Below are 72,089 nucleotides of genomic sequence, written 5' to 3'. Positions count from 1 at the left end.
GAGGATGACTTAATCCCGTGATTTCTATCTAGAGGCTGTATTCAACACCTATGTTTTTAATTTGTATTTTAAGTGCACTGTACAGTTAATTGGTTTGTTTTGTTTAATTCCTTTTTTACATTGTTTCTGCTCAATCTTTGTGGTACATAATTTAATTTTCGGGCTGGGTTTGTATTCCCTTTTTAGTTCCATAAATTTTGCTGTCTGCCAGAGATAACAAAAAGGGGATGTTATTCAGCAACTCACAGACCATCATAATATAGCTGGTGAGTTGTGCTGATCTTGGTGAATCACAAGCTGTGAAGGCCTTTTCCTTTCTCAGTGATGGTTAGGTTAGATGTTCCTGTGATTTTTTTTCCTGTGGTTTTTCCATCCTTACTGAATGTGGAATATTTTTCCATTGCTCTGAGGAGGGCTGAAAAATTGCCACAAGACTTTCAGGCTTCCAAGGGCTCAGGAAGGTGCTGGAGTTAAGAAGTCTTCATTATGAAGATACATAACGGAACCCTTTCAGAGCCAAGAAAACGTAAGAGTTGCTTCCAGTACACTGGGATGAGAGGTAGTGAAAGAGGAGCCCTGTGGGTGATGAGGCTGTGGTTATTACCACAAGTGTCTCCATAACCAAACCAATGCAGCAGGAATCCTTCTAGAAAGAGATGTCATTTCCACCTATGGAAATAACAGCTAACTCCCCATTTTTAACATATTGAACTAAAGCAAGGATCTGTTGAGTGACAGATGCCTAGGAGAAGATTCTTTCTATCATTCTATGAGGCCATGAGATATATTGGTCCATTGCACATGGCTTGTTTGCCCCAGCATGAATGATGTTGGTAAGTGGGTTTATATTCCAGTCCCTCATAGTGTCATGGTGCTTTCATGCACCACCTGAGTTTTCCCCATCGTTTCTGCTATAGTTCCCAACCCTGCTTTGCTTGCTTCAGTGTTTTGGAAGAAACTGCAGCAAAGCTGGGATGGTTGCTGTGTGAAGAGAAACATCCAGTTGTTTCCAATCCCAACCATATCCCTGCCATTTTCCCTGCAGTGGCCAGCCCCCACCCAGTAACTGGAGGACCCCTTTGAAATACAGACAATTGACACATTGTCCTAACCCGGATGACCCAGGCTAACCTGATTTCAGAAGCTAGGGAAGGTCAGCTCTGGTTAGTATATGGATGGGAGACCACCAAGGAATTCAAGGGTTGCTCTGCAGAAGAAGACAATAGCAAATCACTTCTGTTAGTCTCTTGCCTTGAAAACCCTTCAGGGTCACCATAAATTGGGTGAACTTGGGGCATTTTTGCATACATCACACACACAATTGATGTATCAATATGTCAATTATATAGTCCATTGATGTATCAGTATACCAGTATGTCAATTACAGGTTTACAAAGGTAGAAAAAGCCCTCCCCCAATGGCAGGGGGGAAATGGTCATTATGGGGACTGGAATAAGGAAAATGCAGAGAACCCCACCATGTGGAAGTCCCATTTGCCGCTGCACAGCATTGTCAGCTTGAGGGACACAGGGAAAATGCAGGAAAGCTTTCATCTCTCTTAGGCTATGTTAATACACAAGTCTAATCATTTTGCTTGTGTGCCAAGCAGGGCTTTTTTTTTCTAGAAAAAGAGGTGCCATGACTCTCAAGAGAGAAATGAAAGAGAAATACATGGGTGCCCTCATGAACTTTTAAACATTTTTGGAGAATTTTGTTTCCACAAAAAGGTTCCAAAACACCATTCCACTGCACTCCCCCAGAAAAAAAACCCTAGTGCCAAGTTTTTATTTAATTTTATATGCTATGGCTTTTAGTTCTATAACTATAGTAATAGTTCAACAGTGTCCTTGGTGCTGTTGGGGCAACCATATGCCTACTTGACCTGTGTCCCTCCTGGCTGCTCACGGCTGGTGATGAGAGGATCTGGGACCCTATGAAGGAAATTATTAACCTGTCCTTGGAGACGGGAGTTTCCAAAGGGCCTCAAAGAAGCCATGGTTATACTGCTGTAGGAAAAAAAATATTTTTGGATCCTTTAGATTCAGTCAATTACCACCCTCTTTCAAATTTGCCATTTTTGGGCAAGGTAATTGAGAGAGTGGTAGCTGAACAACTCCAGGATTTCCTGGAGGGCACATCAGCACTAGACCTGTTCCAATCAGGCTTCCACCTGGACCATGAGACAGAAACTGTGTTGGTCACTCTGACGGACAATCTCCATAGAAACTGGATAGAGGCTGGTTGGCACTGCTATTGTTATTTGATCTTACAGCAGCATTCAACGCAGTCAACTATGATCTGTTGACTCATCACTTTGCCAATATGGGAATATGTGGGGTAGCCCTTCAGTGGCTTTCTTCCTTCCTCCATGGTCAGGGACAGAGGATGGTGCAGGGTGAAGAGGTGTCCACTAGATACCCCTTATTGTGTGGGGTTCCTCGGGGCACTCCTCTCCCTGATGTTGTTTAGCATCTATATGTGCCCCCTTGCATAGCTGGCATGGAGTTTCAGGTTTGGGTGTATGCAGATGACACCCAGCTATATTATGGGGCAAACAATCAGCCAATGCCTTGCAAGATCTGGCCAGGGGATTAGAGGCTGTGGTGAGCTAGCTAAGAAGGAGCAGATTGCAGCTAAACCCATCAAAGACAGAGGTTCTTTGACTGGGGGGAATGGAGCCAGAATTGCAGCACAGATTACTGGCTCTTGATGGGCACCACTGATACTAATGTCATTTGTCAAGACCCTAGGCATGTCACTGGACAGTGGAGTCCCAGGTCATGCATATTGCCAAGGTGGTGTTTTTCCATCTTCATCAGGCCCAGCAACTGGCTCCCCTCCTGTCCCGTTCTGACCTAGCCACAGTAATCCATGTGATGGTTATCTCCAGATTAGACTACTATAACTTATTGTATGCTCTCCTACTCTTGAGACTGACTCGGAAACTCCAGCAGGTTCAGAATGCAGCAGCATGAGTCCTGTCAGGAACACCACAAACAGCATACATACAATGAGTGCTGTGCCAACTGTACTGGTTTCTGGTTGAGTACAAAATCAGATTCAAGGTTTTGGTTATGACCTTCAAGGCCATGAGCGGTCTGGAACCAACCTATCAGTGGAACCATCTCCTCCATTATGACCCTGGTAGAACATTGCACTCTGCTGGTAACAAATCTGCTGGTGATCCGTGGCCCTAAAGAGGCCCAGCTGTCTTTGACAAAGGTCAGGGCTTTTTCAGTCCTGGCCCCAACCTGGTGGAATTCTCTGCCAGATGACACCCAGACCCTGCAAGACCTTATGCAACTCTGCAGGGTCTGTAAAGCAGAGATGTTCCACCAGGCTTTTGATTGAGGACAGCGATAGCTGTCACCTTTCCTTTCCTGTCCCTCCCCCAGAAGGTTTCTTCCCTCCCACCCGATATGCTCCAATATCCTGGATGAAGAACTTTATTAGCAAAACAGCATCAGGACAAATTGGAACTTTATTACTTAATCTGTATGGTTACATTGTTTTACAGTGTTTTAACTTATGTTTTACTGGTGTACATCACCCAGAGCCTGGCCTTGGCTGGAACCGGGTGATTAAGCAAAAAAAAAAGGGGGGGACCACCAATAAATAAACAAATAAAAATTCTATCTAATTATCCTATATCCAGACATTGTTGGGTTAGTAGGATGAGAGGATTTCTCAACTGTTTTGACTACGTTTTCCAACATCCTCTGAGATCTCTATCTCTCTTGTACACTGTTATCCCACCCATCCTCCAAGGAGCTCATGGTGGATTTACATGACTCTCCTTTGCGCCCTTTCCAAAAACAATCTCTAAGCAGAATTGCACAATTGCTCAGAGTATAATTAAGAAAGACTCACAACTCTCTCTTTTTGAACTGATGGAGTGGACATGAATGGACAATGAACATTCCACTGCTGGACTAACAGCTCCCAGAACACAGAGCAATTTAAAGCAGCTTCTAAGTGGCAGCCATAACATATCAACCAAAAGGTGATATTAATACATGAGCGCAATCCAGCACTCCTTTTACTTCTCTTATCTCTTCTTCTGTGTCATACTCATGAAGCCTTTTTTTTACCGCATCTTTCAGCCCAGTTCCTTATTCTCACTTCCTCATTCCTTACTCATGAATCCAGTCTAAAAAATGGAGGAACCTTTAAAAATTCTTCACCACACAAAAAAGCTTTGTACCACCCCATATCATACACCCCTAAATTAAGGGGACACTGCCATCCAAGTAGACTTATGATTTTTTTTTCCTGGTCCAAAGCCGAGTTCTTGTACTAACTGTTCCAAAATGGGGTGCCCATATGACAAAAGCACATTCAGAGACTGGGGAGGAGCTGTACCCAAAATATTTTGGACACTGTCCCCCACAGACACACACCCCGACACTAGATACTGTCCCCCTACAAGAAATCAAATACTGGTCCAAGCACTGATTTTAGCACCAGAGCTTCTATTTGGGTTGCTTCAAAGAAGCTTATATTGGAAAGGAGCCTTGAATAAGGAACTGGAATGGCTGCATGCCCTCTGCATCCTAAAATGAGTTCTGAACTACCACATATCACACACTTCCATATTCAGGGGACTGTACCCTCCAACCCATGAAATGTACATGCCCTCATGTAACAGAAAGTCTGTGGGGCTAGTGATGTGTGATTGGGGTGCTCCAAATATTATTTTGGAGTACAGATTCCATCTAGTTTCTGAATTTGTCCTGAGGGCACCCAACTTTGGAACAAGTAGCACAAAAATCAGGCTTTGGACCAGGAAACAGCATTGGTGTCTGCCCTGAATATGGGGGTGTATGATATGTCATGGTCCAAAGCTTATTTAGGTGTGCAGACCTTTTGAATTCTCCTCAATATTTGTAGTTGAAACTGCAAATAAGGGAATTGGAAGTGTAACTATTAATTGGGAACCAATTTCAGCCTCTTCTATCATGACAGCTACAGCCTATAGTATTCAAGTCCAGTAGAACTGGCAGAAAACTATTCTGAGGAAAGGTGACTGAGCCCTGTGATCTATGGAGGCAGAGGTTTCGCTCTAATTTTAAATTTCTTTCTTGACTCATTCACTCCAGATTATGTTTCAGATACCAGAATGTAGCAAAATGACTTTGATATCTATTGTTATGCCCATCGCCCATTTACTGTACTTCTTGGCAGCAAACAAAGATGACTAGTCTTGGGCAGCAAAACAGCAAACAGCCTGATGAAGAAGCCCACCATGAATGGCTTCAAAGCACTTGCAGTAGCACATGGAAATCTGGTCCTTGTGGTTAATCAGTCATATGAAGCACCACCACTGTGGGTCAGTTCTCACATAATGAGCAGGATAGCCTTGCTGCAGGATGACAGCCTTTGGGATTTGCTATGGAAGACAGTCATGCAGCTATTTTTCCTCCATCCCATCATATACATTAAAAAAAAAAAAGACCATATAGTCTTAGCAAACAAGGAACTAGCACAGAAGTTAAAATTTATTAGCTTCAAAACAACATCTTAAATTTACCTGAGAGGGATGCCAGCTGAAGTCTCAATGCAAAATTTGGATACTCACAGGAGTAGGAGGACTCCCATGGATTTTCTCCAGACTTCACCATGAGTTTAGTGAGTGTAAGGTCCCTGGAGAGTCTCCCTTTTATAAGCTAGATCCTAGAGTCACTATATATGACATGGGCTTCAGGGATGTCTTCAGTGATGAATGGGATAGTTCTTACTAACACATGGCTCCCCTCCTAGTGCCCCAAGTCACTTGCTGGGATAGGGGAGGGGGGGAGGGGGGATCATCAACTAGTTTGACCTGATCCAATGTCCTTTTCTCTACTTAATACTATCACAGTGTCTAGACATGCCAACCCCATATTTCAAAAATGTTCTGAGCTTTCAAAGGAATTCACTGTCTTTTAATGCCAGCCTTCACAACCCATCAACTGGAGAGTCTTTTCAGGACAAGATACTGTAACTTTTTCTAATTTAGCATTATATGGCTATTACCATCTTTGGGGAGGATCATGGATGGTTTCTTGACCTCATTGTGGTTCAAGAGCTTGTTTTGAATGTGGTCTTCTAGACGAGAAAGAAAAGGAATTAAATGTATCACTGTATGTAAACTCTTTAAAAAGTTGTCTCTATAATTATCTATGTACACTGGTGGAATGGTCACTGGGGAGGCATCTTCCGCTCACCAGCATGTTAGTATAACCACTATGTCCTCTCACGTCCTGTTTTGTTTGCCTTCTGGATAGCATGGCTGAAATGTTTTCACTTCTGTGAGGCAAAGTAATACAGCACTCCTCCTCCCCATCCTCTTGTAGAGATGTGGTTCTTCCAGGCTTCTGGGCAATAATTTTAGATGAGCCAGTTTCCTCATTTACTTTTTTGTGTTCAGCACCAATATATGAAGTATTGAGGGAAGATGGCATAGTATAGCCCGGTCACATCAGATCTCAGAAGATAAGCAGGGTGGCTAATTGGAAGGGAAACAACCAAGAAAGGCAATGGCAAACCACCTCTGCTTCTCATATGCCTTGAAAGCACCTTCTTAGGGTTGCCATAAACCATCTGCAACCCAATGGCACTTTGCGCGCACACACACACATGATATATTTCAGGCAATTCTTTTCTATTAAAGTTTATTTATTTTACAAAATTTATATCCCACCATTTTGCCCTCACAAGGGCCACCATGGCAGCTAACAAATGATGCCAAAGCCTATTTTACCCACACACATGTTAACTATTAATCACATGTCCATCATTACTAAGACAGAGTTATGAAACCCTCTAGCCACAAGATGGAAACTGCCCTAAATTGTTGTTGTGGCTGCTGTAATTATGTGGTGTGTCATTTGTCCGAACTTGGTAGATGGCTGCAGTGATGTTCTGCTTGCCGATAGTTGCAGTGTGGGATAGTCAAACCATGTGAAAGTAGACAATAGTCGACGTGCAAAGTGGTTTGCAGTGGGCAGCTTCTAAAGAGTGCTGTAGAAGAAAACTGGCTTCAAGACACATCTGATAACATTTATTTGGAAGTAGGGTATGATATAAGCAGGACATCAGATCCAATCAGAGTGGTGCATCTATCAATCAGGGCCTGCCTAACCATACAGGCAAACTAGGTGACCACCTAGGATACCAGACTTTAAAGGGCACCACATTAGATGCAGCAAATTTTATTTCTCTATTTTTAAAATATATTAATATTTTATTAATATTATATTAGAGCAGGGGTGCATGTTTGACACCCCTGCTCTAAATGGTGTATACAGAATAAAATGTGTCCTATGCATAAATTCATGCAAAAAAGGCTACATTTGATGAAGGGAAGTTCAGGGCCATTTAAAGCCTGTTCTAATATCAGTTTGCTGTGTAAATATGCCCTTGGAGTTTTCAGAACAATCCATATACATTAGTTTAATGATAATTACAAACAACCTCTAAGGTAGGCCAATATTCTGAAAATGGTTGTGGTTGAGAGGATATTGATAGCTTAGGCTGCTACACCAGTTCTAGAGAGCAGCCCTTTCAGAGTATTTCAGTCTTTCACCACAATTGATATTCTTATGAAGTTCACTGTATTTCTTCATGGAACAATAATACCAACCCCACTGTTATTTTATGTAATCATTCATCCTGGGATGGTGGGGGATAAATTGTCATTGCTGACTCTCTACTCTTTAAGGTTTATTAGCAAACCAGAGGTTGTTAATTCTGAGAATATGAATTTGTAAGGTTCCTAGTGTTCCCTGGCTTGCTAATTAACTTGGATTCAAAATAAATTTTAATGGGCTTTTGACAGGGCTGGCGCTAATGGTTCGGCCACTAGAGGCAGACCCCTGCACCGCACCCCCCCAGCTCCCTTTTGTTTTGTTTTGTCCTTGGAAGCCTCCAAAGAGCGTAGTTTTTACGGTTTTATAATTTTTATTGATTTTAACTACAAAAAAAAGAAGTGCAAGCATAGATACAGAGACATTAAAGAGTGGGAGGGGTGGATACAAAGTGGGAAAACAGAAACAAAGAAAAATGCAAATATATCAGTTACATTTCTACCTCCAAATGAAATACCCAATTCTTTCTACCTGCAAGTATTAAGTTTTCCCCTTATATTTTACCATCTTTATCTTTCATTATAGATTTTTTACTAAACTATTACTTAAAATACAAGTCTAAACTATTCTTCTTCACATATAAGTATAAAAAGGTCAGAGAAGTCTCAACACAGAACTGACAGGCTAAGCTTAACCATATTGAAACTACAGACTAATTTGTTAATTTAACAATATCAGCATTAAAATGAGCATAAGAAACAAATATCTTTATCCTTCTAACTAACTTAATTCAAGCGGAAAGGAAAAAAATCAGATTTAAAATATCATAAAACATAGAGAGAAAAAAAGTAATAAGCTAAAAATAAAACATAGTAGTTTATCTATCTCAGTATAAACAATTTCTCCAAACAAACATATTAAGAGCAGATCTACCAGATTACAGAATTGTGCTGTCTGCCTTCTTAAAAATTGATCCAAGTTAACTATTTATTTATATAACATTCTTTTCAAAACTTTTCAATTCTTTAACTCTTATATCCATATTACTCTAGGAGAAACAACTTAATATGACCCAAAAATCTCACTTGACCTTTTAAAATCACATATCAGTTCTTATTAAAAATTCCATATCCAATTACCCACAGAGAGAGCGACAATTCAAAGACCCTTCTTCCTAAATGATTTCCACGTCTTGATTTTTTTTGCTGCTAAGCTCAACCATATTGAAAATACAGACTAACTTGTTAAACAATATCGTCATTAAAATGAACATAAGAAATAAATATCCTTATCTATTAAGAGCGGATCTACCAGATTACAAAATAATTGTATTGTCTGCCTTCTTAAAAGGTGATCCACGTTAACCATTTATTTATATAAAATTATTTTCAAAACTTTTTAATCCTTTAACTCTTATATCCATATTACTCTAGGAGAAACAACTTAATGTTACCCAAAAGTCTCACTTGGCCTTTTAAAATCGCATATCAGTCCTTGTTGAGAGTTCCATATCCAATTATCCACAGAGAGAAACACAATTCAAAGACCCTTCTTCCTGAAAGATTTCCATATCTTAATATTTTTGCTGAGATGTACCTTCTCTCTCCTTAATGCAGTCATCCCTCTCAGTAAAAGTAGGAAGGATTCCACACTATTTGTTTCTCTCAAAAAAACTTCAATCAGTCTCGATTTCCGGTCCCTCTTTTTAACTGCGCAATAAGGTTCCATTTTGGTTTTCTTTTGTTCGGTTCCCAGCAGATCATTCTCCATTTCTAATTCCACAGATGTCACCGAGATCTCTTTAACACTCTGCTCATGCAGATTTGAGATTTCACTAGCTTTTAGCATAAAAGCTCCCATTTGTTTTTTAATCAACACTGTTAATGAACCAAGATCTTGCTTTAGAGAAGTTATGATAACCATTAAATCTTTTTTATAAAACATTTCACTTGGTAATGCCATTTTTCTCTATCAAATAACTCAGTCTATTAATCCAAGTTGAAAAGTAGCTCAGAGATCCAGTTAGTCTGCCTCTCCAAATCACCTCCAGCCATGTTTTTTGATGTTACCATTTCAGTTGCATTCAGATGACAAAGACAAATCTCTCTAGAATATCTCGTTTTTGTTCAGACCATATTGTAGCCAGGTAATAGTCTCTTTAACACATATCCAATTATAATCCGGGTCGATTTGGGTATCTATATTCAGTCTAATTCAGATGCTCAAAGTTGTTCTTTATCTTTCCGAAGCCTCATTCACAGGAAAGTGTGTGTGTGGGGGGAATCCACCTATTTCCCTTCCTTTGAACTGTCCCACTTGCTGTTATGTAAAACGACCCATTAGCCGGTGGTATTGAAAGCAAACTTACTTGCCGAGTAGAATTGCCATGCTTGAGGAAGAAAGTGATGCATCAGAAGCTTGTTAAGAGAAGAGAGAATTGCCATGCTTGAGGAAGAAAGTGATGCATCAGAAGCTTGTTAAGAGAAGAGAGAGCAAGCGGTCCGATGTTCACCTCTTCCTGCCGTGGTAGCGATCATGGCAGTGGAGGTTCGGGGCATACAAGAAGGACAAGGACAGGAACAGCCACCGCTGTGCCCCTGGCTTCTTGCAAAAGTCCCATGCCGAAAGAAAACCCCTTCAGGGTCTCCCTGGAGATGCCATGTCTGTGGCACCTCTCCAACTGCCTGATTCAGGGGGGGCGCTGGAGAGACGGTCCGCGGACCCCCGCTGAGCTCAAGGTGACATAACCTGGAAGTTCCAAAGAGCGTAGTTTTTAAAAGGCAACCGTCTGCTTTCAGGTTGAAAGCGGCCAAGCGGCGACTTCATGGAAAGGCACCACTTGGCTGCCTTTAAAACACCGCGCTCTTTGGAGAGTGCGGTGTTTTAAAGGCGCCTGGCCACTTTCAGGTTGAAAGCGGCTGAGGGGCACCTTTCCATGAAGGCGCCACCTGGCCGCTTTCAACCCAAAAGCAGCTGGATGCCTTTAAAACAATGCGCTCAACCCAAAAGTGGCCAGGCACCGCTGAGAAACTATGCTCTTTGGAGGCTTCTGGCTTTTGAGCACACACTTAGTTGTTGTTTACATTTGTGGGACTCTGATGGTCTAGAAAAAGCTGCTCTATTGTAGTGGCTGTGTATGATTCAAGAAGATTCAAATTCTGCAGCCCCTATGAACACAGAAGATGATGTCTGGAAAGTCAGTATTTCTCATGCACATTATAGATATAATACTGACTTGCTTTATGTTCCAAGAAATTGTAAGTTATTTTTCATGAACTCATGTTGTGCTGTTCAGAAACTGTGAGTAGAGGGGGTTGGGCAGCAAGCTAGTGCCATGCTTGATGTGACAAAAATACCTTGGAAAAGTGTTGGCAAATTTCCCTCTAAAAATTACAATGCTTAGATAGCTTGCTTTAATAAGTAATGTACTTTTTTGGTTGGTTGGTTTCCTTTCCCCTGGTCTCTAAAAAGATTTTATATGTGAATGGCTAACACTGGAGCAATGAGGAAGGTTTTAGCCTAATTTAGTGTATCACTGAATTCTGTTAAATTTATCACAATGCTCCAGTTCTCCACTAATGTCCCCTCCACAAGCTCCTTCCAGGGCAGTGAGTGCAGTGGAGGGGCCACCCCTCCAGGACACATACCAAAGCTGCTCTGATGCTTTCCTCATGGAAACTCAGAACAGTAATGATGTAACTCACTATTAATCAGGGCTTTTTTCCAACAAGAACGCAGTTCCAGCTGGCTTGGCATCAGGAGTATGGCCTAATATGCAAATGAGTTGCTGCTGGCAGGGCCGGCACATGGGAGTCGGCCAAGTAGGCGGTAGCCTGGGACACCACCTGGCCTAGGGGCTCCAGGAGGTGCCCCCTCTCCTCATGCACCAACCACGCCTGCTGCGTTCCCGACCTCACCAAGGCTGCCTGAGTCTCAGCAAAATTGGGGTGTGTGGCAGTGAGTGCGTTCTAAGCATGCCCACTGCATCCTGACCTTGCCAAGGCTGCCTGAGCCTTGGTGATGTCTGGCAGTGTGGTAGCAAGCACATTCAGAGCCTGACTCTGAGTGTGCCCGCTGCCATCCAGGCATAGTGTAGCCTGCCCCATGCCCTGCCCTCTCCCACTTCAGAGGGAGCCGGGAAGAGGTCTTTCCAGCTCCCTTTGAAGCTGGAGAGGGCCGGGCACAGGGCTTTGCGTCCTGATTACATAACTGCATGTGCAAATAGATACCCGGGGGGCCGGGGCATGGGGGTAGCCTGGGGTGCTAGAAACCCTAGCACCAGGCCTGCCTGCTGGACTGTTAAATAATGGTAACATCAGGGGATGTGGCCTAATATGCAAATGAGTTCCTGCTGGGCTTTTTCTACAAAGAAGTCCTGCTATTAATCAATGTATGCATATATTTCTTTGAGAGCTTTATAATTTCAATGGCCAAGGGTAAAAATGCAGAAAACATGGTTGCTATACTTTGGGTGTACAAACACATCGGCTCTAATTTATTGAAAATGTATGCGAAATATCTGTAGGTGCCTACAGGAAAACATGGTCATTATTTTCAAAATATATTAAAATAACTTCAATCTTGGACTTGGATAAGGATTAAAGTACACATGAAGCTGGAGTTCTGTGACTGGAACTTCAGATATGTTATTTGGTCTTTAAAAGCAGCCATGAGGAAGGGGAGAGTCATATGGATTGTGGCAAGAATGGATCCCCTGCATACAAGTATCACAGTTATAGAGAGAAAAAATGTAAAGAGTAGAATTAAAGGACTATGTAAGTAGTACAGTCTGTGACTATTTTGATGTAAATCTTAATTATGGTCGCGAATTATTTTTGTTGTGAGTGACTGGTCACTATGTGCTTATCTTGGCTATATTTTAGTTTTTAAATAGAAACCTCACAACCTGTTCTGCAGCTCATTGTCTTTTGGAAAGCAGACAGTTCTCACCTCAGCACACTCACTAGATGGCCTTAGGCCAATCATTCTCTTAGTACCCACCTAAAATATTTGACAGCCAATATGATATAATGGTTAGAGTGTTGGTCTGGGAGACGTGGGGCAAATCCCCTTTCAGTCATGATAGTTGCTTCATTTGCTTTAGCTGGTCGCTCTTTCTCTTTCATTCTCTTTCTCTCTCTCATTCTCTTTCTCTCTCTCTCTCTCTCTCTCTCTCTCTCTCTCTCTCTCTCTCTGTCAGCCTAACCTAGCTCACAAGATTCTCATTAGAATAAAATGAGGGAGAGGAGAACTATGTATGCTTCCCTGTACTCCTTGGATACAGAGTGAGATATAAACCCAGCCTTGGATTCTGCACAGAGAAGATGCAATCCTCTCCCTCCACTTTTCTGCTGCTTCTGGGACTAGCACTGGTTGGTTCTGTGCTCTTTGATCTACTAGACTTAAGCCTAACCAGAGCAAGCAGTGGGGGGGGGCAACCCTCCCCCCCCCCCCCCGGGCCACTTTTGCTTCCCAGCTCACCCTTGTTGGGATTCCTGACAAGAATGCAGGCCAGGCAACTGAGTTTTCTCAGCTGCTTGCTGTGTTTGGAGCAAGTGACAGAGAGGGAGGAACCCTGTGCCATCATGATACTAAATTAAAATTTCAGTTGGGTATGATGGTATTTGTTCCCAGAATAGATGTGCAAAACAAGTTCAGACTGAATAGGAAATTCCGATATATGGAAATGTTGATTACAATAGCTTTCTCTTGCTATGGCAATCAGACTCAAATAATGGATTCAGATAATCAAACAATATAGCTAGTCAGAGAAATTAGCTAGTAAGAGAAATCATATGCTCAGCAGAATGAAGCATCAGCACAGAAAATCTGCCCGGTATTTACCTACCAGTTTCAAGTTATACAGTGACTAAAAGAAGTTTTTGTGAGTTTTGTGTGGACCTGCACATGTTGCTGGATTGTCATTTTTGTTTCAGCAATTCCCTGGATTGTCATTTTTGTTTCAGCAGTTCCCACCACAGTTGAGTATTATGCCCAAGCTATGACAATTCCATGTTCTAGCAGTGTGATGACATGACTGTGCCAAGGTCCCCTAGTAGATTGTTCAACTTGGCAACTTTAGTGTGGGTACAGTGTCACTGAGGATGGAGAATGAACTTCTGAGGTAAAGGTAGGTTCATTCAAGACAAATGTTGACACTCAAGACTATACCAGTGACCTTCTAACAGGCATTTTAAGTAAAACGCATCTGTTCCTGTTCTTTACTGACAGTACTGTAGCTATCCTTCTCTTGCTAGTTGTGTTATTCTGCCATCACACCTACACTGCTCGTGATAACTCTGGACTGTGAGTTGAAGCACTGTGTCCTTACTGCCACAGAGAACAAGACCTGTCTTTTACTCCTACCTCTGCTCTTTGGACTAATCTTGGCCAGGGGGTGTGCTGTGGTTTCTGTCCTCAACAGCACTTACTGCTTCCCCTCAAAGTCAAGTCCTTTCCAGCAAAAACAATGGGACAACTGTTTGAGGGCAGCAGCAATATTCCAGACTAGAGAGGGGAGCTAAGAATGAGCCATCCTCCCAACACAGCTTGGGGAGAATAAATTAGTGAGAGGCATCTCAGACACTGTGACCTTCACTCTCTACCTCTCCAGCTTTCTAGGATCTGACAACAATCTGCATTTCAATTGGAGCCCTCCAGGGGTAGTCTTAGCTAACAGGTAACAGGAGCAGCTTCCCTGGGTCCCATGCTGGGGAGCCCAAGAACCTGTGGCCCCATCCTCCCTGGTGGAGGGTGGGAGAAGAAAAAGAGTAGGCTCCTGCCACTGTCAAATGTACCCATTTTGTCTGGGGCTCAGACCATCCTCTTACAGTTCTTGGAAGTGTAATGTCCCTGTGTCTCTGACATTGAGAAGCCAGTGACCAGAGAGACTGCAGACAGATAGGCAAATCCTCTGAAGTACAGATCAACACTCTTTAAGAAAAAACAACTTCCTTCTCTCTCTCTTCTTCCATAAACACAAGATAGGGGATCCAGGATGCTTCTCTCTGCAGCCACTCTCATCTGCTAGCTAGATGAGTCTAAAGTGTATCTTTTATACACTTTGAAAACTATTTTAAATTTTAATCATAACCAGAAACACTTTCTGCTGTTCAAAAAATAGACATTCAACAATTAGGTATAAACTGGCTCTTAGGTAGGCTTGCAATCCCCAGGTCCCAGCGGTGGATCTCCCAGTTTTGCAGGCTCCACCCCACCCCCAGCCAGCTGGCTGGTGGGGAAAAGCCCCACTCCAACAGCCAAGATGTGCCTTTAGATCTCTGCAGGTTAGCAAACTCCTCAAGGTTTTAGAATGTGTGCATGCCCTTAAATTTAAGCAGGAAGTGAACACTGCATTGGGAGGGGCCAGCAGCAGAACCCTGTGTGTGAGTGAGTTATAACACAGTCTTGTTTTGCTTTTGTTTCAGATGTCTTTTTATAGAAACCAGAACCAGTGAGAAAGTGTGTGTGTGTGTGTGTGTGTGTGAGAGAGAGAGAGAGAGAGTGCACAGTCTGTGCTTGCTTTGCATTGTTCCAGACTTTTTTGTATAGGAACCTGTTTATGGGATGGAGGAAAACTCCACCTCTCTCTCTCTTTTTATTTGCATGTGAGTCTGAAGCTCCTGTGAGTAAAGCCCCAGTGAGATCTCAAAAGTGTGTGCTTGCAAACTCTATTTTGGCTGCTTTGTGGGTGGATGTTCACTTTCATTTACAGGAATTGCAGCTGCTTGGGGCTGAGGAAATGAAGACTATTCAGGAGAACTGCACTGCTGTAGTTTTATTTATTTATTTTAGGGAATGGGAAAATCTCCTGGCTCCACCCCCAAAGTCTCTTGGCTCCACTCCAAAATCCCCAGGTATTTTCTGAGTTGGACCTGGCAACCCTACTCTCAGGAGCTGCCTGGTATCCTAATTACAGTTATTTCTTACAAATTAATTTCCAGTTCTAACCTAAGATATTCCAAACCACCTTTGTTCTAAGAGGAGTGCACTGAACCAGGTAGTCCAAAGCCCAAAAAAGAACATTTGGGTGCTTTAAATATTTTTCTTCTTTTTTGCTTGCATTAAAACATACCATGTAGGGAATTGTGAAGCAATGGCAAGAATGAGAAAAGCCATAAGATACATGTACATCTACACTAACTGCTGAAAGTAGAACTTTATTGAGATACTAGCTCACACAATATTAATGCAACATGAATGTAGTTACTATCAGTGCCATTCTAATTAAAGTTACACCCTTCTGTATAACTCTGTTTAGAATAGCACCACTAGGTACCTGATACATTGATTGCTTAAACATGCCCACTGCCCAATAACACAAGAGACAACACTTCCCATTTCACTCCAGCCTACCCAGTAACATTGCCACATCCCACTAGCCCACAACCTACAGTGAAGCCCTGTTTACTGATGGGGCTGGTTAAATGGAAATGAGGTCATAATTGGGTATAGAAACAAACATGTCTGAGTATTGTCAAACTCAGTATGGTTTGGTATATTTCTCAGTATCTTGGGTTTGTTGGGTCAGATTATTTTCCATCAAAGCAACTATAATGGATCAGGGTTGTTGCAGAATTGTAAAGGAGTCAGAGCTCCTGTTTGAAGATCTTATCTTCTAATTCAAGATTGTCTTTCTGAAACAAAACAGAGCAAACTATGTCAACATCATGATTTTTAATACTGAGCTGAAGGGGGGAAGACTTAAAACATGCTAGTCCATTCTAATTTACCCAGCATCATTTTCACAGGCCATTTAAAAAAAAAAGAAATCTCTCACAATACATCTTCATGTAAAGAACTCAACTGAAAGGCAGAAGATAGGCATGAATTCTTCTCTTTTCATACAAAATTGTGGTCTTGAACCCCAATTCTTATCTGAAAAAGAAGTCTGGCTAAATATTTATTTTAAATTCACCTCTTCTATGAGTAGGGTACAAGAGATTACCTTTGTGTTTTCATGAGATCAGCCCATTTTCAGGAGACAAATAATTTCACTCTCAACCCTGAAAACTAAGTCCAAAGTCTTGTTCCCATGAATGAATGCAGAGTGAACAACAGGAAAGCACAAACTGAGACAAAGCAAACAGGGTTCCCACTTGGCTGGGGACTGCAATTCATTTTGGCTGCAACTCTCTTCAGGAAATAATCCAGCATTGCTTTATCACATCTCCCAAGCCTCTTTACATGATCTGAAGTTTCTGTCTCCCTACTCCTACACACATATTTCTAACATAGGTCCCTGATTTTCCATGAGTCTAAAACTTCCTGCCCAAGCTTTGGAAAAGAATAATAAAACAACAGAACCAAAAACAAGCTCTGCAGCCAGAGGAAACAAATACACACTGAATATAATCATTCCCATGTGTCCGATTTGCATAATTTATTCCAATCCTTTAATTTCAGGTTTGGAAAAATGTTTTTAGCACAGATCTCTAAGCCTTTTTCACAGATTTTTTAAGAAGAAACAATTCTGCTTTGGTGAGATGTCATAGGGTTGCCAGCCTCCAGGTGGAGCCTGGAGATCTCCCGCTTTTACAACTGATCTCCAGCTGGCAAAGAGCAGCTCCCCTGGAGAAAAGGGCTACTTTGAAGAGGGGACTCTATGGCATGGTACCATGCTGAGACCCCTCCCCTCCCCAAACCCCACCTGCTCCTGGATCCACCTCCTAAGTCTCCAGGTATTTTCCAACACAGACCTGGCAGCCCAATGAGATGACTACATACAGAGAAGAATTCCACATTAGGTGTTTTTCCTAGGACAGATAGAAATCTATTTCCCATGCAGATAGGGTTGCTGAGTCCAATTCAAGAAATATCTGGGGACTTTGGGGGTGGAGCCAGTAGACATTAGGGGTGGAGCCAAGATCAAGGCTGTGACAAGCATAATTGAACTCCAAAGGGAGTTCTGGCCATCACATTTAAAGGGACAGCACACCTTTTCAATTCCTTCCTTCCATAGGAAATAATGAAGGTTAGGGGCACCTTCTTTTGGGGCTCATAGAATTGGACCTCCTGGTCCAATCTTTTTGAAACTTGGGGGTATTTTGGGGAGAGGCACTAGATGCTATACTGAAAATTTGGTGCCTCTACCCCAAAAAACAGCTCCCCCCCCCAGAGCCAAGATACCCGCAGATCAATTCTCCATGATTTTCTATGGGAATAAATCTCCATAGGGAATAATAGAGTTCCCAGCAGACATTTCCCTCCCCTCCCCCTGCTTTCTGACGACCCTGAAGTGGGGGGAGGGTCTCCAAACTGGGGGATCCCCCACCCCCACCTGGGGATTGGCAACCCTACATGCAGATTTCACAACTGCCCCAAGGAAGATACAGTCAGTAATAGAAGCCAGGAGATGATGTAGATAATAACTCAACAGACTAGGGTTGCCAAATCCAGTTTGAGAAATTCCTGGAGATTTGGGGGTCAGGTTGCAGGGGGTGGGGTTTTGAGAGGGGAGAAAGCTCAGCAGGGATTCAGTTTCATAGAATCCACCCTCCAAAGCTACTATTGCACGTGTCATCATCTTGTAATTCCAGATCTCCATGACCAATGTGGAGGCTGACAACCCTTCACCAGACATTGATACAGTTCTTCTGCTACCAACTGCTAAGTAGGCCAAACAGTGTTGGAAACAGGGTAATCCTCTTACTCTTGCTGTTATGAGAAATAAACTATGTTCTGAATCCTCCTTCTTGCCAAGTTGATGTTATAGCAGAAATGCCAGTAAACAGGGCACACAACTTTGCAGAGGTTTTCTGGCTGGTCTAAGGGCCTGCATATGACCATTTTAGGTTGCAATGGCAGTAATAGAAACCCCCAGTTTCCTTAACCTGCCGCTGTGGTGCATACCCTGGTAACATCTAGATTATTTTACTAAATTCAAGGTGCTGGTATTGACCTTTATTCAAAAATTCAAGGTGGCAGTACTGACAGGAAGATTAGTCTGTCTCCCTCTACTGGTGTCTTTTGTCAGCAGGTGAAGACTTTTTTTGTTTCATCTGGCGTAACTGAAGATGTTGCATAGAGTTTGGGGGCAAATGCTATGATTTAAGCCCAGTTTAACAACAAAGTTTGCCCCAAAACCAGAGCATTTCCTGCACAACATCCCCAACACAATGACAGCCCTTCTGGGTGATGCCATCATGTTGTACCCACCCACCCCTGGAACGCCCCTCAAATCCCCCCACGGGATGGGCAAGGAGACCTGGCAACCCTAGGCATACTCCCAATAATGGTTACTGGCCCTCCTTCTGGTGTTGTTTATGTGTTTTAACTGAATTGTTTTATAATTGTAGTTGTATGTTTAATGGCTCAAATTTGATGTATTTAATGTTTGCCTACTTGTGGACCCTGATTGGGTAGAAAGGTGGCATGAAAATGTTTGAAATAAATAAACAAGCCTCAATCTCAGCTTTTGGCACAGCACACAGAAGTCACCTCTCAAGTACCGGTGCCCATGTTTCAAATCTGGACCTGAATCTGCAAATGGTTGCAGATGTACATAACTCCAGCATTAGAGGCAGGTGCAGCTGGGGCAGCTGTATGAGTTGAAGCTAGAAATTCAGCAGCAAACAAAGGATACTTTCTCCTGGGTTTATCTGTGACATGCAAGGAGAGAGAGAATTTGCAGAGGAACACTACAGGCAGAAGGGGGGTGCTTACTCTTCCCTTTGCTAGCCATTTTCTTTCTCCACCTCTGCAATTTCCCCATTCTTTACGAGGAAACCCATTCCTGGAGACCAACTGGGGAAGAAACAGCTGAGGATGGGCCTGGGCCTAGAGGGTAAAAATTTCTTCCTGATCCTGGTCTGCATAATTTATTTATTTTATTTATTTATCATTTTTATATCCCGCCCTCCCCCAACAGGCTCAGGGCGGCTAACAACAATTTAAAAACATTAGCAAACATATTAAAACTAGATCTATAAAAACATTTCCATATATATTAAAAATCCAAGATGGCAAGCTTCTTTTCCATTATATTAATTCAGTGAGATTGTTGATAATGAATTGAGAATTGTGTTTGCATCTGAATGCCCTAGTTCTACATTGAGTAGTTAGAAAAGAGAAGATAAATATTAGAAGCAGCTGCTGGGGATGCTATAAATTTCACCAGCTTTTGCAAGCAAGAACCTAAATACTACATAGAGATGGGAGCTGGTGAAATTATAACATTTCCACTGGCAAACCACTGGGATTGTACACAATGAACACTCACCCCCTGCTTCCTCTGTAAGAAACTATTACAGAAATCCTTCACAGCCTCCAGGGTGACTTCGCCCAGTGGCAGCACATCCTGCTCCTCATCTGGAGTATGGTACAGTGCCACTGCAGGCAGCTGGGACTTCTTCAAGTGGAAATAAGACATAACTCGATCATTGCCCTTTGCATGGCAGTCCACCAAGATAAAAAGAATCTGTAAGGTGCAAATGGCACAGGTGCAAAGAAATTTAGAATTGATTTATATGATTTGTATTTTCTAAAATGTAATACTAGAGTATGTAGAGTTGGCTCTCCCACTTATGTAGGATTGTCCTATCCCAGAAATCCCTCACTATACATTAAGCAATCAGCTGTGCCCCAATATAGGAGAGCTTTTATGCTTGGTAAACTGAATTCTACACCATCTCAAATAATCTATGGTCATTGTAAGAGGCTTCAAAGAGGCTACACTTATGTCTACTGGAAACACTAATATGCTGGAACATTGTTTACTGGGATGTCCTTTTTTCTCAAATACGAGAGATTTGTGGATTATTCTGTCTGCAGGTGGGGTGGTAGGTGCATTGGTGGGAGAAGAATTGGGGAGACTTTTGGCTGCGGTAGATTCAGAGGTTATTTTGGTTATTGAGATTTTTTTCATATATTATAGTGAGTAAAAATGAGCGTAAGATGATTTTTTAGCCTGGCTTATGCATATTCTAACATGGCACTACTTTAAATGTATAGGTTAAATGAGTATTTAAGTAAGAGGAATTTAGAATGTTTCCACAGGCAAGTTATCATACAGCTATATGATGAGGACAAATAGACAAGGATGGTGACTCTTGACGAGGGTAGCCACCGAGCCCCAGCCACCTTTAAGCAATACTTCTCTGTATATTGTAGACAGAATCCCATATTAAGGAAAGTAATTTCATCATAGCAGAGTACGCAAATTAGGCATTTTATGACAATTTCATACCCACTTTAAAGGGAGTTCCTATTTTCTTGTATTTAAAAAAAAATACAATACGTACAGGGCTTTTTTAAAGCAGGATCACCATTCTGGCTAGTGTGCTGTCAGGAGGTGTGGCCTAATATGCAAATAAGTTCTTGCTGGGCTTTTTTTGTAGAATACAAAAAAACTCATTATACTTATATAAGCCACTTCAAGACCATAGATATGATATGTACTTTCTATATATGCAATGTTTTACATTGTCAAGTCTCAAATAACCTTTTCATTGATGTATCTTCCCATAACAGGAAGGGTCTATTCATTTCTTTGATTGGTTGCTCTAAACAGTGAAATTAATCAGATGCAAATTTAATTTCAGTGTACATAGAAAAGACCTTATTACTGCTTTTCAACATGTTAAATTATAAATGGAAGACTGGAGAAAAAGCAATATAAGAGGAACACGCCCCTAACAAAGATATCCTATAGCAATGCGGAGAAGAACTGGTTTTTTACTGCATCTGACTTTTTCTGTTCTGCAGAGAATATAGTGACTTTGATTGTGTCTGGGCAATAATCTGACTATTTTTTCCCCAGTTGTCAGTTTGAGATCTACTTGTTTTCTCATCAGGAAAAAGCTACAAGACCTCCAATTCAGATTTCTTCCTGTCGGAGGGCGAGCCAAGGCTGCCCGAGCACAGCTCCCACCCTCGCTCAGGTGGCCAGCGAGACCAAGCCAGAAAACCCCTGCAGGCGAACATCACCTCTCCACTGATCCCCAGCCCCGGACTGCAGCCAGGACCTCCACTTGTGTGCGCCAGCTTACCCTGCCCTGTCTGCAATGGAGCCATCCACCCCCTACCCCCGCCACCCCACTTGAGGGCCAGAACGGCTTCTTCTTGCAGCGCCTTCTAGCCCAACATGGAGCTTAACTTTCAGTCCTGGGTGCTGAAAGTGCCCCGTTGTTTCTGCTTGCTGGGGGGTCAGCGATTTCTTCCAACCCCTAAGCAAGCAGAAGCAACAGAGAGCTTAACTTTCAGTCCTGGGCGCTGAAAATGCCCCGTTGTTTCTGCTTGCTGATGTGGAGCTTAACTTTCAGTCCTGGGCACTGAAAGTGCTCCATTGTTTCTGCTTGCTGAGGGGTCAGAGATTTCTTCCAGCCTCTAAGCAAGCAGAAGCAACTGTGTATGATCATGTCCCCTAAGCAAGCAGAAGCAACAGTTTATGACGAAGGCAGAATGGAGAAGGATGAAGCCGAGGCACTGGAGGCTGGTTAGGGGCCCAAAGTCAGAAGGTCCTGCCTAGCAATAAGGGGGCTGTGCCCACACAGGCCCCCTTGTAGCTATGGGCCTGTCTCCATGGCAGCCATTTTATTGTGGTGCTCACAAATTAGTCTTAAAATGCCAAAAAAAAAAGTCCATAGGTTCAACAGTGTTTGGAATCTGTGACCTTGCCTGGGCATTCTGAAAGGTCTTTTGAAACATCTCAAAGCTCAGGAAGAGAAAGAAGAAGACCGCAGATTTATATGCCACCCTTCTCTCTGAATCAGAGTCTCAGAGTGGCTTACAATCTCCTTTATCTTCCTTTATATTACAATCTCCTTTATCTTCTTCCCCCACAACTGACACCCTGTGAGGTAAGTGGGGCTGAGAGAGCTCTCCTAGGAGGTGCCCTTTCAAGGACAACTCCTGCGAGAGCTATGGCTGACCAAAGACCATTTTAGCAACTGCAAGTGGAGGAGTGGGGAATCAAACCCAGTTCTCCCAGACAAGAGTCCATGCACTTTACCATCACACCAAACCATGGTACCCATTCCTTCATCACAAGCCAGTGGAGTGATAGACACGATCCTACCTGTGGCTATATTTAAAATGCTAGGTATAGATATTACTTTGCATCTCCAGAAAGCTACTATAACTTTTATACCTGCCTAGCAAGAAAAAATTCTTCAAGGGCCAAAGCAAAAGATGGAGAAATTGACTTGTTTTGAATTTCCCTAGCTGCCAACAGGACAGGAACTCCTTTCAAATCAGGTAATGGCAATCTAGACAGAATGCCTTGTATGGGAAGAAAATTCCCTGCATCTGAGACTGTATGAACATCTGTATCCAGCATAAATTGAGGCAAAGCCAGACAATTATGTAAGCCAGACAATTATGAGGCTCTGCCCATATCATGGTTCAGCTTCAGTATAATACCCCCATGGACCTTTAGGCAGAGATTTTGGACCAGCTCCTGCCCAAACTTACAACTGACTTTGATCTGGAGTCTTTTCACCTATTAAGACAACATTTGTGCTGAAATGGTTTGGATCCAAACAAGTGGGGAAAATAATTTGCATGAGATCACACACAGGTGGCCATCAAGCCCCTGGTGTTTGGATAGGTAATTTAAACAGAGGGGGGGAAAACCTTACAGCTTTATGAGGCCTACAATTCTGACTCAGTGTCCTCATCACAGTTCACTTGGCAAGCTCAAGAGACAGCTGAGCTGTCACTTGGAGAAAGTTCTTAAGGTGTATGGAACATTCAAAGACATTGGAGGGATAGAGCAAGAGGGGTAGCCATGTTAGTCTGTCTGTAGCAGTAGAAAAGAGCACAAGTCCAGTAGCACTCTAAAGACTAACAAAATTTGTGGTAGGTCATTGCTTACTTCTTAAGATAAAGAAAACAGCAATCTCGCTCAAGTTTCCACCATTAATCTGAGCCTCAGATAAATAATAGAAATGCTGGTTGGTTGTGAGTAAAGAGGAAAACAAATCCAGAATGTGCTATGCAATACCCAATATTTCTAAAAATGACTCCTAGTATTAAACCCAAAGTGCCCCCAGAGCTTTGTTTTCATTAACAAAATGTCACCAATATGCAGATGTCCTTTAAACCCTCAGGATGCTTTGCAGGTTTATAAACTCACCTTTCCCTGAAACAAGCGGGCTGCTTCATGGTACTTGTCCATCCTCTCTGTATGATTTGGCGATGATTTGTCAGTGAACAAGAGAAGGTGGGTTTGAACCGTGCTGTTGAAGAGGCCGATTGCAGTCTGCCAAGACAGAAGAGATGAAGCCACATGAGGATTAGGGATATGAAATCTGAAACACTGTTGAAGAGCTGAGTCTTAGAACCTTACACATTCAAACATGACACTAGCCCTCAGAATCAAGAGGCTGAGTATAAACATGAGGAAACAATTATGGGAAGGAAGGGGGAAGGATACAATAAATTTGAAGGAAACAACACTTTGCAGGTAGGTTGGTGATTCTTTTTTTTTTTTAACCTTTTTAGACAATGCCATTACTCATACTGCAATATAAGGGGAAGACTTATGGGCACTAATCCTTTCCCATCTTGTCCTTTTCCTAACAAAAATCACTCCTGCCCACCTGTTTTTACCCTGTTGATGAAAACTTAAAGGTATGTAGCTTTTCTCCTGCACACACACAGATGTTCCCCTTAAGACCATAAACCCAGTGTTTGAATTGTATATAAAAGGATCATGGACCTACATTCTACCATTTGAAGTCTAGAGAAGCACTCAGAAGATCTCGCTTAAAATGCTAACTAAAGCAGAATGGAAAGAATCATCCTAAACAGAGTTATGCTGTTCTGACACCACTGAAGTAAATTCCTTGGATCCATAGCAGCCTGAGGAGAGTCCCAGAGGATGACAACTTCCCTCCTCTGTTTTCTTTGCTCCCCCCACCCCCACAGTTTTGCTGCTTTGGGTTGGTGGACCTGAAGTGAACTGGGAGTCCATAGCAAGAGGAGGGAATCAGTAAAAACCACTCTCCTCAGCAAACAAAATGGCTGTTCCATCAGAGGAGCTGCCACAGTGCTGATTGGGATAGCACTCTAGGATCCAAGCAAACAGGCTTGTAAGGGTGTAACTCTGCTCAGGATGGCCCTTAGGGTTGCCAGCTCTGGGGTGGGAAATACCTGGAGATTTTGGGGGTGGAACCAGTGGGGAGGGTGGGGTTTGGGGAGGGAAGGGAAGGGAGCTCAGCCAGGTAATATGCCATAGAGTCCACCCTCCAAAGCAGCCATTTTCTCCAGGGGAATTTTTGTTTGTCATCTGGAGATCAACTGTAATAGTGAGAGATCTCCAGGTGCTACCTGGAGGTTGGCAACCCTAATATGTGTTCTTTACCTGGTCTGAACGTTGCTCCATTTATCAACCTCTAATTAACCATTTTTCTTTATTTTGCTTGTATTGCTGAGAATTTTTAAAACATGCTATGCATTTAGAATCCTGGATACAAACAAGCTAAAGGCCAAGACTGAAACAAAATAAGAATACACAATTAAAAGGATTTTAAAACCAAAAGGATTTCACAAAACCCAAATCCAAAGTTCATGGTGAGATTCAACACTCAGAATGACAAAATACCTGAAATTTGATTTTTCTCTACCATATGCAATGCACATCTGAGGTGTCAGGTCCAAATTCACCATTCACATCATAAGAACATAACAGAACATAAGAGAAGCCATGTTGGATTAGCCCAAAGGCCCATCCAGTCCAACACTCTGTCACACAGTGGCCAAAAAAACCCAGCTGCCATCAGGATGTCCACTAGTGGAGCCAAGACACTAGAAGCCCTCCCACTGTTGCCCCTCAAGCACCAAGCATCCATTTTTACAGTGGCTCTTATCCTACACTTCACTGCTGCCCTGGTAAAGGCATGCTTTAATTTGCAGCTCAATTTTATACACGTTTATTTGGAAACATCCCACTGAGTGCAATGGAACTTATTCCCAAGTAAGTGTATGTAAGGCTGCAGGCCTAGTTGCTTATTAATCATTAAAATATATTTTCCTTGCCACTTTAAACAAATACTAATCGTCATTGAATTATATGTTTTGGTAATTTATATGATTTGATTAGTTTAATTATGGATTTAATAAAGTTGCTGTTTGGCACAAAGTGTTCTTCTGCATCAGACTGCAAATATTTGAGGCCACGGACTGAGTGACGGGGGAACCCTATGAAAGCGTTGATGCTGGTCTGGCAGCCAAGAACACACATGTGTATCTCGCCTTACCATTGCCATCACTATTTAGAAAAACACTGCCGAAGTCTGGAAAACATCTGAACACCAGTTTGATCTGTATTTGACAGTCTCAGAGCCAAAGCAAAGTGAAGGTTAACACAAAAAGAAGACCTGGATTTCTCTGGGTGCTCCCTGGAGACTGGATGAGTGAGCAGTAGCAAACACTAGGCCTCTGTGAAGAGCCTCAGGTAATCTGGCAGACTGGCATAGGCTTCTGTTGGTGGATTATCTGTCATCTGACTTTTCCTTCTCCCTCCTTCCCATCCACTTCCTGGACTTCAGCAGCCTCTCCCACAAGCCAAACAGGGTCTTGGAGAGCCGGCAACTGACCAACTGCCCCCCAGATGCCATACAACCACAGAGAAAGAGAGAGAGAAGCTTGTGTCAAACTCTGCCAGCTTTTCAATGAAAAAGAGGAAAGTGTGGGAGGATTCCAGAATTTAGCAAGGAAGAGGTCAGTGAGTACCTTTCTCACAAAGCCTTCCTGCTTGAGTGCACTGAGACTTTGGCATTAAAAGGAGGTCCAGCATCTTTCAGTTTCCTGGCTTTATCTCTCATTCCATAGACAGAGGCTGGGCTGAAACAGCGCTCTGGAGATTCAAGAAAAATGTTGTTGGAGGGTGGCCTTACCAGGCAAAGGAGAAAGCGCAATTGCTTGGGGATCGGTATTCATTCTCCTGTCCGCCTATACAGCATGCCGAAATCAGAACAGCAACAGGTTTTTCCTTATATGCAAGCAAAGCAATACAACTGAGATAGAGCACAAGTTCCACATTAACACATCTGCAGTGGAAGGCTACAGGCATGGGAACCCTTAGCTTTAGATCTGCACATGTTCTTCGGCTTTGCTTCTTGTCCAGTGGATATAAGCCATCTGGAACAAGGATGTAAAATACACCTCATGACTCGGCAAGCTGAATGCAGAGCCTACCAGGACCATGACAAACCTCTTAGTATCTGTTTCAACAGCAAAAGGCACCAGGGTTGTCAAGCATGTTGCAGTCCCAGATAGGTGGCTGGTGGGATGCATTTCGCTTGGGGGTAGCATAAAAGACCTATTTGCCTTTCTCCAGAAAGAACCAGTCTTATGTTCTATATGAGGACCTGTCAACCTGGAAGCATTCTGCACTCTTAATGCCAAACTCTTAGTGCCAAACAGTTCTATGGTTTGCAGCAATATTTAGCAGCTTTGGGTGGAACATCAGCTGTGCCCCTCTGTGGGAAGGAACAACCTTGGCCCGGCTATCTCTCTTTGAAATTCTCTAGTAAGATTACTCTAATGCTCTGTGCAGACCCTTTCAGCCATTGCAAAATTCTGCAGGAAAGTTGACAGCCACTCCATCAAACGTTCAATAAAGTACAAAGGTGCAAATGCTAGAATGAAAGGGCCAGGTGAACCTCATGGGGGAATTTTTTTTTTTTAAAGCATAGTGTCACAATGGAGGAGGCTTTATTCTTATTTACCACCTGCCTCATTTCTGTCAGCAGAGGGACTGAAGAAGAGCCTCCCTAACAAAACTGAGTTGGCTTTCTTCATCAGCTGACTCAAGCCGAATTTTAGGTTTTATTGGCTTCTGGTTTTGTTTGATACACTTTTTACTCTCATTTCAGTTTTTCTTTTTTAAATGCATTATGTTTTATTGTGAATTATGTTACATAAATGTTAAGAAAAACAGAATAATGATTATAATAAAGTAACTCAAAACTGGACGGGAAGGAAAGAGAAAGAGCCAAAGTTACTACAATGCATGGCAGTTCACTTCTGTTTCCCCAGTGAGTACTTTCCCACCCATACTAACTCTACACTTCTTCCAGTGTACCAGGCAGTCCACCAGGAGACAAATGCAAGCAGTGCAGATATCTCGTAGAACCAGATTATCAAATCAGAATATCATAACAATGGTGGAGATGCCTTGTATTATGGATAGGTAAGCATGCCTGCATTGTGTATAATTCTTGTTGTGACACATTGCAGAGGATTATGATTAGTTTTCTATTCTTTGCTTCCAATCGAGGTTTGGAGAAATTCAGCTCCTTGTCTTTGAATGCATCTGAAATGTCCCTAAAGAAACATCTAAACCAATAATCCTGGAAAACTTTTATTCTAGTAGCCTTTTTCCAATATGCCATTTAATCTGCCAGGGAAAGCCCAAGTGCAGCCATTCAAGCCACATAAACAAGTAACATTGCCTGGAGACAGAGGTTGTGATGCCTTTCCATATTCAAAGTAATTGTTCCCATGCTCAGGAGAGGTTTGTCTGACAAGGAGCAGTAATTCTAAGTGTGTGTGTTTGCTCTTGCAAAATGAAAGGGTGAATTGGGTAATCAAACATATAGACAAGGTCCCATATGATTTAGAGAAGCTATTAATTACCAGAGGATTGTACTCAGTCACCCAGCGCAGTTCATTGATCCGAACGAAGTGTCCCAGCTTTGTGGCGTCAATTTCTTTGCTCTCTCTGATTTCCAAATCTTGCCTTTTGTTGTCCACCTGCAGCAAATCAAATTGTCTTACAGCCATGCTGAGCTCTAGTCACTACTGTCCATCATATTTCCCAAAACAAGTAATGAGTGCATGAAGACAAGATTTTCTTGGCCAGTTCTTCTATTTTGAGGTGTTATTCCTAGTTACATGATAACCCTCCTTAGCCTTTCTCACCCCTGGTAGATGTTCCTCCTTGTGGCTCTACGGGGAGCATCTCCACCTTTTATATCACCCAAGACTTTCATACGTACTAGTACACAGAGCTCTCTCTTTGATTCAGCATTCCTCTTCCTTTTGTCCTGGCTGTCTGATCTGGATCATAACAGAATAGAAGAAGAAGATATTGGATTTATATCCCCCCCCTCCACTCCGAAGAGTCTCAGAGCGGCTCACAATCTCCTTTACCTTCCTCCCCCACAACAGACACCCTGTGAGGTGGGTGGGGCTGGAGAGGGCTCTCACAGCAGCTGCCCTTTCAAGGACAACCTCTGCCAGGGCTATGGCTGACCCAAGGCCATACTAGCAGGTGCAAATGGAGGAGTGGGGAATCAAACCCGGTTCTCCCAGATAAGAGTCCGCGCACTTAACCACTACACCAAACTGGCTCTCCAAGAATCTCTGAGAATCTCTCAGAGACTGTGGTTTTCAGTTGCCTTAAACTGCCCTGGGCTCTGGAGATATGAAAATTAGCTGACAAACATTTGTAGGACCTTTGGCTAGAGGATCTGAAGCCAGTCTGACTCTCTGCCCCTGTTGAAAAGATTCATCTGCTTATTTCATTACTTCTAAAACTAACAAACATTGGCACAAGCATGTATGGATTTCCTGGAAACATTATGCAAGAAAGAAATCTCTCCAGTAAAAGAGAGGACAAGAACTCAACCAATCCTCAAAGAAACCTGAACCTCAACAAAACCTCTCAACAATCAGTTATACTGTACAGGGGGAATGAATCCTTTGGGATAACTACTTGTAAAAATATTTGGGTTGCAAATGCTTTTAATTCATTTGTTTTATTCATTTTATGTGTATTTTTTTGTTGTACATCACCTAGAGCCTGGCACTGGCCAGGATGAGGCGATTCGATGATGATGATGATGATGATGATGATGATGATGATGATGATGATGATGATGATGATGATGATGATGATGATGATGCATGGAATTTCGAAATAATGCATACTTGTATACCTTATAAAATGTTTCACATCAATCTGTTAATCTTTCAGAGATAGGTCTTCCCCCAGTCCTCTTTTCCCATAGTTCTTAATCTAATGTGCTGCTATGCATTTTCAGGCCATAGACTTACGGGCTAATTTTTCTCTTCCTAGCAGTGGAGTAAAGTCTACTTAGCTCTCTGGAATTTAAAAAGAGGTTAATTCCAATATTAATCTAGTGTGAGCCAGAACACATAAATCCCTGGGAGAGTTCCAGAGACCACCAAAGTCAATGGAAAGAGTCCCAATGACTTCAGTGGGGTTGGAACGGACTGCAAGTTTGCATTTGAGAAAATGTCTGAGAAAACATAGATCAGCCCTATTCCAGTGCTTTGCATATTTTGCAGGCACATAAAGAGACTCCTGTGTTGCAGAATCAATATATATGCTCTATAATCTAAGTAGGAGGCAGACCTCCTCAAGGAAATTGCTAGGGGAGGGCACCTCCATGAGTTGAGCCAAGAGTATGGAAGACTAGTACACAGATATGTCTCTGCAGTTTCTGATCCTCAGATCATGCTTTTGAGCATATGTAGAACTCTTCTACCCCTTATAAATTCCCCTGAGAAACAGAGAGAGATTGTCTGTGAGCTGGTGTGCAGTGTTTCTGATTATGTTCATTAGGGTATTCTCTCTGACAAGGAGAAGGGTTGTTGTTTTTAATCAGGGTAAGAGTTAGCTCATCAGTTACAGTACCAGAAAGTTGCAATCTAGCAGGAATTCACCAGATGCCAATAGGAACTCATTGAAGATTAGCAAAAATACATTCTAGAAAGGCACACAGCCTTTTTTCTATTTACTGAAAGGCTGCGTGCCTTTCTAGAATGTATTTTCTTCCAGTCAAGATGGTCAGAGTGACAAAGCTGTAGCACCACTGTTCTGCTCCATCCCATCATGCATTGCGTCAAAACTTAAGTTGGCTGACTCAGGTCCAGTAAAGATCCATTCATTTGATGAGAAGATGGGGCCTAGCCTTATCTGGAACCATTATTTTAATTTCCCATTTTTACTATCTGGCCATCCTGTTCATTTCAGTCTCTGATACCTACAGTTCTTCTGATCTAACAGTCACTGGTTGATTTATTGCAGGCATTTTCCCCCCAGTTTGTATGTGTGCATCTTCACATTCTATTGATGGATATTAGTTCCAAGCCCATTTTCTTTCTGTATTTCTTCCAAATGTATTTGAGGATAGGGTAGGAGATTGACAACTGGCAAATGCATATTTATACCCTTTCAACTGAGCTTTGTTCTAGTGGCATCCTTTAGTTTCTTCCCTCATTGATCATACAAACAATCAGTGCCAGGAAAGACGGGAATCAAGAACAGTATATACAAAATGATACTCTTCTACAATCAAATCATCAACTTGAATTACCATCACATTTTAAAATAAAGGGATTTTTGAAGCATCACAGGAAGAGAACAATTATGACTAAGTGAAAATAGTTAAAGGAAATCTTGTTTCAATTTGTAGCACCTGCTGAAATTATATAAGGTGCTAGTGGACAAATAGTGAATCATCCTAAAATATTTTCCAAAGCATCACTGAGAAAAATCTATATCATCTGAAGTAGGCTGGACTGTCCCTTCTCAAGTAGGGTACTAGGTGCCTCAAATGCTTATTTCTGCCTCACAGCATTTTAAAATGGCAGACCCATGTAGAGCCAAGCTATTCTGTCCAACTTTGAGGCTGAGATAGCACCACTGCTGAACCTTGGTTTGATCTCATTAGTCAAGAATAAGAATTTTAAAAATGTTATTTGGAGATGGGTTTTGCAGTGTATTAAGACTTGGCTTGTCACCTTCAACAGCTGCCTTGTAGCCTGAAATTTACCAAGCAACATCCTTCCTTGAAGCAGTGTTGAAGCAGTGGGAAAGCTGTATTATATGTGTTAGCCTGCAGTAAAAGCCCTGGTAAGAAAAAGACACTTGGCAACAAATCAACAAGAGTTTGCTTTGCTCTGTCCTACCCTAGACTATGCCAATACTTGTTGACAAAGAAGGTACTGGTGTCTCATTCCCTATTTTAGTACAACTAAAATAATGTGATAAGGAAAGGTTGATTTGACAGACCAAATGTTTAGAAGTATAAAATCCAGACCTCAGATTCAGTGGGAGCTCACAGAAGCACTGCTCCTGAACCCTTCTGAGAATTCCGCCTCCTTGCCCATTAAATAGTAGGTGCAGCTGCATAACAATCCCTGGATAAGCTCCACCACCTATTTTTCTACAAAACAACCCCTGATAAAATCTACACATTTGCTTCACCTATGACACTTAATGAGAGGAGACCTTTGCAAAAGTCTTCCTTGGAGATTCTGCCAGATCTACCCTTGAGCAAGTAGCTTCACATTTAGTTCAACACACTGAGCTCCAGACAAATGTATGAACGAAAATCCTTAAGGGCATAGCTTTTCTGGTTTAGCTACTTCTCTACAAATTGAGATTCCAAACCAGAGTTGGAATCCTTGACAGCGAGAAAGAGCAAACCATAGTTTTGTGGAGCAATCAGGAGGGGCTGGACTGCTACAGGGAAAGATGGCCCTGGAAATGCAATTTGATGCAGCCTGGTGGAATTTTAGCAGACTTAGACAGGTATATGACTCTAAGAAGTTATTGAGAAATAGAGTAAATCTAACTACTGAAACTGGAAAGTGTTTAACTGGGTTTTAATTGTATAAGAATGTATTTGAGTTTTAACTGTGGGCATAATGCAATAGTGTTATCTAACTGTTTTGCTTTCCTATATATAGAGCTTAAGAGCACTGTCCTGAGAGAAAACTGGAGTACAATAAAGCTTATCTGTTGTTTTGAAAAGCTACTGGATCTCATGTATTAGGTTCCTGAGAATTTCAGGTTGTTTTGGGGAACTGTGGGTGAAGAAGAGCCCCTGGATAATACCCTTATAATAATGAATAAAAGCATGCTTCTGCCTTCAAAAAGAGGGTTCTGATGCAATGTTCGTTAGAAGCACAGACAGCCTTCAGTGGGTGTGTGTTCACAGATGTGTATTAGGATAAAACAAAGGTGCCTCATTGAGAAGCCTCTTGCTGGAGCTGATAAAGGAAGGGGACGGGAGGAATGGAAATTTTACTAGGAGTTGCAAGGGGGTGGGGAAAGTTGAATCAGATAAGTTTATGTGGCTGCCTGCTTGTTTTTTGGTGTGAATAAAACTGGCTGTATGTAGAACGATTTTAACTCAGTCATTCTGGGGGCCCATGCCCAACTGTGTTCTGCTTATGGTGTCATAAAGTAAACCTTGCTTCAAACCAGTAAGTCTGTGCGGACCTCGTTATTTCTCTGTTCATGGGTACAGAAAGTATTTATGAAATATATTTAAAGAAAAATGTCCACCACATGGAGCTGAAAAGAGAGGAGCTTCACCTGCTGGCCACTCCTCTGGGTCCCCAGCTGGAGATGGCTTCCAGGCCCCTTGGCCTTGAATGTGGAGGGAAGGGGGTCATGCTCACCTGGGTCTTCCTGCAGCCATTGAGATGCTCCCTGTTCCTTCATGCTACCCAGTTCCTGCCAGCTTTGGAAAGGGAACAGTAATCCAAAAGAAGTGTGCACCAATACTGTACATAAAATCTGAAATATTATATTATTATAGACAAATCAATGTACGCTACAATTGTGTATGTTCAACAATCCTGTACCATACAGATAATAATACAAATTGTCTTCTTCAAGGGACATAAGGAGTGTAGTAATTCCAAGTACACTGTTAGTAACAACTCCTTAAATGTTTGATAAGTTCAATTTTAGTCTGCGAGAAAAATTTCTCCTTCACCATACAGATCTTCCTTCCTTCTCTGTCATGAATGCTAGCTTATTCCAAACATGTTTTTCAAAAATTTTTTCAAAAAACAGATCTGATTAGATTTTATTCCAGGCGGACATAATTTCAGCCGGGACATAGTCCTCTGAAGTGGATCGGAGCATGAGCCTTTGAATAAGACAATTTATATTATTATCTGTATGGTACAGTCTTTTTGAACCTACAGAATTGTAGTGTTCATTGATTTGTCTATAATATTTTTTGATTTTATGTACAGTATTGGTACATAGTTCTTTTGGATTACTGCTCTTGTTACTGGGTAGGTCACTTTTGTGTTGCTGCAGCTTTGGAAAGGGAGCAACAACCACTGCCTCTTTGGTCTGGGCTCATGAGTGGTTTGAATAGGCCCTTGTTGCCCGGGAATGCCCCACTCTCTGCTGCCTGTGCCAATCAGACCTTTGAGGCTTCTTCTTGTGATGTATGTATCTTTAAGTAGGAGGGTCTCCATCCCATTGTTATGTATTTAACTTGTTTACAGTGGGATGGTAGAGAGGGCTATCTGCTCCATAAAACAGCTAATAAGGAAGGTAGAACATTCAAAAGAGGTATACATCCTGCATTATAGGAATATCGCAATACTCTTGTTACAGGAATGAAGTACTCTCCAGCAGAAATGTTAATGGGTAGAATGTTGAGGAGTATATCACCAGCATCTAAGCAGAAATTATGTCCCAAAATACCAAATGGCGTAAAGGAAGCTCTACAGGAAATCCAGGACACGCAGAAAGATTTCCATGATCGAGCAGCGAAGCCCTTAGGCCATTGAACAAAGAAGATTAGGTGTGGGTAAAGGGTAACAAGCAGTGATATCCTGCAGTAGTAATAGAGCAATGTGAACATCTTCGCACATATAGGGTACAGACTTCTGATGGCAGTAGCTATCGGTGCAATAGAGTTCATCTTAGGTGCAATCAAAGAGGTCTGGGAAGAGAACAGAGGAGACAGGAGAGGTTTGATAGTCAAATAACAGAAAGGGAAAATGAGTTCAACAGGGACAGGATAAGAAGGTGTTAGGAGAACCTAATAGTTTTCAGGAGAGATAGGATAGTCAAGTGACAGAAAGGGAAAATGAAGAACTGACTAGTTTTCAGAGAGTGGAAAGGATCCCTAGGTGTGTGGCATCTTATGGTAGGCATGTATTCTTTCCTGAGAGATACACACCATAAATTCGAAATCAGTATTCTTATGTTATTATATTCTTGTACTTGCTTATTGCATTGGTTATGTGAAGTTTTATTGTAGAATGTTATATAAAGTACATGTTTTAATCATCAATTCTTTAACAGTTAGTTCAAATGTCTTTTTTGTATCTTGGAAGGAGAGATGTGATGTAAGTGTCTTTAAGTAGAAGGGTCTCATCCTATTGTTATGTATTTAACTTGTTTAGAGTGGGATGGCTAGAGAACTCTCCAGCTACATGCTGTTTGTTGTTGGCTCTCCTTCCTGGTGTTTCATCTTTGCCAATAAAGCTGTTCTGTAAACAACAACTGTGTGTTGTTGCTTGTCGTTCCTTGGTGCTGAACGTTACATTTCTACTCTCTTCCAGTTGGGTCTCCACCCCCCTGGCCCCGCTCCAGTCAGCCAGCCTCATAGTCACCACTTCACCTGACTGCTCTGGACCCCTGTCATACCCAGAAGGTGTAGCCCCGCTGGCCAGCACAGGAAGAGCTGATGCTGTCATGCCCCCGTAGCGCATTACTGCCAGACAGCAGGGGCATTACTAGTACGGCTGCATTTTCCAGTGGGGCCCCTGCTAGCCAGTTGAGCTCTAGGGAAGGGACCTGGCTTCAATGCACCAGACAGGCATGTTCGCGGAGGTCTTGGAGTGGTGAGTGGGGGCAGTGGCTGGAATGGGGAGGACCCTCCTCTCCAGCAACAGTTTGTAATTTCAATGGAATGAAAAAATGTATCTGCTACAAAAGTGAAAGTCTTTCATTACTGACCCATGTGCAAGGGGAAGAAGGAAACACACAAACTTGATGATTCTCTTAGTTTTCATGGCTTTCTGTAACATCTGAAACACGGTGCAGTCTGAACTTCCAATAATACATCGAAAGCTACCGATGGCTAAAATATACCATGGTGCCTCACATCTCTATGGTTATAAGCCATATATTCCTGAATTCTCAATGAGAGTAGCGCCAATTCATTTGGCTTGCATAGTTCTCTTCACCTGTGGTTTCTGCTAGGATGACACCTAGCCAGCCCAGAGGCACCTAGCCAGCCCAGTCCAGGGCAAAGCAACACAGAAGGAGGCACCTGTGGAAGGTGAGGCAGATGCCAGCACCCAGGCCAGCCCTGAGCAAGGCAAGGCATGTGATGTGTCATCAAGTCACTTCCAACTTATGGCGACCTTATGAATTAATGTCCTCCAAAATGTCATATTGTTACCTCATGTCTTGCTCAGGTCTTGCAAACTTCCTTGATTGAGTCAATTCATCTCCTATTGGGTTTTCTTTTCCCATTGCCTAGCCTCAGTTTATTCATGTTTAGCTTCCAGGGAATATGGGCTTATTTGTACTTTTGGTGGCCCATGGTATCCATAAAACTCTTCTCCAACCCCACATTTCAAATTAATCATTTTTCTTGTAATTTTTCAGGTGATCTGATAAGACAATATAAACAGACAGTTGACCCAAAACACTAACAGCTTGGTACTATAGAGAATTACACCCTTCTAGATCTATAGAAGTCATTGGACTTCTTTGCTTAGGACTGCACTGTAACTAGCTAAGGAAATTGCTAGTAATATACCTGTGCAGCATAGCTGGAAAGGCATCCTGTGCACAACTATGAATTGCAACATTAGGCTGGCCAGTGGGGGCTGTGTTTGTACACCCCCTCCATTCCTTCTCCCACCTCAGCCAGGAAGTAAATAGAAGCATTGTTAGTTTTGCCACCTCTCCCAGAGTGGGAAGTCTTCCTGACCATAGCTAATTTGCAGATGTGATTTAACATCAGCGTCTGGCCATTTTAAATTCCCCATTATTTAATGCTGAGGCTAAGGGAAAGGGAGCTGAATACAAATAACAAAACACCCAGTCAGACAGGCCAAGTGGCAGGAAAGGCAGACAAGAGGAAGGGTGGGGCAAAGGCAGAAGGAAAAACAAGCAGCTGGATAAGAGCCATTATCAATCCATCACATGTAATACTGCCCCGCCCCCCGCCCCCCACCCTGGGACATGTCTGTATGGGGCATTGTTCAGGAATCAGATTATTCAGCCGCACAGGGTCAATCCATATATGTAGAAACAGGGTTGCAGATAGTTTGTTGCAGACATTTTAATGGTCTGTCATATTGAACTAACAAACAAAAAACTGCTGCCTGTGCAAGAAAGATAGAATCTAGTTACCCCAACATTTACTCAGACATGGAAGTTTTCTATTTGCAAGGTGCTTTTATACTAGCAGCCCCGTGGCGCAGAGTGGTAAAGCAGCAGTACTGCAGTACTGTGGTCTGAACTGTCTGCTCATGACCTGAGTTCAGTTCCAGCGGAAGCTGGATTCAGGTAGCCAGCCCAAGGTTGACTCAGCCTTCCATCCTTCCGAGGTCGGTAAAATGAGTATCCAGCTTGCTGGGGGGAAAGTGTAAAAGACTGGAGAAGGCAATGGCAAACCACCCCGTAAAAAGTCTGCCATGAAAATGTTGTGAAAGCAACGTCACCCCAGAGTCGGAAATGACTGGTGCTTGCACGGGGGACCTTTCCTTTCCTTTATACTAGGGGAGTATTCAAATGTGCTATTCTCACATTCATTGCCCACAGTCTGAATTGGCAGGATGTGCTGATATTTCTACAATTGATTCAGTGCATCCAGTTCCCACTATGTGCATTATACCCATGCTTTCTTCACATAAGGATCTTCTTCAGCAGAAGTAAAACAGTCTGCATGGAAGAAATGAACTCTGTGGAGGAGGAAAGCCCCATGCCACATTATGTTTCCTTTCCTGGCATCCTACACCTACTGTTTAGTACTAAAGGGCTGAAAAATTAGGAAGCACTCATATATGATTAGGGTTTGTAGAATCTTTCGGGCTCAAGTGCTGTGTTCTACTGGAGAAAGTTTTCCTTCCAGACGTTTCATTCTCAGCTGCGGAGAACATCCTCAGTGGCGTTGCAGCCGGAGCAGGCGCTCAGACCTCAATGCACAGCAGCCTGCGCTCAATGCACAGCAGCCAAGAAGGTCAGAGCGCCTGCTCCGGCTGCAATGCCACTGAGGATGTTCTCCGCAGCTGAGTCTGGAAGGAAAACATAGTTGTGCACAGGATGCCTTTCCAGCTATGCTGCATAGGTATATTACTAGCAGTCTGGAAGGAAAACTTTCTCCAGTAGAACACGGCACTTGAGCCCGAAAGATTCTACAAACCCTAATGATGTTACCAGCCATGAAAACCTGAAAACACTCATATATGCACATGTCTACAATGGGGTTGTGAACATCTTCAGCAATAGCAAGCATATCAGGCCAGATCATTTTCTGAGGCTTGTTTTCACATCCCCATTTCCAGGGCAATTCTATCTCCAAAAGGTAGAAGGCTTTGACCCATGATTAAGTCATACCAAAATGGGACAAGCAAGTCTTATCAATCCCAGGATATGCACAATGATACAACTTTTTAAAAAGATGATTCCTTAAATATGGTTATTTGCCATATTCCATTAGGTCTTGGTTTTAGTGACAGTATGACTAAATTATGTGGTGCTGGAAAAGGATCTTGAGAGTCCCTTGGACTGGAAGAAGAGCAAATCAGTCAGTCCTAAGGGAAATCAACCCAGACTGTTCCCTGGAGAAGGTCAGATGCTGAAGCTGAAGCTTAAATACTTTGGCCACCAAATGAGAAGGGAGCACTCCCTGGAGAAGATCCTGATGCTAGGAAAGACAGAAGGCAAAAGAAGAAGGGGATGGCAAAAGATGAGATGGCTGGACAGCATTACTGATGTAACAAACACGAATTTGAGCAGACTTCAGAGGATGGTGGAAGACAGGAGGACCTGGTGTGAATTTGTCCATGGGGTCACAAAGAGTCGGACTCGACTGTGCAACTGAACAACAACGACTGAATTGAAGTAACAAAAGAGTTTTCTGGCACCTTAAAGACTAACAAATTAATGGCAGCACTGACAAACTACCTCATGCACTAGTCTGAAAACACTCTCTTGGATTGTCCCAAAAAGAAAAAGAGCCTGTTTTCTTCACTCTTTGCATATATAGTATGGAATATTTTATCCATGTTTTCCAAGTGTCTTCCAGGCCTCTTCCTGCTGCTATTTGACATATTTCCTCATATCTTCCCATTAAGAGAGTATGAAATTGACTCCCACAGTCACCATCTGAGGTAAAGGAAAAACCCATTTATTCAGAAATACTTGTGGTAAGGTTGCTGCATGGAGCAAGGCCACATGAGGAAGACTTACCATGCGGAAGAGGGAAACTGTGCTAACTGTGATGTTATAATGAGAAAGAACATTGGAACTGTTGCAGAATCCAAACAGTACATCTTGCACATTTTGAACCATGGTGAGAAATTCAGAAGCTTCTGGGAGCTGTGAATCCTGGAGGGACAAAAACATAGCAAAAAACGTCAAGCACCTCTACACTACAATTATATAACAGTAGTAAACCAGTTTGGCTTTCCCCCAAAGAATTCTGAGAACTAAAGTCTGATGAAGGGGATGGAAATTCTCTTATTGAAGTATTTAGCCCTTTCACTGTTTCTAGGCTTCTCTTGAGAAAGAGAATGAGTAGTAAACCAGTTCATATAACATTTATTATTAAAATATATATACCCCAGCTTTCCTCTTGACTCAAGGCTCATGCCCAGTGAGGGAGGGGAAAAAAGGAAGAATGGAATAAAAAGAGAAGCAAAGAGCAAAATATACTGGATTGGGAGGGGAGAGAAAAGAATAACACGAGAAAAATAAGGTCAAGTGTGTAGCTGTATTAGTCTATAGTCACAAAATAAAACAGAAGACCATTGGCACTGGTAGGAAATGATCTCACAAGACTCATTCCTTTTCATCCTGGAGCTCTGAAAGTTCTGCAGCTATCCAAATGACAAGGCAGCCCTTACTATCATTTCTCTGGGTATTCACTACTGTCACCAATTGTTCCGGAAGAGTATCTCCTCCTGCTAAAAGAATTAATACCTCTAGCAGCCTTTCCTGCATTGTATTTTAGAAGCGCCATCCAGTTGCTGTACTTGATCAGGCATGCTTACACCATTCCTTTACATCTCTACTCATGTCCAGAGAATTTATGATCTCACCATTGGGAATCCATCTCCCAGAGGGGTCATTCCCTATTTTCCTGACCCAACAGGAAAAATTTGATCCAGCCTCCTGGCTTTTCCAATCCCTGTCGTCCCATTGGTGTGACAATCTAGCTGAGATGTTAGCTAGTAAACTGTTTGTCTGACTCCAGCAAGAGCCATTTGCATCTCTAAACACTGAAATGCTCTGTGATAGCGGATTGAGTGCTAGTGCTCATACTCTGTACCTTTCCATTCACCAGCTACTAACTTGCAGCCAAGCTTCAGTACATAGGTAAAATACATATCCATAAATTTGATGTCTAGGGTAGGCATTTTTCAACAGGCATCTTAAAGACTAATAAACATTTATAATTTTTATGAGTCAGAACATCATTACATGCACTGAAGTGCACTTCAGTTAGGTCAGTGTTTTTCACAACAGAAAAATGGGGAAGTTATTACAGAGTCTGAAACAAGATCCAATAAAAAGAGTAATCAGTTAATTCAGAAAGGGTGAGAAAAATACTAAATGAAGGCTAATAAAGCAATTCAGTAGGCTGGAGAGATTTCACCCTCAGATATTCTTCAGACCCCTTTCCTGTTAGCTGGAATTTAAGAGAAAAATGCTGCCATCTAGTGGCCCATTATATTTGTACATGTTTCTCCGTGGTCACCGGCCAAGAGAAGGTGAAGCTGGCTTACTGCATCATCCAGGTTATCCTTATCTACTCTGACAGGCAGCAGCTCTCCAGTCTTTCGCATCACCTGCCTTGTATTTGGAGATGCCAGGGATTGAGCCTGGGACTTTCTGTGTGCAGAGAAAATGTTCTGCCACTTAGTTACTGCCCCTTCCAGAAGACAGATTTGAAACCAAAAGTTCCCAGCTAAAGCACATCCAGTTATTGGGGGAGAGAGATTTGAGGTAGAGCAGGAAGAATTTGAAGGGGGGGGGAGATGGGGAAGAACAAATTTCTTCAAATTCTCATGCTCTGGAGTGGGGGGGGGGGCTTGGGAGGGATGGTTAAGCAACTGCAAAAAAATGTTCAGAACAGGAAATTCAGATCTGGAATGGGAACAAGACAGACAGTTAAACTGAGGCAACAGTGCTTTTGAGCATTCTAAGTAACCCAGTGGGCTTCATCTGGCCAAATCAAGTTTCTAAAATGAAGACCTGGGTTTCATGCGTATGCAGGATATTTTCCTGGACCATGAGTTTTTAAAAATAGCAGCACAATGTGTAAAAGAAGCAAGGTGCCTTCTGTGGCTGCAAGATTTTGACAGCTTTTTACTGTTGAGAGAAAGTGGTGTGGTCTTGGGAACTGGGATCCAGAGAAAAGATCTGAATGATAACTGACATGTATGAAAAATAGTCTTATCTGGCAGTTATAATTCAGGTATTTTCTCTGGATAATGTATAGTTAATTAATAAATTAATAAATGAGTCATGGAGCGGAGGACTTTGTAACATTTAATGAAAGAAAATATAAATAAGTTACATTTTTAAAAAACAGACAATTTAAACCATAGTTCATTACCACCTCTTATTCTTGGGCAGTAAAGATTCAGCCAAAACAGTTGTGTCCAAAACTATTTAGTTGTAACCTTGATATGTTGTTTTTATTGTTGTAAGCCACCCTGAGCCTGCTTGCGGGATAGGGCAGGATATAAATAAAAAATTAAAGTAAATTAAATTTTAAATACGGTAATTTGGTGAGCCTTTTTGATGAAGATATTTCCAGATCTAAGCAGCCAAGAAGGCATCTTTGCAGAACTTTTTGGCTCTTTATGTGTCAATCTCGTGGCTGGCATCCTTTGGAGGGAAATTTCTGGGTTAAACTAGATGTGACACCAGGAAATTCATGAATGTTTCTCCTACAGATCTTTTTTAAAAAGAATATATAAAAACCCTGGAAGCCATATTTGGAACAAGGCTACAGCACAATGGTGGAGGGGTTAACCTTCCCTCCCTCCACCATTTCTCAACCACAGTCATCTTCCTGGAGTTGCTATATATGCCCCATTTGTGGAAACATGTTGCCTATTGAGGCCTGCAATAGGCCCAGAGGAGGGGAGGAACAGGGCTCCAAAGTATGTGAGTATTTGGTAAATTGATGCTATCATACTCATTTCTTCTTTCAGTTGCCAGGTCTGTGTTGGAAAATACCTGGAGACTTTGGAGGTGGAGAGAATGGGGTTTGGGGAGAAGAGGAGCTTCAGCATTGTGCAGTATTATAGAGTCCACCCTTCAAAGAAGCTTTTTTCTCCAGGGGAGCTGATCTCTGTCAGATGAAGATCAGTGTATGCAGGAGAATTTCAGGCCCCAACCGGAAGTTGACAACCCTAATTTCTTCTCCAATATAGACTTAAACTACAGCTCATATGCTGCATAGTCTGAACAGCCCAAACTTTAGAAACACTCCAGCCTTCTAAGCCCATATGCTTTCTTGGATGTAGACAAGTGTAACTTCACACTGGATGGCACCATGTGTGTTGCCAGGATCCAAAAAGGCACTAGCAGAATCTGTTGCTCAAAAGCTAAGACCAGCCTAGCAATTGGCCTGCACCATTTGGATCAAAGCAGGCCACAAACTAAGAGGGGTAAAGAATAAGATGCCAACTCAAGTGAGATGGTCAAACTACAGGAAGAAGCAAGCCCTTCTTGCCAATTTCACCAAAAGAATATTTTCTTTTCAATCAATCAATTTTTTTTCAATCAATTTTTATTTGTATCCCGCCCTCCCCGCCGAGGCAGGCTCAGGGCGGCTAACAACATAATCAATACATTAGTTTACAAGGTATTTGAGCATAACTAATTAACACATTAATTAAAATTCTACTAAAACTCTAAAATCAATAAAATGATTAAAATTAATATACTGGTGCTATTGTGTAGGTTTCACTAGCAGTTTCCCTTAATCGGTGAAGGCCAATCGGAACAGGGTGGTCTTGCAGGCCCTGCGGAACTGTTCAAATTCCCGCAGGGCCCGCAGATCCTCCAGAAGCTGGTTCCATAGGCGTGGAGCCATAACAGAGAAAGCCCGATCACGGGTACTCTGAAGCTTTACCTCTCTCGGCCCGGGGATAGTCAGCAAGTTCTTCCCAGCTGACCTCAGCGCTCTCTGGGGTTCGTATGGGGAAAGACGGTCTCTAAGGTAGGCAGGTCCTTGGCCATATAGGGCTTTAAAGGTAATAACCAGCACTTTGTAACGAATCCGGTATATAACTGGCAGCCAGTGATTTTCAACTCCCACAGTGATTAAACCAGATCCCATGTGTGAGCATAATCAATTTCTTGTGTCTTTTGTTTCCTGGAACCTCCCAAGTATGCACTCCTCTGAAATGGAAGGAACAACCTTCAGAACACATGCAAGAAATAAGATAAACTGAACACTGTGCTGTCAAGATTATTTTGAGGCCAACTCTGCAGTTTTTGGGGGAGTGGGGCTGTGTTGCATGATCCTGCCTGCCTGAGACCATTCAGATGTAGGCAGCATCAGCATACTGTGCTGCCTTCTAATTACATTGTGCTAGTCACAAAAGACAAGTGCTCATACCAGACAAAACACAGCATCCATTTGCTTATGCTGCCTATCTAATTTGTACAAGAAGAATGGAGGTTTTGCCAATACACCAAGACATGTGTGCATTTTACAGCCTCTGAGGAATCTCAACAGACCTGGAAGAATCCAATAACAACCAGTTCTGCTGTCTTGATGAATGCATCTGTGGCTGCCACATTCTCCAAAATGATTGGTTCCTTCACGTCTTCAGCAGCACCTAGAGAATGGAAGGCACCCACAGTATGCTCTCAGAGAAAAAATCTCAATACCTCCACACAGCCCATGCCCATCCTTTCTGAATATTCACATCAGCATCTGACCTGTTGCCACCATGATCTCCTCGTATTTTTGCCTAGGCCTAACCTGTCCTTTTAAAACACCTTCCTTAGTTAAGGTGATTCCACACTGCGATCCTCCTGCATTCCTGAAGAATCATTTTTCCACATTAAGGTGCCAGCAGAATTGAAAGAAGGCTTTCTGATTACAGGTAGCTTTTAAGAGATGGAGCCTATTGGACTTCAATCAAATGCTGTATTGCATTGCTCATTTTAGGCAATCACATTTTATTCACTTTTTCAGATTTTTATAAGTCTCTTTGGACTTTGAGGTGGAAATGAAGATAGGCACAAACTATTATAAAAAGGGATTCTCTGCCCATTGCAGCTAAGAAAAGCTCGATACTGTTCAGGCCGTTCCCATATGGTGGCCCTGATTTAGCAGCAAGGCAAGATATAATTGTACATAAACTTAAAAAAAATCTAACCTCTGGCCATAGCAATATATCTCATTGGGTTGGAGGGAAGATTAGGAATACTATTTTAAAGATTGAATTCTCTCAGGAGTGCTCTTTAATCCAGTCAATTGACAAATAAACACACATGAAGCTGCCTTCTATGGAATCAGGCCCTTGGGACATCATGGTCAGTATTGTCTATTCAGACTGGCAGCATCTCAGACAGGGGTCACATTATTTGTTACCTAGTCCTTTTAAATGAAGATGCCAGGGAATGAACCTTGGACCTTCTGTGTGCCAAGTAGACACTCTACTACTGAACCATGGCCTCTTCCCAGTTACACAGGTCAACCACTTGACACGGCTGTCTTAGAAGGCAGGATTATATTTTAATATATTCCACTTTGAGTAGTAAGGAAAAGCAGTAAGGAAATGTTTTTAATAAATAAGCCTTCTTGGGAGAAAATATACCTCCTCTTTTCCCTAGGGATATCCCAACATTCTTGCTTGAGTGATGTGGTGCCCCATTTAGTAGAACAGTTGACCACCATCTGGATGAACTTTCCTTCTTTCTAAGCTGATGTATACAGTGTCCTCACTGCCCGACTCACTCATAGTTTGAAATCTGCAGTGTTGATTTCTTACCTTGTGGCATCGGCTCCTTCCCAGCACATTCCAACAGCAAGACTCCACTGAAGAGAAATACAAGGAAACCCTGCGAGATGCAGATCCCCATTGCCCTGCCTTTCCCTTTCCTGGCCATGCCTTCTGCTTTGAGCTTTGCAGACAACTCACCAGATGCTTCCTCCGATGTGTCAACACCTTCAACTGTGAGAATGAAACACCTGGGAATAGTCAAAGAGATAAGCACCTGGTGGGAATATAGGCTCCCAGAGCCTCTTTTTTGTGCATAGCCCAAAATGTGTATGTCATTTCTTTAGCAATAACATGACTTTATATGTACTACACAGAAACACCTTGACACATGTAGCCCAAATTAATCATTCATTAATGTGGGTCCCATTTTATTCTACAGCTAAGAATGTGTAGGCTACAGCAAAGCTGATTGTAGTAGAGTTGCTTCTCAATGCAAGGAATGGTGGTTGGTCAATCTATTTAAACTCTATCAATGAAATCTGAGTAAATATTGAAAATAATAATAGGGAAAAACATTCATTCTTTGCTTTGTATGTGTCACATCAGGTGCCATCTCAGAAAAAGCATTCCGTCCTGCATGAATGGAAATGCCTCATCTTTGAATATGACTGAACAAAGTTTGAGTCCAGTGGCACCTTTAAGACCAATGAAGGAGTTCTAGGTATAAGCTTTCACATGCATGCACACTTCTTCAGATACATTGAAGCAGACTTTGCCAGCCATTACATATAGGCGTGCGGTGGGGGGTGTTAGTTGCCTAGAAGGGCTAGTTAGAGTCAAGATGCATAAGTAACTGAGTGATAAGTATAGCTAAGATTTGATTGAAGGAGTTGGTAAGACCTATGAATAGCAGCAAATTAACATACAGATAATAAGAGTTAACAAACAAATGCAAGAACTGAGTGATTTAGCATGTGCAGTGAAAGAAGAAACCAATATCTCTGTTAAGCCCTGCGGGTTCCATTTTCCTCAGTGTTGTAATAATTTGTAATTCAGCAATCTCCTGCTCTATGTTTCTGAAATTCCTTTGCAATAAAGCAGCTTCTTTGAGGTCCTCCACTGAGTGTCCTGGGAAGTTGAAATGTTCTCCTACAGGTTTCTTAATTTTGTGATTATTAGTATCAGATATTTGTCCATTTATCCATTGATGTAGGGTTTGACCTGTTTGCCCTATGTAGAGAACGAAGGGCATTGTTGGCATTTAATGGCATCTACAATGTTAGAAGATGAGCAAGTGAATAAGCCTGGGAAGGTGTAGTTGATGTTGCTAGGTCCAGTGACTTTCTTGTCTGGGTGTACATGGCAGAAAAAGGTTTATTGCAAGCTCCGGTACCAATGTCCATGTTCAAATTAGATGTTGTATTATTATGGGTGATGAGTTGTTTGCGATTGGGGGGCTGTCTGTGTGTAAGAAAAGGTTTGTCCTCCCAGTATTTGTAAAAGTGAATTGTCATTATCCAGTAGAGGTTGTAAGCTGATGATGATGCATTGAACTGTTTTGAATTGAGAGCTGTATGTGGCCACTAGTGGTGTTCTCTTGTTGTCTCTTTTGGGCTTGTCTTGCAGGTACAGAAAACCTGGGTACAGGTTCTGGGTACAGAAAACCTGTTGCAATACAGGTCCTATGCTTTTTATGGGGAGCAGAAAGCAGGTGTTTCCTGACAAAAAGTAGTGGGGAGAAGACAATAAGGGTTTAAATGACTGCAAGCCGTTTAAACCCATGCTTTCTGCTCTTCATAAACTGCCTTAAAATTTGTGGAAGTTTGTGGTGGCTCTTAAATTAGCGAACATCACTTCATGAACTGCCATGAACCAGCCAAAATTCATCATGAACTTTCATTCATGAGCCAGTTCATGCCCATCCCTATAAATAACATTTAAAGAGTTTGGAGTATTTTTTTAAAAAAAATGATTGCCTTATCAAGGACATCTTTGTAAAATGATAAAAAGCAGAGTTGCACCATCCTAGGTCAACTGAAGTCACTGTTACCAAAAGAATGTAACTCTGTTTAGGACTGTGCTGCAAAACAACTAACCATTGGCCGTTTTCCCACTTACCTTACCCCGGAGCGACGTCCCTCTTCACCACGCTGCGTCTGCGCGGATTTCGCACAAACTGCTGCGCAGCACCAGGAAGAGCCACGTAGTCCCGGGGCTTTTGTGTCGCAAATGTAAACCGCCAAAAAGCAGGGACTACGTGGCTCTTCCTGGTGCTGCGCAGCAGTCTGTGCGAAATCCGCGCAGACGCAGCGTGGTGAAGAGGGACGTCGCTCCGGGGTAAGGTAAGTGGGAAAACGGCCATTGTTTTCCTAGGATTGGATCCAGACTAAATTTTCCATTATCAGAACAGAACTTCCCTGCCTCCCCCCTCCAACTACAGCCCACTTCATGAAATGCAACTCCTGAAGGATAGGGAACTCTGAGGAATAATTTGATGGCGGGTTCTAGAGTGGGAGGGAGAAATCGGTGGAACTTGATCATTTAGACGGGATCCAAACCATACTTTTGGCACTTAGTGAATGTTTTCTAAAACTAAAAGTGAGTTTAACCTAGGACTTACATAAATTTGCCTCTTGTTAATACGCTCATAAGTACATGATATTTTAAATTCAAACCCACAATGTTGAAAATACTTCCTACCATTCTTTGCAAAAGTTTTTCCCCCCTTAAATGCCTCCCTCATAGTTTTCATATTTTGGTTCTCTTTGACCCTCTCTTGCTATTATAGTTTTAGGTTCTGAAAAGCAACTCTGTCCTGAAGCAGGTAAGATTTCTGCAAACTCCCTCACCTCCATGCAAAGCATGTTCTCAGCCACTGAGACACAGCTGATCTCCCTCATGTACTGTGGGATACAAAAACAGCACTACAATATGTAAGGTAAAGAATACTATTGAATCACAACGGGCTAATGGCAACCCGGTTTTTAAGGCAATAGATGAGTGCAGGTAGTTTGCTATTATCTTCCTCTGCATAACAACTCTAGTCTTCCCTTCCTATGCAAATATCGACCCTGCTTCAATTCTAAGCTATGATGAAATCAGACTAATGGGCTCTTAAGGCTGCTACTTCACTACAGTGCCATAAATCACAGCTGATTTATGGCCAGCAGGGAGCTTTCAAGGCAAGTGAGAAGCAGAAGTGGTTGCCATTGCCTTCTTCTGTAGAGCCTTGCTTGATGGTCTCCCCTCCAAATAACGACCCTACAGCTTCCAAGATTTGGCAATACCATGCCACCTTCTCTCCTGTGTCAACTAATAATGATTTATAAATGTAACAAGACATGTACTACAGCTTCTTTAGAGCCCTGTAATAAATATAGGATGACACCCATGTGATGCCCATAGGCTTGTTTAAACCAGCTCAGGAAACAAACCATGGCAAGACAATATATATTGACTCAACATAGTCTACATAGACTACATAGTCTAGTATATTTTTCCACTAATCTGGAGCCAATCAAGAGGCAAGGCCGATGACATTATCTACTACACAGCAGCACAGTTGTTGACTGTATGGGTGCAGATCCAGCCAGTTTTGTGCAAGCTGCACTGGCTACTTCTTGAGTACCAGATCCATTTCAAGGTGTTGATTCTTACCTTCAAGGCCGTATATGGCCAGGGGCTGGCATATCTTCAGGACCGCCCTCAGATTTTTATGTCATATGCTTTTATGATGTGTTATATCTTAATCTGTAAGTATGTTAGATTTTTGCTGTAAGACACCCTGAGCCCATTTGCTGAAAAGGGCAGGATATAAATCTAAAAATTAAATTAAATTTTAAAATTATGCATCAATGTTCCAAGCATCTGCTCTAAATGAAAAGATGATAATAGCAAAAAATGTGTTTTGACCCATTTTCCCTTAAGTTGTCAGTTCACAGAAGTGAACTGAAAGAGCCCCCAATGAATCAGAACCCTGGTCTTCCCAGTCCACTTGCCCTGCACTCTCTCATCATTTAGCCAGTTCCTCCAGTGCCACCTGACTCTCCCTAATAGCATTCCCTGCTGCACACATCAATCCTTAATGTCATCTGTCCACTCCAATCTTGGGTATCCAACAGGCTACAAACCCTCCGGACACAGACAGTGTCACATCAATGAGGCAGCACCTTCAGAGAGTTAGCATTCAATACAAATTAATTAGGAGCAACAGAAGGTTATACAATTCTGCAGAACACAGTGGTGATGCCCAGAGCCAGATTCTCTAAATCCAGTCCCTGAAAGATGGTTTATGCCTTAGCCCATTAAAGTGACATAGATGCCAAAAGAACCATTCTCTATTTTTTAAAAAATGTATTGTACAACTGCATGGACTTGACTTTCAGTAGTTATAGAGAACAGAACATGACACTGTTACACTGAATGAAACATGAGAGGCTCACTCAGAGGCAAAGAACAAAACTAGCTTTATTTTCAAAGACACTGAAAATGTGACAGGCCAGGCCAGGAACTGAATCTCCTGCTACCTCTGAAGGCAAGATTTCCAAATATAGTTTTGGGAATTGCACTTAAACAAGCTGAATTGAAATAAAAACGTGTCCACTGAATGCTGACTATGAGGAAAATAGGCTAACAGTAAAATACCTTTACATTGGGAGGGAGGTGTGTCTATCTATTTGCCCTGACAGCACTAGGGTTGGGTGGGCGTGTCTTCCTAGCAAGGCACTTCAAGGACAGGTCCTGTGCAACCATAAGCAAAGAGGATGTTCCATCTCAGTTTTAATTCCTTGCAATTATTTCCATTGCAGCAGCAGGAGAGACGGAGCCTGTCCAAAGGCCTGTGTTAACAGAATCTCTTGAGACAGTGAAAGGGCTGGGTGGACTAAGTGTGGCATGCAGGTGCCAAGAACTGGCACACCAGGAATAATACAGCGCAATAGGCAGGAGGGAGCAAAGGGAAGCAAACAAGGAGGAACTCATTCTGTCCACTCCTTCTTAATGGCCAAGTTCCATTCCCAAGTGAGATGGTTGTGCTTATCATCATCGGTGAAGAAGGACTTGTTGCGATAGTTTCCTCGAGCCACCATGCCCTTAGGTGCCTCCTCGAGAGGTGTCATGAATTCATATTCCTCTGGCCGTGGCCCATAGCTGCCCACCATGAATGTAGCTTTGTCCACTAGAAGAAAACAGCCCACAAGAAAACAGTCCATCATGGAGAAAATTGGCAAGGCAGAACAGGAAAGACCCAAACACAGGCTGCTGAGCAACCCTGCTTTCTCCAGTTAAATGGTCCTGATGCCACAGATTGAAATCAGTCCCCATGGGCTTTTTGCACACTTCCTCTAACCATGGCTTGCAGTGGTTCAGCATGAAGCTTACTTCAGTTTATAGCAGTGCACACACATGGACTGACACAAGTAATGATCAGTGCTGACCTGCAATGTTGACCTACTACATGGACAGGCCTACAAGAAACTGAAGAGTATAAAGTTTGGCCCATTGCTAAGCTTTGTAATTTTTAATCAATCACACCAGGCCAAATAGATCATATGACCAGCACCCCTTTGTCTCAAATGGGCCCTCACTTGCATTATAAAAAAGAGATCTATATGTGAGAAAGAATATAAAAGATGGATTTATAAAGACCCTTCTAATTTCTTTCATTCCTCCTACAGTTCTGTTAAATAAGTGAGACCAGATCTGAGCAGAGAAAATGTAGGCCGGAACTAGGGTTGCCTGCAGGTGGGAAGACATCTCCTGCCCCCCACTGCCACCTCCCACTGTTGCTCAGCTGGGCAGCAGGAAAAAAATGCCAAGCAAAATGGGGGACACAGTATGATTATGATACTTCCAGCATGACCTGAAGTGGTCATCGTATCAAGTGATGTTTCAGCATTTGCCCAAAACTCTATAGTTAAACCACAGTTTGGGCAATTGCTAGCACATTGATCCCTGCACAATGACATCACTTCCATGTCATGCCACAAGTTGCGTCATGCTGGGGATGCTGATTGTGCTCCCACACACACCCTAAATCCCTGCCTCCTCCATCTCCTATCAAAACAGTACAGAAGAGAGGAGTATGGTATTGCTAGCTGTGGGGAAACTGAGGAGTGGGGAAATGTTGCCAAAGACAAGGGAAAATAGTCCATTTTTGCTCACCCTTCACCCCCGTCCGGTAGGTGTGCTGCACATATTTCAGGCCAGATACAATTTCCCTATTTACCTGCAAGAGAAAAGCATAGCCAACTGAAGCAGCTCTTAAAGTCACATTTCTGCTGTCCTTTCATCACTTCAACTTTCCCTCCTCCTCCTTTCTTGCGGCATCTCTTGCTATCTTTCATCCACCATTTTTGGCTGCTGGAGTAGGAGGCAGAAAAAACACCCCATGCACAAACTAGGCATTTAAACCCACCCCCCTGGGCAGCTGTAATATGTGAACCTGTGCTTTAACCAGGTTTTCCAGTGTAAATTCCATACTATCACTGTCTGCTTCTTCATGATCATAACTAGCAATCCACTTTTCCAATGTACATTTACCTGTAGTAGTATTTCTCCTTTTCTTTGTTTTTATCCCACCCTTCCTCAAAGAGCTCAAGATAGTAAATCTCTCCTCCCTTTTGTTTTCATAACCATCCTGTGAAGTAGGTTAGGCTGAGAGAGAGCAATTGGCCCAAGATCACCCTCCTGAATGGAGATTTGAACCTGGATGTTCTTAGTTGAACACTGCTGAAGGCCCTGCATGGCAATGACTCTCTGGTTTAAACAGCAGTTCATGTGGAATGCCTAAAAAAGAATAATGTCCACCACAACTAGACACTGACAGTGCACAGGCCAGATTGCTACTTTCTGAAGTGGAGCAGTGTCATATGATACACTTAGGGTGGCCAGACCGTCCTGGGAGCCCGGGAATGTCCCGGTTCTGGCCCCCTATTCCCGCCTCCCGGGCTGGCTATACCGGGACCATTTAGAGGTCCTGGTTTAGCCAGCCCCGGAGGCGGTGGGCCGCGGGCGCCGGCGGGGAAGGCGGCGAGTGAGGGAGGGAGCATCCCTGCGCCTGCGCAGGGCCCCTGCGCACGCGCAGGGACGCTCCCTCCCTCACTCGCCGCCTTCCCCGCCCGCGCGCGGGGCCGGCAGCCACATGCCCTGTGGCATCGGTCCCATCGTTGTGGGGCCCAGGGGGCCGGCGCAGCGGCACGCTGAAGCAGCCTGTCGGTCACTTCCGGGTTCCTGTCCTGCATCTCGACCTGTGTTATTAGTGACAGGCTGCTTCGGCGTGCCGCTGCGCCGGCCCCCTGGGCCCCACAATGATGGGACCAATGCCACAGGGACGGGCTCGAAACACTCTATAACCCCTCAAAAGAACAGCAGTCTAGCTCGCTTCCCCCGAGCCCTGCCGCCATAAGCCTCAAGGGGGCTCATTTTGCGGCATCTCCCGGCGGGAGGGTGGCACCCGCACGGGACACATATCAAATGAAAGAGGGGGCACAGGGCTATCAGAAACAGCCGGCGGAGGGAGTCGGGAGACCACCCCACTGGGGGATCCGCACCCCGAAAGTGATGAAGGTGGCGCAGATAGAGCCAACAGAGCAAACAGGACAAAATAAATAGGCTGCATTATGCAGCACAGTTGAGAAAGTGCCTTATCCCATATACTGATGAAGTATATACAGGATTTCAGAACAAAATTGTTTCCGGCGGTGATATTTGGGGGATTTTGGGGGATGTCACAGGAAGTGCTGTGAAGTCACTTCCTGTTTCCGGCAGTGGCATTTGGGGGAAATGATGTCATTTGGGGGAAATGATGTCACAGGAAGTGATGTCACTTCCCATTTCCGGCAGGTGACGCGGGGAAGTGATGTCACAGGAAGTGATGTCACTTCCTGTTTCCTGTGGTGGCATGCCGTCGCCGGAAGTGCCGTCGCCGGAAGTGACGTCACTTCCTGTTTCCGGCGGCACCCCTACCTCCCCCCCCCAACGTGTCCCTGGCTGGCCTTCAGACATTATGGTCACCCTAGATACACTTTTACAAAAAGTGTGGGGCTATATCAATGTCAATCTTAGCCAGCCTGGCTTCCATTATTAATCATGCTGGTCTATCACTGTGATAAACTTTGGCCTTCTCATTATGACTTTCTCCATCCAGGGCACCATTTCAGATTTCAGTGACAGGGCAAGACATTTTCTTGTGGAAAAGAGTGAGGTACAAGAAAATGACTTTCCCTACCACTACAAGAGGGAGATTTTGGTTGGATCTAGACAACTTTTTCACTTAATCTCACCTAATTGCCCACATTACAACAGACCATGTCCCACCTGGAATTTCTCCATGCATGGCCCATGATTCCCAACATAGCCCTTTTGGAGGTCAAAGGGGACCCCCTCCTCCCTTTTTTACCACTGGAAAAACTCATCAGAGCCAACCTATTTAATATTACATTGTGCAGAGGGGAGCAGGATGTAGTCTAAAAGAACTGGGGGAGGGGGCGGAAAAGTATTCCTTGTAATAACTATACTACTATAGCAACATAGAGCAGCCACTTTTCTTAAAGCTCAGGAGTTTATGCCTTTGATGTATATATATATGCAGAACATAGGCTGATTTAATTGTCTATATATAAACCACAGTCATACAGGGAGTAGACTCCATGAGCTGACCAAAAATATAAGTGGTCCCAAGAAATAATCATACTGCCTACCCACACAAACCCATTTCTCTACCTGATTCATTGTTTTGGATTTGGGCAATTTAAAGTGCAATCCTATGCAGAGTTATTCTAGTCTAAAATCCATTGAAATCAATAAGCTTAGACTAGAGTAATTCTGCATAGGAACTGTACTATTTACAGAGTAATTTTGCCTTTCTCTAAGCCATTCCCCTGTGACTTTTATACCACTGTAAAATTCTCCATAACATGTTATTACTGTATAACATTAAAGGGGTGGGGGAAATCTATGCAAGTTGACAAATAATTCACCAGCCCACTGATGAAGTTTCAGAACACCCAAAGCCTATGAAAAAGCATTCAAGAATGGAATAATCCATTACTGAGGATACACAATAAGTGCTTAAAATTTGGCAGCAGTATTAAAGAGGCAGCACAAGACATTTGCACCAAGACCACAAATACTTGCACTGCCATTCCACAGACATTTAGTGATTGCACAAGCCAGTACTCTGTAACTGGGGAAGTCACCAATGGAAAAGCAGTAAACTCACTTTGAAATGGATCTTGACACAGTATTCAGCACCTTCCTTTAGCACAAAGGTCTCCTTCTTGAGAGCTTCGAGGTCCCCTATAGGAGGGCAAAAAACAGACAACCATTCATTTAACCTTGCCACAGACAAAAGAATACCCCCACACACACTCTGATTATAGCAAGACGAACCATTGTCCACACATGTGCATATCTAAGCATACCTATCCTAACAGGCACATATTGTTTTATACCAGCTTAACTGTCAAGGCTTCCCCTAAAGAATCCTGGGATATATTAAGTGTGGAGAGGGTGATAAGACTTCCCTGCTAAATGTGTCAAAAGCTCCCACACACACAAACACCAAAATAAAACCACCCTGGAGTTCCTAGCAGGGGTGGATTGGCCATTAATAGCACCAGGGAAGGCTAGAAGATAAGAAGATATTGGATTTATATCCCACCCTCCACTTCGAAGTTTCTCAGAGCGGCTCACAATCTCCTTTACCTTCCTCCCCCACAACAGACACCCTGTGAGGTGGGTGGGGCTGGAGAGGGCTCTCACAGCAGCTGCCCTTTCAAGGACAACCTCTGCCAGGGCTATGGCTGACCCAAGGCCATGCTAGCAGGTGCAAGTGGAGGAGTGGAGAATCAAACCCGGTTCTCCCAGATAAGAGTCCGCACACTTAACCACTACACCAAACAGGCTACTCTTTCACAGGGCCATCCTATGGGAGGTAGGAGGCAGCCACTGTGGCTGCGAGGTTGGTAGCCCCTGCAAGGGGGTAGGAGCTGCCACAGCCATGACTTAGTAGTCCACACTCCACAGAATGATGATGGGCAGAAGCTGCAGCAAATTTGTTCCTTCCCTTCCCCCTCCATCAGAGGGGGGGGGGGAATGAGTCCAGGGTGAGTTGGGTCCCCTTTCTCTTTCCATTCCCCTCTCCCTAGGGATTGTGGGGCCAAGGGCAGACTGCCATTTCCAGAGCGTAGTTTTTGCCTTTCAGTACACAGCTAGTTCTCAAGGCTCCCACAGAAAATAAACCGCCATTGAACTAGCTAAAATCTATAGCGTAAATCTGCCTTTAGGTGTCTGTGGTGTCTTCCATATGAGTCATCTTCCCTGAATTTAGTGCTTTTGGATGGTGGGGGGTTTTCATGTTTCCCCACAGCATCATGCTGCATTTGTACACCTCCAGAGGTTTCCCTAGCTTTTCTTTAATCTTTTTCAAACCTACTTTTCTCCAAAGTTTTGGCAAAGTAAAGCCTTGATGGCTACTGTCTGGGTGGGAAACTTCAGACTGGCAGCCATTTCCCCAACTCTGTCCCCATGGCAGCCATTTCCTCCACCTGCCACTGGGTGGACTTCTATTTTTTCTAATCAGCTCTGAAGTATGATTGTATCGATATACCTTTTTTCTGATGAGTGTAGCAGTTTCTTGGAATCCCCAGCTTTCTTTTTTTTTAAAGTAAATTTCTAGCATCTTCCCTTGAAGAGATATAAGAAAAACGCATATCCTTGTAAGGGAAAAAGATAAAGACTTCCTTTTTAAAAAAAAATGCTGGGAATTCAGAGAACACCACCTATCAATAAAATGGTATATTAATATATAACGGTATTCTAGTGCTGATTTAAGAGGGGGAGGAATGGCAAAAGCCCTGGTGAGGTGGCCACTTCTGGGTGATTGGGGCAGGGGAATCTGCCAAGTGTCCACATGGTCTACTTGTTTTGTGTCATTCCAGCGGACTTCAAGACAGCAGGCACAGCTCACTGAAAGAGATTCTCTTTCACAATTTCCTCAGAAACAAAAGGAAACTGCAAGAGGACAGCCATTGCTAGGCGAGCATAAGATGAATGTAGGCGTGACACAAAAGCTGACTGCAGAACATGCTTTTAAAAAAAAATGCTGCTTGCACCGTTGCTTCTCTCAGAGATTTCAGTAAAGAGGAAGCATTGAAGCTCTGCTAAGCTGTGACTTCCTGCTGCAAATAAGAAGCCCGTATAAAGTGAAGCCTGACTCTTTTGCTAGTGTTGAACCTAGGAACACAAACAGCCACTTGACTCTGAAGTTTCTAAGGGACTGTTGCTGTAGTCTGAACCAGAAACTGTCCCCTAGGAAGCCACTAGTTAGACCAAGCCCTAGACTGCAGAACCTGAAACTCTGTGATTTGGGGACATTTCTATAGCCTGCTACTTTATTGTCACTTTATACTGCATTTTCTTCAGAAAAATAGGACAAAACACTTAGGATGTGCATATGAATTAGTGAGTCCTGCTGGATAACAAGGAAGTTTCCACTTCAGTTTATAGCCACAAACTCTCTGTGGCCACTGACAAGCCATTATTGCTCTACAAATATCAGCTCATCCTTGTATTTGTACTATTATTTATTTTTATTTTACAAAATTTATATCACACTCTTCTGCCTTCACAAGAGCCACCAAGGTGGTTAACAAATTAAAACATACACAACAAAATCACATTTTAAACACCTTAAAACCAACCAAAAATCATTAAAACAATTAAAATCCGAGCTAAAATACACAAAAAACATTTTTTTTTAAATTACCAACATTGGGCAAGGAGGTAAAACCAAATGAAACAAACAAAAAACTCTTCACTCACTGATGGGAGATAGCAACAGATGGGACAGATGACTCTCCCTTGGGAAGAGAGTTCCAGTGTTTGGGTGCCACTGCTGAGAAGGCCCTCTCCCAGATTGACCTCCATCTAATCTCAGAAGGCAGGGGCCTTCTCCAATCTATGACCCACTCCAGTCTATTGGAAGCATTCATCACAAACTGAAGTTTCTGAACACTTCTCAAGGGCAGCCCCACAAAGAATGCATTGCAGTAATCTGATCTAGATATAATAATGGAAAGGATCCAAACAATTTGCCTCAGCCAAAAAAGCTTGAAGTTGACTATCCACCACCTTTTCAATCACCTTGCTCAAGAATGGAACATTTGAGACTGGTCAACAGTTATTCAGATCTCCTGGGTCTAGGATAGGCTTCTTTAGAAATGAATGTACCCAGGGCTTTTTTTGTAGAACTCATTTACCTATCAGGCCGCACCCGCTGCTGCCAAGCCAGCCGGAACTGCATTTCTGCTCAAAACTGTGATTTTGTACATTTTGATTTTAGTTTATGTTAAAGTTACCCTTTGTTATTAAATTGGTATGCTCCATTTTTGTTATACAATTTTATATACTATTATTTTTCATATTTGGTTTCAATTGTTGATGTTGTTATGCTATACTATTTATAATAACTCCACTGGCCTACATTCTGTAATGGTTGCGGAAAAGTGTTTCTTTGCCACCATCACTACCATAGAGTACATTTTAAAATGAGCTTCTGCTCATGTCTTTGTGGAGTTGTCCCCTTGTCTTTAAATCACCCTTAGCCCAACAGTAAGCCAAGGTGCTACATGGGCTCTAACACTTCAGAGAGGGTGCCAGGAAACAATCATTTCAATGGCTCAAGTCATTCCTCACTCCAGAGGTCATCAACAAGAGTAGCAACTATATCAACATGTAACACCAACTACAGTTCTGCAGGGCCTGTGAAATGGAGCTATTCCACCAGGCTTTTAGTTGAGGCAGCGGGCATTTAATTAGTTGGGCTTTCCTGTTCATGACCCTTTCCTCAGTGCCCCACTGGATATGAATTCGACATTAGAGCTTCATGGGTCTCTGTCTGACATGAGGCATGTTTTTTTGTTACTGTTTTATTGTGCCTTCCATTGTTTTACTGTTTTTATTGTTTTGATGGGTTGTTGTAAACTGTCCTAAGCCCACTCATGGAATAGGACTGGGTATAAATCAAATAAATAAAATTATAAATCCCCCACAGCCATAAGAAAATCATTTGGATCCACCTGGCTCTGGGGGCAGATCATTTTTATTGATTCCTCCACTCCTGCAGAGGTTTGGTATCCCTGTAAGTTTAAAGTGTATCTGTAATGTGACTATCACAGTATTGACCTACTTTATATCACTGCGGTAAAGATCAACAAGATAATGCATATGAACTGCTATGAATGCTTGAAATGCACTATACAAAAGGTAAAGGTTAGATATTGCTACTGTGCCAGGGAATATTATTCCCCTCAGTTTTCACAGGAACAACTTCAAACAAGAAAATGGCTTCAGACACTGTTCTTGGTCTGAAACTTGAGCCACAAGTCCCATTCATTTCATTATATGGCAAAAGGAAGAGAATTTCACTTACCAGTGAGATCCATGGTGATTGGCCCAGGAGCAGAGTCACATACCAGGGTAAGCCGAGTAACAGTCACATTGGGAACTGCGGGGTCTGTGGAGTCAGGAAGCAGACAGTTTGTCAGTCAGACAGAAAGACCTGCACTGTGACCATATTTAAACAGAAGCATGTATATGGTTATGTTTAACATCACAGAACAGGGGCTGCAAGAGGACACATGATTCTGTCAGCCTGGCTTGCTGGGACTGTCTAGGACCTTGAGCATTGCTCAGATTTACAAAATATTTTCCACTAACTGTAAATGCTGGGGACCAGGATTTTTCACATGCTGGATGGGTGTTCTAACAGTAGTCCTGAAAACAAAGTTCATTAATCAAGAGGAGATACCAGAGTGTGGATTTTTAATATAACAAAGAGTAAACAATGTCTAGTAAGCGACCAGTTCAATAGGTGATCTTCCATCCTTTGTGGTACCAAATGTAAACAAGTAAACTGTGTATGCAACATGGCTCCATTCCCCATGTATCAGAGGGTACTTTTTGATATTCTCTATCTGAGACAATACTAGTCCCCCTGCACAATGCATGCCAATGCTGGCTTCTTCCCAACTCTGAAGGATCTGCTACAGGCCCTGATCTGGATAGCAGGCTAGCCAGATCTCATCAGATCTCAGAAGCTAAGCAGGGTTGGCCCTGGAAAGCAAATGGGAGACTGCCAAGGATTACCAGGGTCATGATACTGAGGCAGGCAAACCGCCTCTGAACTCATCTTGCCCTGAAAACCCTACATGGTTGCCATAAGTCAGTTGTGACTTGATGGCAATTTCTACCACCACCAGTCATCCATACCTGCCACAACAGGTGCATCTCCCAGCAGCGACTTCTTGTACTTTGTAAGGCTTTCATCATCCTTGTCCAGCTCCTGCAGTTCCTGAAGCGTCTTCTGAGGCGGGGGCTTGTAGTTCAGTTTGCTGTCAAGCTCATCATCATCTTCTTCCACATGCACCTCTGGGTCTTTCTCAGTCATGGTCACCCGGCTTCAGTAGAGGAAGCTGCCAACAAGCAGAAGTATGAAGCTTGTGAAGCTTGTAAATCCCTAGCTGAACTTCTGTTGGAAAAGAAGCAATTAAATCAGAGGTACAGCCATCTAAATATTTTCATAAGCATAAAAGTGAGTGAAAAATCTGTTGAATACAGAGGTACAGCAGCTGGACTTTCTTTTTCTATACAGTGTCAGCAGCCTGAGATAATCACAGTCATCTAGTCCTGTATCCCATGTACAGGATTTGCCATCCGCAGAGGAAGGGGAAAATAGCATAAAGTGTCACTCTAGTCTATTAATTTCAATAATCAAGAAGTCTAACAGTGGGCAACAGTTGCAGCTACAGGATGCATGCCCTGTCCTCCTTAATAGCCACCAACATTCCCATCTATTAATTTATTTAGTGGCATGGTAAACATAAACTGTTAAAATATGTATCCTACTAACACTACCCATATGAGTTCTCTTGGCAGCAAACAATAAAAACAATCATACACTAACAGTTTGCACACAGGCCAACATCTGAGGCTGTGATCCAAGCCCTTCTCTACCTTCTGAGAAATCCACATCACTACAGGTTAGCAACATTAAAGGTCTTCTCTCTCCTCCTCCTCTGCTCCCCCATCTCTCCTTGTAGCCTGCTTGAGCCACAGGCTGACTGCAACAATGGACAGTAACTGGATCCAACACTAAATGTTTTTTACCATTGCGACTAATGGAACTGGATAAATCTCTATGCTGATTGTGAAAATGAACAGTTCTGAGTGTGAATTATGTTAACCAACTAACACATCCTCTACCCTACTTTAGGCATATCCTGAATTCTGGGAATTTCCTACTTGAAGCAACACCATGTTTGTGTGGCAATAGCCACACACACCCTACACACACACTAAGAAGCAGTTACTCTGTACACCTGTCATGGGTCCCACAGTTAGTCAACTACATGACAGTCATCTATGGGGATTTGGCCTGGTTCTAGCATTTTTAAAAACCCATTGACAGGATTTATCACTGCAAGTTTTGCAGTGGTTGTTTTTTTTTTAAGAAAGTATATGCTGGTAAGTGGGACTGGAACAGCTTGAGCCAAAATATTGATATGTTTAGCCTCAGCATTTTTTCCTAAAAGAAAATTCTTCACACTGCACTAGCATTAAGCAGTGCCCCTTAAATAGCAAACCACCTGTAGTGGTCTTCAGGTAACAAACTTCATGCTACACCAACACAAAAACACACTAACAATAAACCATCACATGCAGTTCTGCTACTGAACAGCTATCACAGCCAATTTCAGCCTTGATTGTATTACTACAATCAGTATCAATCCAGTATTACAGGCAGTGAATTATAAGGATTTAGCTCTGCAAAGAACAAGCAAGAGATGACATTTTGAAAGGCATGCAATGGAAGAAAAATACCTGATTGCACTTTTTAAATAATACTGAAAATCATGAAAACAAATGGAATAACTCCTGCTGCAAATGTCATGAAATTTCTCCACTGCACAATACTTAAAATAGCTTATGTCTGCTACAATGAGGTGCCCCTTCCTGCGCAGGAAGGAAGCATGTGGCTTGTTCCTATGACAACCCAGGCCCTGGTTGCAGACTCCTTTGAGCAGCAACCCTTAAGTATTGAAACGTCTCCAAAAGAGAAGGAAGTCCATTCTTGCTGCCACATGCATGGCTTAAAATGAGCCCCCTTTGTCACATAAGAAGAACAAATCTGACCCTGTGGCAGGAAGGAATGATAGGAGAGTTCATTAGTAAGTAGGTGGACAGGTGACACAAGAAGGACGAGTGAACAGAATAAAGGAAAGACAGGAAGGGAATAAAGGAAAGACTGGAATCTCCAGCTAGCAGCCCACAGTCATTCAGCAATAGGGGCATTAACCAGGTTCTCACAGATTCCAGCCCAACGTTCTACCCGCCATGCCACACTGGCTCTCAGTGCCTTCTCCTCAGACTAGCAAACCAAGTTTTTTCCCCCTCAGTTCTGCTTCCCAAGATTCGTCTACTTGGAGATGGCAGGAAGTAAACTTGGGACCTTCTACATGCAAAGTATGTGCTCTGTTACTGAGCCATGGCCAGTGATGGCATAAATAGCATCAATCTATAAAAAGATAATGTAGCTGTATGGAAAAGGGAAAACTCCACACTGCGGATTATTAGGAAAGGAACAGAAAATAAAACAGCCAGTATTGTAATGCCCTTGTATAGAGTTATCATGCAACCTCATGTGAAATCCTGTTCACTCATGTGGAATACTGGTTACCACATCATGAAAAGTACTTTGCAGAGCTGGAAAAAGTACAGAAGAGGGAAACCAACATGAGTAAGGGCTTGGAGCACCTTTTGTATGAGGAAAGGCTGAAGAGTCTGGGACTTATTAATTTAGAAAAAAGATGACAAAGAGGGGACATGATAGAGGTTTGTAAAATTATGCATGGGACAGAAAAACTGTACAAGAGATAATCTCTTCTCCCATAATAGTAAAACTCATGGGCACCCAATGAAATTGATTGGCAATAGGCTCAGGACAGACAAAAAAGAAAACAATTCTTTACTCATGAAGTAAATTAATTGTGAATAGGGTTGCCAAGTCCAATTCAAGAAATATCTGGGGACTTTGGGGGTGCAGCCAGGAGACTTTGGGGGTGGAGCCAGGAGACATTGGGGGTGGAGCCAGGAGCAAGGTTGTGACAAGCACAATTGAACTCCAAGGGAGTTCTGGCCATCACGTTTCAAGGGAGTGAACACCTTTTAAATGCCTTCCTTCCATAGGAAATAATGAAGGATAGGGGCACCTTCTTTTGGGGCTCATAGAATTGGATCCCCTGGTCCAAACTTTTTGAAACTTGGGAGATATTTTGGGGAGAGGCACTAGATGCTATACTGAAAATTTGGTGCCTCTATCTCAAAAAACAGCCTCCCCAGAGCCCCTGATACCCACGGCTCAATTCCCCATCATTCCCTATGGGAATCGTTCATGGAGGTGCATGATGGCTCTGGGGGCGGGGCTTCCCCCCGCCGGCCAGCTGGCTGGGGGAGGGGGGAAGCCTGTAAAACCGGGGGATCCCCCTCTGGGACCTGGGGATTGGGAAGCCTAATTGTGAAATTCACTGCAGGTGAATGTAATGGCAGTCAGCAGGCCCGCTTTAACAAGAAGTTAGATTCATGGAGAATAGGTCTATCAGTGACTTCTAATCCTGATAACTAAAAGGAACCAGAAGCAGCAAAACTTTGAATACTTGCACTAAGAAATAGCATCAAGGGAAAGCCTTCTTTGTTGACACAGAGCTGGCAACTATGTGAAATATGTTGTTGGACTAGATGGACCACTGGTCTGATCCAACAGGGCTCATCTTATGCTCGTAGGGAAACTAACCCAGTCTTCAAATAACCTTCATTACTTTTATATATTGCTTTTATAGAAACTGGCAGGCTGTAACAATGTCTTTCCTTTCCTGGTCTAAAGAAGAACATGAATAGTTTCTTTCTTGAGGCTCCATCATCCTAGTTTGGTGACAGCCAGGCCCACATTAAAATAATCGCATTATCCACATTGAACAAAAATTGAATAAGAAAGCAAAGTCAATGGCAATATCATTATTTTCATGTCCCCCTGTCCACTCATACTTCGCCTTGAATGTACAGATGGTCACTTCCAGTTTTCTAGCCCTAAACAAATAAATCAAGTGAACTATCATAGTACATACAAAAATCTATTATTTGATCAATCGAGCCCTCTTTGAAGTACACTCAAAGCACTCTGAACAGACAAACAATTTCCTGGCTGGGATCAAGCTCAGGGAAAATTAATTCTGCCAATCTGCAGCACAAGGGAGGTGTGCTCAATGCTTACTGGCTGACAACTGTAGTGTCTCAACCCATCCTCTCCAAGCCATCCCCCTCAATAAGTTCTGTAACTCTTCTTAAATTCATTTCCAAACCAATTTTGTAAAAAATGCTAACTAAACAGTGAACAAATAATTTAATTAATAAGCATCATGCAGCACTAGAACAAGGACATCAACAAAATTCAGACAGCATGCCTGAAGCCTGGGCAAACTTCACCGTTCAGTGAAGTGTCTGAATGGGGGGGGGGGGGGGGCGAGGGCTGTTATTTTTGTAATTTGTGTGTGTGTGTGCACCTGGAAGTCATGTTGACCTCTGGTGACTAACCCCTCCTGGGGCCTGGAGGCTATTCAGGGAGGTGGCTGAAAAAAGCCTGCTCCTGTCTCCCAACTTGGTATTCCAAGGAGGCCTCCCATCCAGGTACTTGCTAGAGTCAGCCCTGCTTAGCTTCCAAGATCTGATGAGATCAGGCTTGCCTGGGCTATCGAAGGCAAGGAACACATCTGAATTGTTGAATGCATTATGAATGACTAAAGCAGGCCAACTTACTTGTCAAAATTTGCCTTTTGACCATCTATCATTGACAGCAGCCAAATACTGTCAAATATTCCCCAAAGCCAAGAATGGCACTATATCATTAACAGCATACCTGGTTTATTTCATAACAGAGTCATTTGTTAGAAAGGATAGGAGTGCAGTAGTCAGGGGCAGGCCCAGAAGCACAGCCAAGCTTCACCTAGTAGACACCAGCTATATCTGCAGGCCTTTCTAAGCAGATTTTTGTTTTATGTTTTAATAATTGTCATTTGATATCTAGATAGAGTAACAGCTAAACATTTTGCTCAAAGAAAAAAGGAACTTAAAAGCAAACTAATTTGGCTTTCTCCTATATGGCCGAGGACCTGTCTATCTTAGGGACCGTCTCCCCCCACATGTTCCTCAGAGGGTACATAGATCAGGAAGCCAAAATTTGCTTATGATCCCTGGGCTGAGGGAGGCAAGACTCAAAACAACACGAGAAAGAGCCTTCTCAATCGCTCCCCTTATTGGTGGAACCAACTCCCAAAGGATGTCAGAGCCTTGTGGGACCCTGCCCAGTTCTGCAAGGCCTGCAAAACTATGCTATTCAAACTAGCATTCAACTGAAATGACGGCCATCACAGAGGATATTAGAATGGAAATGGAGCCTTCAGACCACTGAATACCATCTTTTAAATTATATTGAAATTAGCACCTGAATTTTTTTTTAACTTAATGGTTTTTAACTTAATGTTTAATTCAATGTTTTATTGCTGTTGCATTGTAAACTGTGAGCCACCCTGAACCTGCTTCAGCGGGGAGGGCAGGATATAAATCGAATAAACCTAACCTAGTTTTTACTGAGTTTTCAACCAATACAAATATACCATAAATGAAACAACTTAAAAATTATCATTATGAATTCAATTTATGAACTCCTTTCATGAGGCAGAAGGCAGTGGAAATATTATACAAGCTATAAACCAATATGAAAAGTATACCTAAAACATGCACAATTTCTGAACAGGGACTTGGATCCTGTGCTGCACAATAGGCACTTCTGCTCACATAAGAGGCCAAGGAGCAGGGGGCGGGGCGCTGGTGCTGATTCCCCCCTTTCACTGCAGCCACTCATCACCTCCATGATGTTCCTGATGGGTCATGACTCAGAGGGATACCATTTCAGGGGGCATCAATGACTGCATCCAAATATGGAAGGCAGGAGAGTATATTTATGCAGTGTAGCTCTGCTCACTTGGCACAGGATTCAAACCCAGGTCTTTTACAAATAGGCACTGCATTAGTGTTTCAATTCTTATTAGAGACACAAATACAGAATATGGGGAAGGACAGTGGCTCAGTGGTAGAGCATCTGCTTGGGAAGCAGAAGGTCCCAAGTTCAATCCCTGGCATCTCCAAAAAAGGGTCCAGGCAAATAGGTGAGAAAACCTCAGCTTGAGACCCTGGAGAGCCGCTGCCAGTCTGAGAAGACAATACTGACTTTGATAGACCAAAGGTCTGATTCAGTATAAGGCAGCTTCAAATGTTCATATGCACCTTCTCCTGAAGGTCAACAAACAGAAAAATGGCACCAAACTTCAGGCTGTCTCAGAATTGAAGATAATGTCTTACTCTCAGGTCTCACCAGTGGTTTAATTAGAAAAAACAACAGTGCCTAGCTGTGAAAACCTAAGTGAATTTATTTAGAAGGTCCATCAGTGGCTATTAGCCACAGCTTATTGCTGGAACTCTCTGGGGCAGTGATGCTCTGTATTCTTGTGCTTGGGGGGGGGCACAGTGGAAGGGCTTCTAGCCCCCAGGTTGGACCTCTTGATGGGTTTTTGGCCACTGTGTGTCACAGAGTATTGGACTGGATGGGCCACTGGCCTGATCCAACATGGCTTCTCTTATATTCTTATGTCTATTCAGTGTGGCTTACTCCCAGGAAAGCATATTTAAGATTACAGTGTAACCATCAGCAAATAATACTTTGCCCTCTTATCCCTGTGCTGCAACTTCCTTCAGCCCATTATTGTATATTATAGGAAGGGAAATAAATCAAAAGTGCTCATAAGGGGAGCTCTCCAGCCAGATTCACATGAACAAGCTGCCATGCTGTGACCACCTGAAATTCAAACCATAAAGAGGCTGCATCTTCTGGACAAGGGCCCTCACAGACACACCGATTTCACTACAGCACAGTTGATGGATGCATGCAGTGAGTGGTCATACATTAACAGTTTGCAACTCTTGTTAGTATGTATTCTCTATGTAGGGAATTTATTTTGCAGCTTTTTATTTTGATCATATTATCCTGTTGTATCTACCTCTTGAACTTCACCTGTCTGAATCTGATCCTAGGATAATGGTATAGATGTGTTATAGGTTTTTGTCTGGGGAAGGGGGGAGGGAAGATTTAAAGGTTTACGTATTTTGTGAATATTTGACTGCAATTGTATATTGTTTTTTAAAGTTTAATTTTAAAAAAACAGAATGCTAAAAATACATTAACAACTTGCAGATGTGAAGCAGTCTTGTCAAGCAGTCTGGATACCAACAGGCCTCTGCTTTATGCAAATGTAATTTTAAACAGTATGTGTAGTACACCACATACAGAACTACTAAGTCACATACAATGTGCAGACAATGTGCAATGCTAAGGCAGACTCTTATCAAATATAAAACCAATAGCCGCAAAAACAAAAAGACATAAAGATGCTCCACCCAAATGATAGTTTGGAATGGTATTATTTCCATTACCACCCATATAATCTGTTCTTCCCATGGCCCAAAAGTCCAAATGATCTTGGCCCCCTATTTAAATCAAATGCCCTCACATATTAGGTGGCTGTGTATCCCAATAAAAATCAGCACTTCCCAGTCGTTTTTTTGTTTGTTTGTTTGTTTTTAAGTATAACCCAAAAGCACAAAGACGAAGGACTCAAGACACAAAGAATGCATAAGAACAACAACTGTGTGAGCCCGGCCAGAATGGACAGTGTGAAACAGAAGCAGAGACAGATGGGTGCACAGAGAGAGAGAGAGAGCGCTGCATAAAAGGAGTGCAAGAACACAAAGCCAGCACACTGGCACTCATTCCATACAAGTGCTTCTTCTAAAAGCCAGGCTGTTTCTCTGTCTTTCCCTATGAAACAAGCAATTGATCACAGCCTGGTCTGATTCATGGAGGTTGACATATGCAGCGCCTCTTGATTGCTCCTTCAACCACCCTCCCTTCCCTTCTATTTTTAAAAGTGCAACACAGGGATAAAAGAAGAGAGATGCGGACTACAGCTTCTTACAAAAATGAAGGATTGGGGGGGAGGGGGGGTACTATAATTGCTGTCTACACTATCACTTGCCTGGAAAGCCATCCCATCCTTACTACTAGACAATTTAAAAATCCCTGGCTTGGGCCTTTAGAAAACCCAACTTGAGTGTGAAATTCATCTGTTCTGGGCTCCCACACCCTGATTCTCACTCTAATTCCTATACTTTCCACCATTAATCCAGAGCCTGACCCCAGAGAAGCATGTGTTTAGTCACCCAGCCTACCCCAAGGCTTCCCCCAGACTCTTCAACCATTTTAACTGGCTCTAAGTGCAGCACAGCACTTCCCAGGCATCTTATTTCTGTTTCTTCATTCTGTCTCTACCAAAAAAGTTCTGGGTTTAGGAACTATCACATACTCAAACTACTTACCTAAAAATGTTATTCGTCTGTAATGTGCCATTGGACAGCTGTTTCACCTTACTTACCTTAAAAAAACAATGTTCACAAAGCAGCTTAATGTTGTTGTTTTCAATGGCCTCCGAGGCATTAGGCTTCTGTACAACAGCCACAGAGCTTTTTTCCACTTCAGGCCTGGAGCTTCTATGGTCCAAATGATGGAGCTATCAATCCTGAGGATGGCCTACAACCCACCCAACCACCATGTGGAAACTAGACTTGAGGCAGGGGAATGGATTGTGTAGCTGGAATAAATGAAGCAATTAGGACTGGCTAAGGTTTTGTAGCTGGGATGATTCAGTCATGATAAGGACAGTGGGAGGGAGGTGGAACTAGAACAATGCTGCAATATGTCCTTGAATCAATTATTTGCAAAAGAAGGTAAAGTCTAAAAAGACCAAGAAATGTTCTTCCACCGCGTCAAAAGCTGCCTTTCCGTCCAGATGGTGGCTTTCTGAATCCCTAACTCAGGAACTGCACATAGCACGGTAAGCCAGGTAGAAAATGCTCTGCCAAACATTCTGTATTTCTCATGCAGGCCCACGTGGACAGCAGAAACCACACACTCATCTTGTGCTGATCCCTGCACACTGGCTGAAGTCAGCCTGGACTACTCCCGCATGTCCTCAACCACAGGGCTGAACACCAAAATTAGACATCTCTTGCACTATACAACTAATGTGGCAATAAAGCACCCACTGCACCAAGTTCACACTGGAAACCTGTGGCAGAAGATGCCATTAAACCAACCATCCTCAGCACCCCTAAACTAGTGACTTGGCCTTTGGGCCTACCTCCTGAAACAAGCACCAACTCCCCAAATGTGTTGATAGCCCTCCAGAGTCCATGTGTTTGACAGGAGGAAGAGGAGAAACAGGAATGGTATTTTTCACTGAGACAAAAGGGGGAGGATCTAACTCTCCTATATTCTATAGAGCAAACTGTTTAATTATGCCATTACTAAACCAGTTTCTTGGGGGAGAAGGGAGAGCTCTGAGGAACCCCCCCCCCCCTTTCATTTGTTAGCCCCCCTTTCATTTGTTGACCCTCCCCTCTCCCTGCATTGCAGAATCCTCAGTCCTGAATACTCACTTCCCCTTCTGGCGTAGCCATGCTTATAACTGGCTTTGCACTCGCCTTTTGTGAGCCCGGTCGGATAAATCGCCCTTCCGTCGCCTGGAGCCAACGGGGAGCTCGACGGAGCAGTTGGCAGGAAAGCTTTCCTCGTTCCCACTTCTCCGCCACCCTCCCCTCTCCCCCGAACGCGTACTCACTCGCTGGCTGGCGTCTCTGTCCTGAGTCCCCCTGTGCTCTCTCCTCTTGGCTTTGAGCTTTGGCTGTTAAAAGCAGGAAGGAAGTTGGTGGGGGGAAAAATAATAGAAAAAAAATCCGACCCAAAGAGGAAGCTTCGGGCTGAGGTCTCACTGCTTTCCTGCCTAGTAGTCTTATATGGAGCCTTTATCTTCTGGGTAAAATGTCCTTGCTCCCGAACTGATGTATTTCTGAACTCCTTAATGCCCTTGCATTTTGACGTAAGAATATTCCTTTGCCTCCCTGCTTGCTTCTGATGCTTTCTGCATGCCTAGCCACCCATCCAAATATGTATGTGCATAGAACAGTGATAAGCTTCTTCCTGATATACTTGGCAGCGATGTTAACATTACTGAGCTCAGCAGAGTGCCCCTGATGGATACGGTTTCAAGCGAGAGGAAAAGCAAGCCACAGAATATCGATCTCTCCTTTGCTTTTTTCACATAGCTGATCGCTGTAACTTGCCTATATCAAACTAACTAGTGTGATTTCCTGGCTAGAATGCCAGACTATGATGTGGGAACCCGACCCGCCCCCATTTGAATATCCACTCTGCTATGGAAATTATCTTTGGGTGGCATTGGACCAGTCATTCTTCCTACAATACCAGGGTGGTGATGGTGGTGGTGGTGAGGATTAAATGCAGGAAGGGAGAATGAGGTCATCATTGGTGGAGGGGCAGGTGGGATATAAATATCTAAATAAATGAAATAGCCTTTAAACAATAGAAGAAACTGCTTCGGGAAATGATGGTCTCCTCATTTGGAAAAGAATCCAGCATCTCTTAAGGTTGTTGTGCAGCTCTATCAAACACAAGTAAATTATATTTTCTTTATGGGATAATTTGAAGTAATTGAATTTACATAGTTGTAACTTTCAGTATCTTGCAATGGACTGATTCTCTCATTTGCTTCCCCTTTATATGTCACGTGGCAAAGCCTTCAAGAAGCTAATTTGCAAATTGCTGTATCAACCCAATGGCTTGCTTCTCAGAAGCAAGTGGGGATGAGAACAGCAGATTATACAGATGTCCTTCTGTGTTGCATTAAACCTGTGTGGCATGCATAGTTTAATATTTTGCTTTTGTCAAACAGTCTGAATTAAATAAAATACTTTATTAGATCTGGAATCAAAATAAACAGTAGAAAAACCTGAACATTCACTGTCTGTGAGAAAAGGCATTGCTCACTAAAAAAATATTGTGGATTTGATACCAAGTCTGTTCCCTTTGTTCATAGTAAAGCTAGCATTCTAAAGACATTCTCCATATCACAGGATGAAAGCCAGATAACTGAGAAAGTAAAAATGAATCAACAGATAACAAAGACTGAGAAGCTTGACAGAGTCTTTTGTCAAGTTGTATAGTGGAAATGTCACTAGCCTCTTGAGTACACTGTGAAACCTGGCATCCATGAGAGTGATTGCAGCAGACAAAGGGTAGCCTCAGCCACCGAAACTTTCCCTTAACTGAAAATGCCACATATTTCCACAGCCTCAGAGAGCACCTCCAAGTAGCTTCAAGGCAGCATTTTGAACTATCTACACTAACACCAAAACAGTGTGGCTGAAAAGGTGAAAGGCAGAAGTTTGCTTCTGTTATGAATTATCTATGAGATATCAACATTTGTGTGGTCTGTGGCTATATCACTAATATGTTATAATATATAATGGATCGCGGTGGGGAATGCCATGATGAAGAGTGTGAGAACATGGAGAATGCTGTTCACAACCCTGAAGAAGACTTTGATATCAGTAATATGTAGAATAGGTTGTGTTGTTGTTGTTTAATAATATAATAAAGAATTACCATTTTGCTCTCTTTCTTATGTAGACGGACTGAAAAAGTTCAGTCAGTATAAAATCTCTTACTTGAAGTAATGTCTGCACTATTTTTAAATCAAATGTCTCTCTTTGCTTATCAGCCCATAGATTTTTGGTAGATTTGTAATGATTGAGGGGCCTCCCTAGGATGTGACACTTCTGCTTTTGTAATGAAGGTATTTGCAGCCATACGTTATGCATGATTATTAAAAATAAAGTATTACTGACTTGAGGGGGACTTTCTCCCAAGTTCAGAGGCAGGAATTTCTCTACTATGATACCCATATCAGTCATTCCCTTCTCCTTAGAGCAGACACATACACATTCTCCAAAACTGTTAATTTTTCATTTACAAATCTGCCAAGAACCAAAGTTCTCCTGAGGGCTAAATGTCTGTTGTTGTTGTTACCCACATTTCCAGAGACCAGCTCAGAGCAGATAACACCAAATTATAAACCATTCTAATAAACATACTAAAATTATGATTACAATACAATTCATAAAACACATCCACTAAACAGCCACTTAGGGTTGCCAAGTCCAATTCAAGAAATATCTGGGGACTTTGGGGTGGAGCCAGGAGACTTTGAGGGCAAAGTTGTGACAGGCACAATTGAACTCCAAAGGGAGTGCTGGCCATCACATTTAAAGGAACCGCACACCTTTTAAATGCCTTCGCTACATTAGAAATAATGAAGGATAGGGGCACCTTCTTTTGCGGCTCATAGAATTGGACCCCCTGGTCCAATCTTTTTGAAACCTGGAGAGCATTTTGAGGAGAATCATCAGATGATATGCTGAAAATTTGGTGCCTCTACCTCAAAAAACAGCTCCTCCAGAGCCCCAGATACCTCCAGCTCAATTCTCCATTATACCCTATGAGAATCGATCACCATAGGGAATAATGCCCAGCAGACATCCCCCCCCCCTTTCTGATGACTCTGAAGTGGGGGAGGGCCTGCTCCCACCTGGGGACTGGCATGTCTACTCACAAGCTGCTGAACCTCCAGCTTCTTCAAAGCAGCACAGAGCAACCAGAGGTTCAAGTTTATCTTTCCTATGCTTAGGGGAGGGACGAAGGCTTGGTGGTAGAGCATCTGCTTGGTAAACAGAAAGTCCCAGGTTCAATCCCCGGCATCTCCATCTAAAAAAGGTCCAGGCAAATAGGTGTAAAAAACCCTCTCAGCTTGAGACCCTGGAGAGCTGCTGCCAGTCTGAGTAGACAATACTGACTTTGATGGACCGAGGGTCTGATTCAGTAGAAGGCAGCTTCATATGTTCATATGCAAATGATCTCTGAAAAGATTGTGGAACCAACGGAGGGTCTGGACTGCTTTCACAGCCCCTGGGAGCAGCCGTGTTGTTCTGCCTGCTCCCCCCACCCCCGTTCAGCCTTAAAGACACAGACACACCATCCAAAGTGAAGCCTGAAGCCTCCTTTCAAAGTGAAGCCTGAAGCCTCCGGAGGTGGAAAGGCACATGGTGGCCGTGGGGCGGGGCTTCCCCCTGCCAGCCAGCTGACTGGGAGCGGGAAGGAGCCTGGGAAGGCGGGAGAACCCCCACTGGGACCTGGAGATTGGCAAGCCTACAGCCACTTGATGTCCTTTAGATTGTTATTATAGTACCATTTTATCTCTACTTTGTAATTTTAATGTTTTATTATCCTGTACATTGTCAGAGCCCAGCAATAGCAGGGATTGGGCAATTCACAAATTGAATATAATAGACAGTTAGACAGACAAATAAATAAATAAAAGATAGTATAAAATCCTATGGAGGAGCAATATATAACTCTGATGAGGAGGGGAGGGGAGAGAGGAGAAGGAGGAGGAGGCCAATCCTATATGAAACTCATTAGAAAGGAGTCTTTCCTACCCTCAGCCATAAGCCCAGCTAAACAACTCTGTTTTACAGGCCCTGTAGGAA

General features: G+C 42.8%; 2 protein-coding genes across 3 annotated transcripts; both read right to left on the bottom strand.

Annotated features, from left to right (window-relative positions):
* Nucleotides 1-15,707: 15,707 nt before the first annotated feature.
* Nucleotides 15,708-44,710, bottom strand: ERP27 (endoplasmic reticulum protein 27). 2 transcript variants are annotated; one of them, XM_060245277.1, is made up of 7 exons: nucleotides 44,511-44,708; nucleotides 43,249-43,349; nucleotides 38,737-38,874; nucleotides 28,152-28,268; nucleotides 23,644-23,769; nucleotides 19,789-19,986; nucleotides 15,708-16,204 (listed from the first exon to the last, which is right to left on the bottom strand). In XM_060245277.1, exons 1-7 carry the CDS (start codon nucleotides 44,626-44,628, stop codon nucleotides 16,157-16,159), a joined length of 846 nt encoding a protein of 281 aa, XP_060101260.1. In that variant the 5' UTR covers nucleotides 44,629-44,708; the 3' UTR covers nucleotides 15,708-16,156. The 2 variants fall into 2 exon arrangements, with proteins under 2 accessions (XP_060101260.1, XP_060101261.1); XM_060245278.1 differs by lacking the exon at nucleotides 28,152-28,268 and having other exon boundaries at nucleotides 16,114-16,204; nucleotides 44,511-44,710.
* A 4,201-nt stretch (nucleotides 44,711-48,911) lies between these two features.
* Nucleotides 48,912-59,005, bottom strand: ARHGDIB (Rho GDP dissociation inhibitor beta). Its single transcript, XM_060245276.1, has 5 exons — nucleotides 58,734-59,005; nucleotides 57,895-57,978; nucleotides 53,683-53,759; nucleotides 50,625-50,688; nucleotides 48,912-49,638 (listed from the first exon to the last, which is right to left on the bottom strand). Exons 1-5 carry the CDS (start codon nucleotides 58,909-58,911, stop codon nucleotides 49,439-49,441), a joined length of 603 nt encoding a protein of 200 aa, XP_060101259.1. The 5' UTR covers nucleotides 58,912-59,005; the 3' UTR covers nucleotides 48,912-49,438.
* Between the last annotated feature and the right edge of the window lie 13,084 nt (nucleotides 59,006-72,089).

Source organism: Heteronotia binoei, chromosome 8 (genome assembly GCF_032191835.1).
Source record: "Heteronotia binoei isolate CCM8104 ecotype False Entrance Well chromosome 8, APGP_CSIRO_Hbin_v1, whole genome shotgun sequence".
In the NCBI taxonomy this organism is placed as follows: Eukaryota; Metazoa; Chordata; class Lepidosauria; order Squamata; family Gekkonidae; genus Heteronotia; species Heteronotia binoei.
The sequence above is the reverse complement of the archived record's forward strand: the minus strand, read 5'-3'. Positions and strand labels throughout refer to the sequence as shown.

Excerpts from the sequence above, each read along its gene's own strand:
- ARHGDIB (XM_060245276.1), bottom strand. The coding sequence starts at position 58,911 with ATGACTGAGAAAGACCCAGAGGTGCATGTGGAAGAAGATGATGATGAG. Across the intron at positions 53,760-57,894 it reads AATCACCATGGATCTCACTG|GGGACCTCGAAGCTCTCAAG; the intron begins GTAAGTGAAATT and ends GCCCTCCTATAG. Across the intron at positions 50,689-53,682 it reads GTGTCAAGATCCATTTCAAA|GTAAATAGGGAAATTGTATC; the intron begins GTGAGTTTACTG and ends TTTCTCTTGCAG.
- ERP27 (XM_060245277.1), bottom strand. The coding sequence starts at position 44,628 with ATGGCCAGGAAAGGGAAAGGCAGGGCAATGGGGATCTGCATCTCGCAG. Across the intron at positions 38,875-43,248 it reads TTGTTATTGGATTCTTCCAG|GATTCACAGCTCCCAGAAGC; the intron begins GTCTGTTGAGAT and ends TTGTCCCTCCAG. Across the intron at positions 23,770-28,151 it reads TGACTGAGTACAATCCTCTG|ACTGCAATCGGCCTCTTCAA; the intron begins GTAATTAATAGC and ends CTGTCTTGGCAG.